The sequence below is a fragment of the Coptis chinensis genome, chromosome 4 (assembly GCF_015680905.1).
Source record: "Coptis chinensis isolate HL-2020 chromosome 4, ASM1568090v1, whole genome shotgun sequence".
Taxonomy (NCBI): Eukaryota; Viridiplantae; Streptophyta; class Magnoliopsida; order Ranunculales; family Ranunculaceae; genus Coptis; species Coptis chinensis.
The window spans coordinates 72056784-72123911 of record NC_141459.1 but is presented as its reverse complement, the minus strand read 5'-3'; the positions used below and the strand labels follow the sequence as shown (position 1 = coordinate 72123911).

Sequence of the window (67128 nt, the reverse complement as noted above, 5' to 3'; positions counted from 1 at the left end):
CGTTATCTTCCTTGTGCAAATAGAATCTTGACTCTCAGTTGGGGAAAATGTTGGAGCTAGAACAGAAGAATTTTTATATTTCAATTCATCAGTGATATTCGACGACGATGAGCTTCCACAATTATTTTCTTCATCTGCCCACTTAAAATAACTACATTTCTTATCGTCAGGCAAATGTTGAGAATTTTTTTCGCAAACACAAAAAGGTCGTCCAGGATTCCTTTTGGTTCTTGAGACTCTATTAAATACTGAACTTCCACATATAGGGCACCTCATTTATAGATTGAATTTCACTGTATAAGGAAAAAAAAAGTAAAAAATAAAAAAAACTTAAACAGACAAAAATCCCAATGTACATAAACAGTGTAAATAACTTAAACAGACGAAAATCCCAATTAATTCTGACAGAGTTCACCGAAAATGCTAGTTAAAACTCTGAACCCACCCCACCCTTAAATTGCACTAATAAAGCTTGGCCAATTTTGGCAACAAAGTCAAAGGCCACTTTATACATACAATGTCTAGTTAGAACAAAAAAAATGTCAACTCATTCCTATCTAAGAAAATTACACCAAGAAATTAATAACAGTAGATAAATTGAGGAGAGAAGGCAAAGACGCGTGGAGAAGAAGAACCAATTTCGCGTGGAGAAAAAGAACCCAATTTCGCATTTTTCAGTTTTTTTGTTTTTGAAATAGTTCAAAATTTTGAAATTTCGCGATTTTTGAGTGAATTAGATTTGATGATCTTGAGAAGAGATCTGAGGGACCAGGAGGGGTGTGAGATAAGGGTGGCACTATAGCCTAACCGTATATATATAGCTTCTCCAATTACTAATTTCTACTAAGCTACTAATTAAAAACTTTTAATACCAACCCAATTATAATCTTACTTGTATTGCCAATATCAACTTGGTTCCTAATAGCAACTCATACTTGCTAATCACATCACTTTCTAATTATAATTAATTAATTTGCAACTCTAATTTAACCAAAATAGCTAGATCTAAAATTACTAATTCCAACGCAGAGTCTCAAGAACAAGTGGACAATGAAGCTCAAGCAAACATAAAGCAAATTCTCATGTGGAACAAGTGAACTCAAAAGTTCATAGAGGAGGGAATGGACTAGGGAAAATGAAGATGAAATTTTATAGGATTCACTAACTTAAACTGCGGTTGTGTCAAGTAGCAAACATAAAGCAAATTTTTAATTCCTATTTTTTGAGCCAAGAGAACAAGTGGATTGAGCCCGTAACTATCCAAAAAGGTTCATTTCAATCTACATCATAATTTGAGGAAAAGGAATGGAAAAAAAAAAAAACGTTTGCTTGAAAATGGATTTTTACCATCAGTGCATTTTATAGGATCAAAATAAAAGTGCAATAAAACTGCTTTCATCACAAAAAATGGACAAATTTAACATCTAGTTTTGTTTGGTTTTTGGATGTTCAAGTGTTTTTTTATGTAATAAAACATTTCTATTTTCTTTGGGAGGCTGATTAACAACTGCTTTTAACCACATTGTATTTTTTTTTTTTTTTTAAGGCAAAAACAACTGTTTTAAATGAGATCAATAGATTTTTTACTTTGTTTTTTCTTTTGATGTTGGTAGGGTTAGGTTCGACCCCAGACTTCTGGTATCATCACCCAAATATTTTACCGACTTTGCTAATTCCTCCTTACTCCTTATTCATTTTAAAAAATAGTCTGCTTAGCTAGCAGAAAATAAAAATAAAATGTAATAAACAATCTTGCAATGCAACCATACGAAGATGGATTGCAATGTGACTTGCAAATTGTATACTACAGGGTTAGGATAGTGTACAACCATCAAATAGTTGGAGAACGAACCTTGATATGTATTGAATTATTTGCAGATGTGCATCTAATTATGAATTAATGGGACACTAACCTTGAGCACGTGGTTCCACATAGCTCCGTGATATCTCTCTTTTGTATTTTTGTTTTTTCCTGGTAAGGTACGGTAGGGCCCAACACAAAGAAAATGGGTGATCCAAAAAGAAAATCTCTTTTATTAGAACCGAAGCACAAAAACGTGTCAGAAAATGAAGAATGGTTAGAACCGATATACAACTAAGCTAGCCAGGCTATGTCGTTTATATGGGCCACGCTTTTTATACAGTAGTAAATAATATTATTTTTTTATCCCTAAAATATATCAACTATTAAAATGGCATATATACAATTATAATTGTAATTTAAGAACTAGAATAGAGATAAAACCGTTTGATAGAATGTTAGAACCTAGAGACTGCAATTTAGCTAGTTCGCTCATGCCCCTTATAAAAAGTAGAGATGGAGATAGAGATAGAGATAGAAATAGAGATATCCTTCATAATTTTATATAAAATCCCTTACATCCCAGAAAATAATATCTTCTGTGATAAAAAAATCATAAATTAACCCAATTATAAAAACAAATTGATCACTTATTGGGTCAAATCTACCAAGATGTAAAGGTGCTTTAGGATTGCATCATAATGTCATTTTGCTAACGTAGGTAATGGCAATTTTCAAAGATTAATTTTTTATAAATTGAAACATGCCAATTCACTTATAAGGATATTCTTGGGTAGACGAACTCTTAATATTAATCCACATACAATGACCCATCATCAGCCGACCCACAAAATATTTAATCACGTTCATACTTGTTCATACATAGGTACTTGTGGTAGATTGGAAGTACGGTAGTTTAATGCCCTTCATTTAGTCTTGATGAATACAACAAGATTCTGACGTGAAAGATAATAGTTTTCGCTAAAAAACAAAATATATTGATTACTTTGTCTCTTTCATAATACCTCTTCGTTTTTACTTAGATTGTAAAATTTTCAATTTACTCTTGCTAGTGATTACTAGTGAAAGAATGAAGATGCACCTCTGCGAGAAATGGAAAGGAATAAACTAGAGAAACACAAAATATATAGCTTTTTTCTATTTATCATAGAGAGGCAAAAAAATAAAAATAAATAAAAATAAAAGAAAAATGCCTCCATAAGCGGTGGAGGTATATATATTTAGGAGATTGTAGAAAATAATTAATAGATAGCAATGTTGTGACTATTGGTTCAAATGAAAATGTATTTAGGTAGATTGGATTCGCCATTTAGAAAAGGACTAGCAACGCAATTTGTAGCGGTGCTTGCCCTCCACCTTTACTTAAGTTCATCACTTTAAATATAATAAAAAAAAATTATTGATAAAAAAAAAATAAAAAATAAAAAAATTTAAAATGATGGGACTTGCCATTTAGAAAAGACTTGCGGCGGAGAGCTTATTGCACACTTATCTTAATTATTTGTAAAATTCGTTATCAATAAAATTTACACTTAAATAATAATAGAGCTTTTTAAACACCCCTCCACAACCTCCACAACTATGGTGAAATTAGACGTGCCCCCCCCACCAAAAAAAAAAAAAAAAAAAAAGTCTGGAAATGTAAACTAAGAAACATAAGACAGACCTTGTGAATTTGAATTATTAAACATAAACTCATAAACATTAAACAACAAGTGGATCTATCTGGTCGTCCCTTGTCCCTTGAGTTCACTTCATCTCTTGTTTAAATAAATAAAAGTGATTCCATCGGGCATTCATCAAATTGGATTGGGCAACCCCTAAAAAAAAAGAAATTTTACAAGTTTGCCATCAAAGCCCAGGCCCAACAACCAATTCAACCGGTCTTTCCAAAACGAACCCTCCGGGCCGTTCCTGTATACACTCATACGACGTGACCATATCATTTGAGTGTACACTCAAACGACATGGCGAACGATATGGCGACGTAGTTTTGGTATACATTCAAACGATGTGACCATATCGTTTGAGTGTATACTCAAACGACATGGCCACGTCGTTTTGGTATATACTCAAACGACTTGGCCATATGGTTTCACTCAAACGATATGGTCACGTCATTTGAGTGTTAGTTTGAGTAACACTTAAACTACATGTCCAAGTCGATTGAGTGTATACTCAAATGATATGGTCACGTCGTTTGAGTGTATACCCAAACGACATGGCCATATCGTTTGCGTATACACTCAAACGACTTGGCCATATCTTTTGAGTATACATGTCACGTCGTTTGAGTGTTAGTTTGTGTAACACTCAAACGATATGGCCACGTCGTTTGAGTATACACTCAAGCGATATGGCCACGTAGTTTGAGTGTGTATCAAAATGACGTGACCATGTGTTTGAGGATACACTCAAATGATATGGTCACGTCGTTTGAGTGGACATGTCGTTTGAGTGTACACTCAAACGACTTGGCCATATCGTTTGTGTGTGCATTTTAGATTTGGCTAATCATTTGGTATCACATGCAAACGGTATGGCTAGGTCGTTTATGACTTATATGGGGCGATATGGTGAAGTCGTTTGGACATAAACACCAATTACATTTTTCTTATACATAAACACTAATACTTTTCTTATAATACAAATAATTAATCGATCATAAGTGTATAATAATTTATTTAAATAATTATGTGTAAAATTGAATTAGTAATGATCAATTATCAACACATCCTAATTGAATTAGGAAAATTGAAATCCGATTTAAAAAATTGGGTTAGAAACAACACAATTAGTTACACCAACACAAGTATATGCACTTTGTACTCTTTATCTGTTATGACATAGTATCTATATAACCAAGTTAAAGCATGTAATCGAACATGCTAAAATCTAAAATAATAATTTGTTTTATATCTAAACTTGTTATTATTATTATTTTTTCAATTGTGAATCATAAACTAGTTCGGGGTTTGCAGTTTGGGATTCAGGGTTCAGAAATTTCGTACCAACATATTTTACTTAATTATTTGAAATAATAATTTGTTTTATATCTAAACTTGTTATTTTTTATTTTATTTTTAAAATTATGAATCATAAACTAGGTTGGGGGTTTACAAATTTCGTACCAACATATTTTACTTAATTATTCAAAATAATAATTTGTTTTATATCTAAACTTATTATTTTGTATTTTCTTTTTCAAATTTTGAATCATAAACTAATTTGGGGGTTTGGGGTTTGGGTTTAGGGTTTACAAATTTCGTACCGACACAAAAAAAATTTAATTTCAAACATATTTCACTCAATTATCCAAATCTAAAATAATAATTTGTTTTATATCTAAACTTGTTATTTTATATTTTTTTTATTCAATTGTGAATAATAAACTAGTTTGGGGTTTAGGGTTTACAAACATATTTCACTCAATTATTCGAAATATATCAAAATTTAAAATATATATAGAATACTCATTACTCCTCCTTGCTCTTTTTTTCATCAAAATCCTTATTTCTTACATAGAATACTCAAGTTTTTCTACATACTCAAGTTTCTCTACATATTAGAATACTCAAGTTTCTCTAAATGGAACATGAAGATGAAGAAGAAACATTTGAGGTAATGTTTAAGGTGCAACAACAAATTAGAGAAGGAGAGAAGATATGTTGAAAGTGAGGAAGTGGAACAAAATGTTGAAGGTCAAGGTGAAGAATTTGAAGATGCGACTAGTCAAGCAAATGAGATGCCGAGAAATCGACGACAAAGTGCAAACCTAATAATGAGGTAACACTTGATTAAAATGAATACAAAACACTTGATTGAATGAATGAATGAATGGCTACAAAACACTTGAATGAATGCAAAACCCGAGCCCAAACGACATGGCTGGGTCGTTTGGGAACACTATAGAACGACATGGCTAGGTCGTTTGGGAACACTACAAAACTACATGGCCGGGTCGTTTGGGGACACTATAGAACTACATGGCCGGGTCATTTGGGGACACTATAGAACTACATGGCTGGGTCGTTTGGACCCTCTATGAAACTACATGGCTGGGTCATTTGGACTAAATTTAATTAAAAGTTCATTTTTTTTTGTGACTTTAAAACTAAATGCAAATTGTTTGAAACTCTTGTTTTATTCTTCTATATGTAGAATTCTTTGCCGCTATCCAGGAACCGATCTTCTACAAACTAGAATGATGTGGATTGTCAACCGATTTTAAGTGATACAACATAAATTTTTACTACCGAAGAGGTATGATTGAGTAGGCATTTATTTCATTTTTTTTTAAATTTTCTAAATGTAATTTTATTAGTGTATTAATAATAATAGTTGTTGTTTTTTATGTGTTTAGGTATTTCATACACGTAGTGAGGCAATCAATTGGGCAACCGCTAGAGGAAGACAAGTTAATGTTGTTGTGGTAATTGAAAAGTCGGAGTGTGCCAAGGGAAACCGAGTAGCAAGATTGAATTTGGCTCGCGAGTGCTCGGGTGTGTATCAGTCAGATAAGAAGGAAGGCGAAGGGAGGGCTAATAAGAGAAGGTCGAGAACCAAGAAATCAGGATGTCAATTTAAGTTAAAAGGTGTTTTCCAACGCGGCACTATCGATAGTTGGAAAATAGAAGTTAGAAATGGTATTCACAACCATGTATTGGCGAAGACCCTTGAATGACATGCATTTGCTACTCGTTTGATAGTTCCAGAGTTCGAGTACTTGTCAGAGATGAGTAAGTGTGGAATAAAGCCTAAACAAATTTTGGATTCCATCAAGAATAGGTATCATAAAAACATATCTAGTATATCCCAAGTCTACAATGCAAGGTAGAAGGTGAGGAAATTGGATATGAATGGTCTCACACAATTGTAGAGATTGTGTGAGTTGTTAGCAAAAGAATATTATTTTGAGGAGTTGAGACAGGATGAGAATACCGAGGAGATAATGGGGTTGTTATGGGCCCATCCAGAAGGTGTTAAGTTGGCTCGAAATTTTCCAACATTTTTCATGTTAGACGCTACTAACAAAACTAACAGGTATCAGTGGCCTTTCGTACAGTTTGTTAAGGTGAGTTCAATATGGAAGTCTTTCACCGCGTGTCAGGTGCTGCTTCAGTCTGAAACAACAGTCGACTATAAGTGGGCCCTGCATCATTTTAGTGGCTTGCTTGGTGACATAAGCCCATCCGTGATCGTGTCTGACAGGGACTTGGCCCTGATGAGTGCCGCTGACAAAGTTTTTCCTAACACACACAAGCATCTATGTAGATGGCATATTGCTACGTGCGTCCTTTCAAAATGTTACGATATTTTTCCAACTACAGAACTTGTAGAGAAGGCCCAGTTCTCGTGGAACACTGTAGTCAAATCGAAGACAGAGGTTATTTTCCTGCGTAGATGGGATGCTTTGGAAAAATATTACAGGGTTGAGTACTCTAATTTTGTTAGTTATTTGCGAGAGACTTGGTTTCTTCACATGGATTGATTTGTATGTTGTTGGACTGACTAACACATTCACTTTGGGAGTACAACGACCAATAGAATTGAAGGGTCTCATGCTCAAGTGAAGCGTGTACTAGGAAATGCAAACTGTCACGATTTTTTGAGTATGTTTAGCTTAATCCACCCGATTCTAAAGATTCAGATGTCCGAGATTAGAGCTACCTTCAAGAGAAGTATGATTGTAACTCAACACCACCACCAAATTCCTTTGTTTCGTAAACTCAAAGGCCTTGTCTCACGCAAGTGTTTGGACTTGCTATTTGAAGAAATAGATACCCGCGTAAAGCGTGTTAAAGATAGAGAGATCAAGTGTTGGTGTTATTTGTGCATGAGCCATGGACTGCCATGTGCTCATGAATTAATTGAGTTTTAAGAGCAAGAGCAGTCCATCCTTTTGACTGCTATCGACCCTTTTTGGAAAATATTGTCTGCTTCTCCCAATGTGTCAGTGGGTGTTAGTCCCGATGTTACACCTTCGATGGACTTGTTCATGAATAGGTTTGCAATGGTTTATGAAGAAGAGCAAATGATTATGATTAGGAAGGTTATGAAGATTGTCGTACCAGAAATTACATGGCTAGTACCGCCTCGTGAGGAAGCAAAAACCAAAGGTCGGCCAAAAGGTAGTTGTAGCAGAAAGCTTCCAACTGAAGATGAGAACTCTTCAAAGTGAGATCCATCTCATTTTGAACATTCTCAATGTGATCATGAGGAGTGGGTCTTGTCACAACCAAATACTATGCCCACCCAAAACACCCACACCATACCAAGAAAGAAGCCTTTTCCAAAAATACCAACCCAAAACACCCACACCACATCAACAAATAAGCATTATCCAAAAACACCAAAAACAACCACACCAAGAAATAAGTCTTCTCCAAAAACACCAAAAACAACCACACCATGAAATAAGCCTTCTCCAAAAACAGCCACACCACGAAATGTGAGAGATGGGTTAGACTTTGGAAAGACGAGGGGTCCTCAGGATTACGGATTGGATATTCCTGAAGAAATGCATAAATACATTATTAGAGTCCATGACCCTGTTGGTGATGGCAACTCCGGTTATAGAGCTTTCTGCATTGCATTAGGAAGAAGTCAAGAAGATTGGCCGCAGATGAGAAAGGACTTGTACCAAGAGCTTATTGACAACCTCCCCCTTTATTGTACTTTTAACAGTCAAAGTGAGGTTGTTTATGCGATGAAAGAAATCCTACATGAAGAAGGTTACACACCCTTAAATAAGTGGATGAGCATGCCCTTTGCTGGATACCTATTTGCTTCAAGATTTAATATTGTCCTCCTGCATTTAGGAGCTTGTCAGTGCTTCTTTATCATGCCACTGAGAACCCAAGAAAATCCTAAAAGAGTGACCTAAGTATTGGGTAGCGCACATGTTGGTGGAAATCATTTTGTCAATGTTGAACTTGTTGAAGATTGTCCGGTTCCTCCAGTAACGCGTCAATGGTTTAGAGCTCGATATGATATTGCTGAAAGTTAGAATTTGTCCTTGACAGCAAGGCAATTGCAATTTATGGCAATGAACATTCCTAATTTAATATGGAAAAACGAGCCCATTGAAGACCCAACAGTACATGTTATCGACTAAGTTGTTTGTATGTTGTCGATATAATATTTTGATGTAATTTGGAACAAGTGTAATTTGATTTTATTTTTATGTTATTTAGAAATAATGTTAGGGCTTTTATTTGATTTGATTTGGAAATCGAGTGATCGACTAAGTTGATTCGGACGGCAATCGAGTGATTTGGAAATCGAGCGATCGACTAAGTGATATTTTGATGTAATTTGGAACAAGTGTAATTTGATTTGATTTTTATGTTATTTGGAAATAATGTTAGGGTTTTTATTTTATTTGATTTGGAAATCGAGTGATCGACTAAGTTGATTTGGACGACAATCGAGTGATTTAGAAATCGAGCGATCGACTAAGTTGATTCGGACGGCAATTGAGTAATTTGAAAATCGAGTGATCGACTAAGTTGATTCGGATAGCAATCAAGTGATCGACTAGTGGATTCGAACGGCAATCGAGTGATTTGAAATAATGTTCGTATGTTGTCAATAATGACCAAAACGACATGGTCAAGTCGCTTGGCTTTTATACCAAACGATGTGGCTGGGTTGTTTGGGCTTAAAGGCAAACGATCTGCCGAAGTCGTTTGGCCTTTATACCAAACGATGTGGCTAGGTCGTTTGGGCTTAAAGGTAAACGATCTGTCGAAGTTGTTTGGTATAAAGGGCAAACGATCTGACGAGGTAGTTTGGCCTTTATACCAAACGATGTGGCTGGGTCGTTTGGACAAATTTTTTTTGAAAGTTCATTTCATTTTTACAACACTTTCATATTCATCAAATTCCACTTAATCATCATTCAAAATCAAAATTCCACTTAATCAAACATCATTCAAACAAATTACATCTATCAAACATCATATTCATCCATTCAAACATCAAACATCAAACATCAATTCAAACATTCATTCATCCATTCAAACATCATATTCATCCATTTGTTCCAAATCAAATAATCCATCCATTCGAAGTTAACAAAGTTACAAACCCTAAACTGAAACAAATTACATCCATCAAACTAAAACTGAAACAAAGTTAACAAAGTTTCAAATAGTCCATCCATCAAACAAATTACAAAGTTACAAACCCTAAACTGAAACAAATTATAAACTATAATGCCCACCAATGTACTTGCACCTAGTCAAGTTATACGCCCATTCGAAGGAGGACCTTGTTTCCTCTGGCATATTATTCTCAGCTAATTGCATACCTCTCTCTAGCAAACGACTGGTTTCATCGATGATGTCATTCTGTCGAAAAAGGAAAATCAAGATAAGTTACCAATCGAATGCAAAAAATCACAGTTATAGAAAATCAATTAAAAATTACAATACTTACAATCGGTGAACAGTTAGGCAATGTCTCCAGGGAGGGATGAATAGGAAGACGCTCAGGGTTCACCAAAACTACATGAGAATTCCTTGCATACCAAGTCATGTAGTTTTGATGACACTCCCATGGATAAGACGAGATAGGTCATCGATTGCAGGGTTAGATCACGTGATTCTGCCATGACTCCCAGTAAAGTGGTCCAATATTGGTCCAGTTCACCTTATACCCGCGTCCTGCCACAGTTCTTGTTCTCCAATTTGGTATTAGAGGATCTACAGGTACATGCTGCATGTGACCCAACTGACGCAGCACCCTTGCGACAGCGTAAAGCGACAATGTTGAAAAAACATGGCAATCCCTCAAAAAATGCACTGTCATCGATCGGGTTTGTATCGCTGACATTTTTGTAGGGATACCAATCAACCTGAAACAAAATCAAATGTGTCATTAACAACTCCAATGATCAATTACTAAAAAAAAATATATAAACAAACTTAAATACTTACATTGAAATAATTCAAATCATCAATTATCGCTCGATAATACTACAATGCATGCGTTGTATCGTAATAGTGTGGAGCGACTACTGTGTGTCTAAGAGCACGCGGCTGAGACGAGGTATAGTCGAAGTTTGGGACTGCTTTGAGTACCGAAAAATACTCATATATCCACGCCTAGATATACACAAATAGTTAACATATTGATAGAGTAATAAAATTAACATTAAAAAAAATAAACTCTAAAATACTCAAGTTTTACCTATAGAAGAGTCATATAGCTTGTAACCCCTTTCACCTTTGCACATGAGGCAGCCCCAAGACCTCTATACAAAAATGCCAAAATTGCTGCACCCCATGCATACTCTTCTATCTCACTGAATTTCAACAATGGCCTCAGATAACATATAGGCACTCCAGTCCCAGACTTGTCAGAAAAAATGGCACATCTAAAGAAAAACAGGATAAAAGCTCTGACAACCCGTTGGACTTCCTAGAAACTCGAGGCTTTCTCCACCACCTTCCCAGCAGCATCACATATAGGGCTATTATGAACCTTGTTCGCAAAATGCTTCCGGATGAATTCTAGCCTTACTTTTGAAGTGAACCTGCTAGATTCCATCTCCACCCTAATCAAATCAATAGGGAGACCCAGAGCAATATGTAGGAGATTTATCGATTCGTTTAAGTTCAGCTCACTGTCCTCTTGCACCGCTCTTCCTCTAACTGTGACTCCACAGATTTCGACAACATCGTCCAAAGTCACAGTCATCTCCCCAACTGGCATATGGAAGGTGTTGGTCTCCAGATGCCATCTCTCCATAAATGCAGAGATCAATGGTGGATCCATATGCTCGTGATAACCTTCTACGAGATCAAACAACCCAGTCCTTCTCAACTGTTGGGCAAATCTCGGAGGCCTTTCACATTCATTCTTGAAATCCCATTGGGATAACTTCGCTAAGTGCGAAACACACTTCAACGTTACGTGATCCTCCTGAAACAACCGAGCACGCATTAGATATATATGAGCAGAAACAAAAGATTTTGTAAAAGAAAATCAAAGTACTCAAGAAAAATAAAATATTACCCTTCTCTCCCAAACATCACGAGCGACATGCACCGCATAGTCATACAACAACTCTGACTCATACGGGCCACCCCCATACACACCTCTTTGAAACTCCAAATCATCATTGAATTTTCTTATGAAATCCAATACCGGAGGTGCTTCTTCCATTGGTGGTACGTCTTCTACCACATATTCTTCCACATCATCATCCTGCTTATCCTCCTCCTCATCCCCCTCCTCACCCTCCTCCTCACTCTCCTCACTCTCCTCTTCTACTATACTCTTCCTTTTGTCCATATTTACATCTACACATACATTGTTATCACTATCTACACTATCTACACTATCTTCACTCGATGAATCAACCTCAGGAACCTCAAGAACCTCTTTTTCCAAATGGTCCCCTCTACGCGCTGATGCCGTTAAGCCCTCTGCCACGCGCTGATGCCGTTAAGCCCTCTGCCCTTTGTCTCTTTCTTCCAACTGCGTCACCACTAGAGGAACTGCCACCAAAAAATTTCTTCACACACTTGAATATAGTTTTCACTATATTCTTCACATTCTTTGATCAAGGACTCATCGCTACAAAGAAAAATAAAACAAGTATTATTTATAAAACAGGACACAGTATATAAAATAAAACAGGACATTAACAATATACAAAACACAGTATATAAAATAAACCTATATGAAGTCATAATCGAACATTAACAATAAGAAAACACATGTGAACACCACAAGCACTAGCTAGATAGGCCATTGAACTCATTTTATATATGTTATTGCCTTCTGGACTTAGATTTATTTACGGTGGTCTTTGATTACCCCCAACTAATGCCTTCTAACATGTATCTTTAACACTAGTAACATACTCGGGATTTGCTAAGAACACAGTCTAACAACCTCAAAGAATTCAAGAAAAAGTTTGTTAAGAACAATAGTAATTTACCGAGTACGATCAATACACAACACTGCATACACACGAATTTATACAACGTATACAATTCACCACAAGATATGATGTACTAATCATTAGTAATACTGCTTTCCATTATTTCAACACACCACTAGTTCAACTAAATAATGTGTATAACAATCTAGTTAGTGGTGCTGCAACTTACTGTCCATAAACGTTCACATCGACATGAATACAAGAGTGCAATACATGAGTAAATGGAATACACAGTAATTAAATTACTAATAAACGCATGCTACAATTCCCATAACACAAATACTAAGAAAGAAAAGGGGGAAGACAGAGTCAGCACTTCTGCAGAGTTGGCTCAACCAAATGGCCGGTGGAAATATCATGTCACCATCCATTTGGAAATGTTCAAGAGTCCCATCTTCCAAACTGAAAACTCCCATGTCGCGAGGTCCAACTCCATGGCTCGTCATACAATTCAAGTAGTAATCGTCTGTAAAGTATATGCAATCTGGTTTGCATCCAGGAAACTCTACAGCTGGAAGTGACAAGGGAGAATTTGCACCTAGAAATAGGGAGTGACCACCTAAACTTTTCACCTTAATCCATTTAACCTCAAGTTGATCTAGCTTGAAAACGAGGAATCGATCGTGATACACCGATTCAACTACGAAGTCCCTTATTAGTAGCAAGTCCCCAGATAATTCTACAAGATACCTCTCGTCAAGTGTGTCACCTACACCATAAGAATATGGGGCAACAACCACCACTGATAACTTAGGATGGGGATGATTGAGATCGCAATTAAAAACAGTTCCATCGATATTCAAAACGAAAAGCTGATTTTGAAAATAAATAACGCTAGACATCAGTGTGTGCGTCTGATCTAATACGGTCCATTCCTTGTCTCCAGGCTTACAGAATGCTAACCTACTAAATTGACCATAAACTGCCATAGCACCACAAGATTCTTAGTAGTACATTAGTGAAACAGGCGTTGAGGGCATTTGATGGAGGTTTAAGGTCAAATAGACTGGTGTAGTTTTCTCTTAAATGGAGCAGTCTCATACTATTGACTCAATTTTTCTACTGAAGATAACAGAGATGGAGTGACTGGAAAATTCAAACTGGTGCCTGGTGTGGACTGTGTCATGATTGTTGGGTGGGTGAGTTGCTGCAATAGAGTAAATAACTTTAGAAAAAGTCATGCAATCTATTCATTTAAGGGCTTCATGACAGAACTTATAAGCTATTAGGTAGTTGGAAAGGCGTTTGGTACTAATGTACTAGATAATTCTAGATACACAATGTTAGTGTTAATGTCTTATGTTGTATTCACTCTTTGACTGATGTTTACTTGTGGACACTAAGCATTGTGAGTATCTAGCTTCAGTAGTACCCCCTTAACAAAAAACGATCAACTGCCATTAACCTAAGATTAGCCTTTCCTTGACTCAACTTAATCACATACTCCACAAATCCAATCTGATCCTCCAACTCCATTGCTCTAACAACTTCCATTATTGACTCCACAGCCACGGCCCGAGGTTCTGACCTCTCAGGAGCTCTACTAACCAAATACCTAGGAAGATACACAATAGCCTTCCTAACAGAAACATTCCCCTTAGCCACAACAATCATCTGTTCCCTTACAAACCTTAACACACACGTCCTAGCTTGTGATTTCAACAAAAGAATGGAAGGCGTTAACGCCTTCAACACTTGAACAGTTGTATTAGTCTCATTACCATGTTCAGGTCTTAACACTCCACTCAATATCTTATATAGTCCCAATCCAAAACACATCACATTATATAACCCCCATCTTACAATCATACTACATCAACGAATGTCTAAAATAACTTCCTCCTATCTAAACATAATATATATTTTCTATCCCAGAGCGCAATGTATATAAATCAAGCTTGAAAATTAAGAAGAACCAACCTGAATTTTAGAGCAATTGAAGAACTCACAATGAGAATAGCTTAACAATGGCGTGTTGGCGAGAGATGAGAGAATACTTCACTGAAATTGAATTGGATTGTCTCCCAACTTGCAAAAGCTTCAATGGCGAAATTGGATTGGCTCGAATGTTGGATTGGATTGTTTCGCGATAATTATGGATTGGATTGCTTCAATTCGGGAAATTGATTTTGGGTTTTTTTTTTGTTAGGGTTTCGCGATAATTTTCACCACGTTGAAGGGTTTTGCACGAGAGAGATGACCGGTTAGAATAGGTTTCCCGGTTTCACGATTTGGTGGGTGGGGGTACTAGGCTTTTGTTTGGGCTTGGGCTGGAGACTGCCCAATCTAATTTTAGTGGTGCCCAATACATGACCCTAAATAAATGAACATCTATCTAATAAAAGAGGGTCGGTGTGGAGCCCGTAGGGCTCCATCCGGTGGCTACTATTGCATTTCACAAGTTGTGACATGACACTTACAAGTGAGCTCAAATAGTGTGATAGTTAGCTAAATGGCTGCTGAGTGACATGAGATCAAACTTACAAGTCAACAAAGGCTGTTGGGTTTAGGCTTCTACAGAAAAGGCTGGGACTGGGGGTATGGGCCTCTGGGGGTGGACTGTTCATCGCCAGGCCATAGGCACGGGCAACCTTTATATGTTGCATCTTCTTGGCCCTTCTTGCAGGGACCTTACTAAATTCTAATAGACACTAGCCATTAAGCCCAACCTATGGTCGGGCCTGCTACCTTGATAGATGAATATATGGTTGAATAATTTTTTTAAATATGTATGTATTTTATGAAATCCATTAAGAACTTTTAGTTCAAAACGTTAAGTTGTGATGGAAGAAGAATCAATGAATTAGAATGATTTTTTTTATTATTAATTGAACTATTATTTATCAATATGGTTGAATAAATTTTCTAAATATGTATGTATTTTATGAAGGCCATTAAGAACTTTTAGTTCAAAACGTTAAGTTGTGATGGAAGAAGAATCAATGAATTAGAACTATTTTTTTATTATTAATTGAACTATTATTTATCTACTATTATTTATCAACGCATGTGTAGTTTTCTAGTTAGGTGTATCAAATTGAAGTTGTAAAGCATGAAGAAAAAATGTGATTGCATCTTTGCAAGTGTTTGGTCAGAGTATTATTTATTAATAAGTTTTTGTTCATGTATAAACTTGCACTGGAGTTTCTAGACTTGCTACATAGATAGCTAATGACTCAAAAGCCTAAAATCCACTTAAATAAATAATATATGTATATTGATAGCTAATGATTCATTGCTTATAGTATTTCCTACAGGAGCTTTGTACAGGGAATAGCCTAGCCATTCATATATAGCCTTAGATAGATTTGTTGGACCTTTCTTAGACCCCATTCCCAAGATATAAAGTTCCCAAATCAGCCATACCCAAGAGCCGATATGAACTACTACTCAACTATGTTTCAAATGATCCAATTGAAGACAACACCGAACCAAGTTCGATCCAAATTTTTAACCAGTTACCTACAATCAGATTACCTGCTTCTGCTAAATACTGGACATGTTATAATTCTAGCTAAAAACAATGCCTTAGGAAATGTACTTTGCGGTTTATCAACTTCACCAGCTAAAATACTTGCATTATCCCAGAAATTCAAGTTCCAAAACAAAGTAATAAAATATAGAGTCCAATCTATTTTCTTTCCTTTTTCGCCCAATGTATCCAAAGCATTTTCCTCTTCTGGCTCTTTCCATATCAAATGATCTTTCCATTCATGGAGAATAACACACTTATACTGACAGTTTGATATGGTCAATTGTACAATATCATGTTTCTCTGTAAAAGACAGAGTCTAAGGAAATCGACACAATTCTAAGTGCAACAAAGGTTCTGCGTCATAGTTGTAAAAAATAATATTATTTCAGAGTTTGCAAAAGGTTTGTTCAAAAGTGATTAATTGAAACTTTGAGCAATGCCAAAAAACAATCCTTTGTTGAAATGAACGGAAACAAAATAGAACACTCAAGGAAGAAGTGTACAGATCAATATGAGTAAAAAAAAAAAGATCCCACATTTCTTACCTATCATTAGCAACTACACCATCGCTAGTGATACATTAAGTTAGTTTACATAATCAGAAATAAACCTCGTTAGTTCTGAAAATACAGAAACGAAATTAAGGAGTGTGATGTGACCTCTCAGTATCATTAACTACTGGGATTGGACCATGATTTCTCTTGTTGAAGAAATCCACAGGAGTTACATATGAGAAAATAAATATAATTGAATTAAGAAATTGAGGAAAACAAAAGCTAGGGGAATTACCTGTCGGGGTCTCTTCAAGAAAAAAAGCGATCAATTTGACTTGGAGTAACATAACGTTTAGGCGTATAGAGTTGGAGCGAGCAGTTCAATTCGAACTTCGAAGGCACGGGAATCATTGCAACGGTTCAGAAGGCTAGATGATTTTTTTTCTTTTTCTTTTAGAGAGTTTGGGGTTGTGAACAATTGAAAAACCAAAGAAAAAGCAAAAACGGGGCATTTCGCTTTGTTGTTCTTATAATTTGAAATCAAGGGTTTCTTGAGTTAATACTTTGGAGGAGAGACAGAGGGAGAAAAGAGAAATAAGGATAATAGAGTATTTCATTTTTTTACTGCCGAATTCTTGGAAAAACTGAGGTGTCCTACTAAGAGAAAAAATGGGGCTGACGTGTCTTAAAGTTTCATCCCCTTAGTTTCCGAACTTGATATCCAGAGTTTCCATAAGTTAAGCAGTAACTTTATAAAGAAACTAATCAGAAAATAATTAATTATTCAAAAATAAGAAAATGCTCAGAAGAAATTAAGTATAACAAAACAAAATGGATCACAGAAGAAGCCAAAGCACATTGATATATTCAATTATCTAGAAGTACTAATGCTCAATATGCTCAATTATCTGGAAAAATGTTCTACTGCCCTGACAGTATAAAGATAATATAAAAAGTATTACCATTGTCTTGAGTTGTGACCCCTAAACAAACACACTAAGCACTAACAACCAGGTCGTTTAAAACGTTGCCTCCACTTTGACGTTGTATGCATAGGATAACCTGCTTTGAGAGACTCCGATGATTTTTGTTGGTGTTGTTGTTTTCCGGTGCAATCACGGACACTTGTATGGCCATGGAAGAATGGGTTGATAATTCTCAAGCGAGAGACAGCTCGAGCAACATTCTCCCATGCGTCGATCCGAGGGGCGACCACCAACAGGACCCTAGTCCAGAGTAAAGAAGTCATCAGCAATATCGTGAATGTTGTCAACACGACAATATATTCCTATGCCAACACATATCCGTCTCCTCGGGCCATTAACTACTATAATCAGTCTGGGCCGTTGATACCACCTCTTTTTTCCCCATTTGACTCTTAGCTTAATGATCGACAATGTGGACCTCAAGAGGTGTCATTTTCAAATGCATCGTCGGTATATCTACATGAACTTTTAGCTGCCAAACTTATTTTTCTCAAGCTGCTTTAGTGTTGATGAATAATTAACATTAATCCAGGATAAGAAACTATAAAAAGGGTATCAGTTTTGATTAATTCCATTTCTCTGGCTTCTATAAAAATTTCAGATGTGGCAAAACTACACATCGCGTAACATCGCCATCGTTTTGCACCACGGTGGGGAGGATAACCCCGACTTCTATACACGCTTAGTAGCAAAATGTGAACGTGAGTTATGCCCTCAATCACTATGCCCCGCCCTTGCTTGGTCTTCAAGATTGCAATTTCGCGGAGGGAAACATTGAGAACCATCACTTCGATTCGCCCACCCTTGGAACATTACCTTCGGATGGCGGTTCTTTGTCCAGGACTCATTTTTGCAGGTGTCATGCTCTGCCGAATTCTCTGGATTCTGTATGCAAACCGCCTCCAAAGGGAGGAAGTTTTTGTGAAGCAATCCCTACCAATAAGTGGTCCTGACAGTTATATTTTCAATGTATTCCTGCACATATATCGATTAATGTACAGTTATTACCACATATGCACACAAACAGTATTCAAGAACAAACATAAAAAACAATACATGGAAATGAGTTGAGAATTTACTTTCAGCAGCCTAGCCTTCTCATATTTTTCCGTGTCACTTTGGCCTTTTAATGAACTGCTAGCTGCCAAGAATACATACTTGAATTCTTTTGGATTGATAGGGTCATTCCAAAATGCTAACCATGTAACAGTATTGTCATGCTTTACTTCTTTCCACCTGTAAGCCACCCCAAATAAATTAACCCTTGGAAGGATAACAGAATAAATCCTCATTCACACCTCAAAACACAAAATAAGTGCAGTCTTAATGCAATTGGATTCGTGAACCTTTCACGGTATTGAGCAGCACCCGAACTGGAGCACCTTTTCCTATATTGATGGTAATATATCTCTTGGACGAATGCGCTTTTTCAGTTTTCCTATCTGAAAGCATAAAAACCAATAAGACTACATATAATAACTTCTATGATAAAAATAAACTCTATTAACAGCCATTCTAAGCTTTTAATCGCATGCTTTTCTAAAAATCAATCATTTTATAAACAGCAAAGTATATAACCTTGGGATGCTCTCCACGGCCACGGAACAGTCCCGGTGGTTCAACTGTACTCTAAAGTTTCCAACCTGAGATTGAGAATGTCACATCCATTAAAAAAAATGTAAACCTTGAATAAATTAGCATGTACCTAAAATTACATATGCATATAAAAAAATGTTTTCAGCGGAAAAACTAAACACCACCCCCACCTTTTTTTTTTGGTAAAATGCAAGTACTCTAGGTGTATGTATGCTATTACAAATGAAAACCATAATCAGCCGCTCATGGCCATCCATAATGGGGACTATGTACTATGCAACAAAGCACAGCCCCTAAACAACACCAACTCTGGAGAATTTACTATTCTCACTCTTCAACAAAATGTTCTAAGAAGAAAAAGAATTTACGCAACTAATCAAATTGCAAGAAATAAAAGTACAATAACAATAACTTAAAAAACAAAAGATAAAATACCTTCGGTTTGAAACCAGTACCAACACAACCATAATCCCAATCATCATCATCATCATCAGCGATGATCAGACGTCTCATTGCTAAACGAAAAAGTTTATTTCTTCAACTATAAATGAGATTGCCCACTGGCAAACAACAGACTAGCAATTTTAATAGTATATTTTCTTTCCTCTCTTCCTACACACCCTTGTCCCAAACAAAACATGCTAGTATATATTTACTACATACTGTATAAGTATGGGGAAATCTCCAAGAAAATGGATCAAAACTGTGCTTTTTGGCAAGAAAGCATCAAGATCGAATTAATGGTCAAAGCGTAAAATCAAAAGTGATGTAGATTAAACAAAAAGTAACTTACCGGGGTTAAATAATTCAATTGTTGTTTGTTGGTTTCTCCACTTGTGGCTACTAAAAGTTTATAGTAAAAACGAATAGTGTATATAGCAGGATCAGATAAGTAGATTCTACAAACAACGATATAGAACCAACACCTCATCGGCGTCATCACCCATTATAAGATTCTATGCTGAAAAAGTTCGCATAAAATAAACAAAACTTGGACTACAATAGTAACTAAAATATTAAGATCAGTTCAGAAAATTCTATTGAAATTCACACTGGTCTACCATCAAAATATTGTCAAACTTTGAGCACCTCTCTATATCCATGCCTACTGATTATCATATGACAGGTGTCTTTATCGTTGTAATGATAATTTTCTTAACTGTATCTCCCAGCTTTTGGATTCTCTACAAATTAACTGTAGAACAGCTAAATATGAGATCATCTTCATTCGGTTTCAGAAATTAATCTTGCGCAGTAATGTAGACACATGGATACATTACTATGAAATATGCTAGCCAGGCTATGTCACAAAAAACTTTAAATTAGTCAATCTTTAAAACTTTAAATTAGTCAATCCATTTTTATCTGAAAATATTACCTTTCATCAATTTAAGTACGCACTTGACACAATCAGTGTTGCAAAATCAAGTTCATAGTGAAGCTAAAAATCTAATTTTTACACGACAATCTAATAGTAACTTGTTATACAGTCCAAAATAGTTGTCTAAAATTCTAAATGGCCCAAGAGAAAACCAATAATTTGTCGCCAGGTAATAATACCTCTGCCGCTAACACAAAAGGTGCTTTGCACTCTTGAAGTCTAAATCGAAGATATTATACCGTGGACGTTGGAGAGTAGGTCTCGATCACTCTATCTTCATCACTATATAATAAAAACATAACTGAATCTGTGGTTAGTGTAATATAAAAATTTAAAATTTGGAAGTTGTCTATATAAGCTCAAAGATAGCTTGAGTCTAAGCGTGCATAGAAGCTCATCCAAAACAAATTCCATTAGAGGCTTGGTTTAAGCAGCTAAAATGGCTCTAATATGGAAATCAATCCACTTTTCCAATATACTCCTAATCATTTTAAGCCTCTGGGCTTGTAGAGCTGCCTCTCGAACTCTGAATGAGGCTTCAATATTGGAAAGATATGAACAATGGATGGTTCAGTATGGTCGTGTATATAACGACGCAACAGAGAAGGAGACATGTTTTGAAATATTCAAAGAAAATGTCAAACGTATTGAATCCTTGAATAGGGCTGGGAACAGAACCTACATGCTAAGTGTTAACGGGTTTGCAGACCAAACCAATGAAGAGTTCAAGGCAGCTCGAAATGGATACAAAGGACTTTGCTCACCAGCAAAACCTTTACATGCCACTCCTTTCAGATATGAAAATGCCACTGCAGTTCCCTCTAGTATGGACTGGAGGAAGAAAGGTGCAGTAACCCCCGTCAAGGATCAAGGCCAATGTGGTAAACATTTTACAAAGCGATCTAGACTAACTTTTCATAATGAAAAAACCAAACCAAAACCTCAATTTGTAACAAAGAAATAATTTTCTTTCTATGCCCATTGTTGCTACTTGTGACCTTGCGGGGAAGATAACAACAATCACTAACTTCATATAATCATGTGAAATTTCCGGGATCTTGTTGGGCATTCTCGGCGGCGGGCTATGGAAGGAGCTACTCGACTAAAAACAGGAAGTTGATCTCCTTATCCGAAACGAGAATTGGTGGATCATGACACTAAAGGTATGGACCAAGGGTGTGAGGGTGGTGAAATGGATGATGCATTTCTATTTGTCCAACGTAACAAAGGCATTGCCTCGAAACTACCTATCCTTACAATGCGGCACAATACTTGCAATACTAAGGAGGAAGCCTCTCATGCGGCTGAAATCAGCGGTCACAAAGATGTCCCAAGAAATGTGAGGGTGGCCTTATCAAGAGGCAAATGGCCAACCAACCAATAGCTGTAGCGATTGATGTAGGAGGCTCGATTTCCAATTTTATTCAAGTGGTGTATTCAGCGGGGGTCGGGTACAGATCTAGACCATGGTGTGACTGCAGTTGGGTATGGAGTGAGCAACGATGGGACTAAGTATTGGCTTGTGAAGAACTCATGGGGTAGCGCATATGGGGTGAGAATGGATACATAAGAATGCAAAGGGCATCCTTTATGAAATTCGAACTCATCCCTTTCATTTTAAAGTTTGACACTTTATCAGATTTGAAGCTGAGGTGAAGTGTGTTTACGACTTCCCATCAGCTTATTTGTATTGTAACATTTGGCGCAGTTAAGATCCACTTTCAACACCAATGTTGATATCTATATATTCAACAAAAACAGAGAGAAAAGGGATCAAACCACAGTACCGTACCACAACTGAACAAAAATGAACTTTGAAACAAACAAAATAAAGTAAAGTTTCAAGACCTTTTCTGCCATTGTCGGACACTAAAAAACTTGAAATGATCAAGGTGAGAACTCAAAATATGAGGAAGATTGGAGTTATTAATATGAGTGGCCAGCGGGTGGAGAAAGTGAAAGGGCAAAAAGGAAAAAAATGATAAATCAAGCATTATTATACTGTGCCAAAATTAATATTGTAAGCCAACGTTGGAAAGTCCAAACTTCTAGTATGCAATCATTAGTTATTGTAAAGAACACAAATCCCACTCGTTTCAATGACTCAAAAACAAAAACTCGCCCTATTACAAAAAAAAAATCTACAATAGAGATCCGGACTTTGAGGAAAGTACCTTAATAGTTGCGTGCATGCTTCTGGAACTCGTTCTAATTCAGTACTGCCATAAAGAATACACTTCAATTCCTACCAGAGTTTCAAATAATTTGATTGCGGGGAGAATTCTCAGGGGTGAATCTCAATTTGAGCCAACTAAAGCAAACTCATTAAATTTACATAGAAGATCGGTCTTATTTCTGGCATTGATGATGCATTGTGATGACTCCTTGTAACCTTCTAATATATAAAAGTCGGAGTTACGATTTCTGAGGAAAATAAGATTGGATGTAGTCTTACCTTGAATTGTTCTAGCAAGATGGATGTCAGTGAAGTGAGAGCAAGAACCCCTCCAGAATCTTTCTCATCCAGCATCGTAATTGTTAAATCAGTCAAAGCCTTCTTAGCCCTGCGAAACTGGCCTTCCCCAAGTGTCCTCTGACTCGAATCCAAAGCAGTAAGAACAATTTTCAAATATCTCTGCCATCTCTAATAATATTACAAACATCCAAAGCCTTCACACTCCTTTCAAAATACTCAGCAATAAATCGATCCATAGACTGTCTACACAAATGCCCCTTGTTATTAAACAAAATACCCCTAAACTCCTCTTGACAACAAATGATTCATCAAGACGCCTTATCCACCCCAACGAAAGCAGATCTTCGTTCGAAACCGCAGAAAGATCATTGAACCGATCAGCTACCTGTTTCTGAAATGATTCAAGTTCCGCTTCTTGAGCTGAAGCCTCATTATTTCCATCCATGTTATGAACCTGATCATGCCTTATACTCAAAATTGAATGCCCTAATGAAGCAATTGAACCCTGGTATTCCGTAGCAGGCATCTTCATATCAGCGCCTCCCCTAAATTACTAAAAACCCACAAACAATCCTCAATTTTCTTGAAAAATGCCAACAAAAAAAGTTGGGTACTCAATGTGACATAAATTATACCTTAAAAAAGATTAAAGACTGTTGAAAAAACAAACGGGTTTTTATAGGAAAAAAAAACGGCAAACCATCTTTGCTTCTTCAATTATCACAAATCTAATTTCTGTTGACAATCCAAGATCAACAGGTATCTTTTTTTCCTCGTTGAATCACTCTCTCAAATCCGTTCTCTATTTTTAAAAGTTTCACTTGCGAGTTCAACACGTTGGTTTTCCATGGAAGAGTTTAGACTACTTTTCCCCTGTTATCCACAGTATTGTGTACTTACTATGAATTGGTTCTCTTCAACTTGGATTGAGTGCATTATTTCACCTTCATTTAGCAGGTTTGGGTTCCGCAGTAATTGAAATTTGAAAATTTTGATATATGGTTTGGGTTCTTTATATTTTGGGTTCATTAATATACAACCCCTATTCGGGTTCGGAACAGCACCTCAGTCCCTGACTTTGTGTTTGCCTGGGCTTGAGTCGAATGGCTTGCGACATGGAAGGCATTCACATGGCTCTGGACCTGAACCAATTCAGTCGAGCTGGACCATCATTTTGGCAAAGGGAAGTTTGGCAATATTAAAACCTCAGAACTATATATCGTGATATGAAAGTTTGAACTGACTCCAAAATATATAGCAAATTTTGTTAAGGAGAAAAGGACAACGTGTCTACTTAATGTTACACCCAATCTCGAGTATACAGAAATACGATTTGTTTCCCTCTAACAACATGCTCTTTGCCATTGGTGTATAGATATAATATTCAAAACTCTAAATCTATATGTTATTTCTATCCAAGCTAAAAAACTATTCTAATTGTGTTTTTGATGTAGATAATCATCTATATCAAGTTATGGTGAAATTCAAAGATTCATATAAAAAAAAACCCGAAGTTAAGAAATTAAAAACACCAAAGTTAATGACTCACCTGTATGAGCAACATGATCATCATTTATCTGGAGATATTCCTTTGCCCATCATTTCTTCAAAGAGCTCTTGAACAGATTGAGCTCTACCAACTTTCCCCAGCCCACCCAACAGCGTAGTGTAATTAACAATTGTATGTTTCAACCCCTTGCATTGCATTTTTTTAAACAGTCAAAGTCAAGCAAGTCCAAAGAAAAATCCTTAACAAAAGGCAGTAATTGTAACTATTAATTGCAACAAATTGGATCCATATTTTTTTTCCTACAAAATCTACTCTAGAGTCCAGATGCATGCTCAGTGGAGGATAATTAGTATCCAAAGTGTAAATGTAAGGCACGTACACAGTTAGTGACCATCCCTTGATTGGCATCCACTTTGGAATATTGATATTTCCTCATAGATGATGTAGCAGAGCCAATCATACTTTGCCGCTAATGCTCTCAACTTGAACATTTTCTCCAATGGTGCAAGTTTCATTATCCTCCACAAAACGCAAATCAGGATGGTTTCAAAGGTTTAGGGAGTGAAGCCAAATAGCCACAGAACCATCCTTATGCTCCATGGAAGCGATATGAGAGTACACTTGCTTCATTTTGAAGTCTTCCGCTTGTTCCACATAGGCTTCCATTGAAATTTCTTCGTGCGTGTCTTTCCACTTCTGATTATATGAAGTAAAGAAACACTCCTCCAGGTAAAGCCCAACCTCAGGAGCTATGGGCACATTAATCCTTACATCCCTAAATTTCACAGAAACAACAAATTCATACTGCAAACAATAGGAAATTCATAGTTCTAAAAAACATAACCGAAAAGTACTTACTTCTGCAGAGCTGTTTCAATCAAAAACTCCGGTGCACAATCCCTCATGATAGCAACTGCATGCCCGACCAGCTTCCTAATCTGATGAAGCATAAAACTCTGCCCCACAACCTCACACTTAACAAAATCACGATGAATCCTTAGAAATTCATATATACATCAGAAATTTATAGCAAATAAGAATATACATATACTTGTATAGGTTTGGCAATGAGAAGTCTAATAACAAATACCGTCTTTTTCATTGTTAGTAAGTACTAGTTTCTAATAATTACGTTGTGTGAGCTTGTGTACATAATGTGTCAATTTACCGAATTGATAGTGGATACATTTCAGGTTTAATTATAGTGAACTTCTTTTTTGTTATCTTTTTACTTCTTTTTTCTTTTCTCTATTCCTTTACCAATATTGTGTTTTGAGTACAATAACCCCAAACTTATAGCTTCTCTTCATCTTCCTCAAACCCTGAACTTGTAATCTTTCTCCTCTAGGAACCCATCCCCTCTAAATCCTATCAAGGTTAAACCACAAAGTGATGAAGAAGACCTGGTCTAATAAGATTTGTGCATTTCAGATAATGTTTTGGGTGATAACTATCAAATAGATATCTTGGATTTCCATGTTAATTATGTTCCCCAATTTTGATAGGTAAAATTTTCTGTATTTGCTTTCAGATTTGATTTTCTCAATATAAAGTTCACAATTCTAGTTCTCTCGAGGGTAGGGGAATGGAGATTAATATAAAATCACAATGTTCATGGCAGGAGATGGAAGCTATCAGACAAAAAAGAAGAGTTTCCTTTTCGATATGTGGGTTTTGTAAATACAAATCTTAAACAACTAAAAGGAAAACAAAAAACAGATCGACGGAGTCTTTGGGCAATTTAGAACAGTTTAAAATCTAGAATGGACAGGTGGTGCGTAAACTAAAATAGTTACAGAGATGTATATTTGTACCAGTTTTAGAGGAATCGGACTCAACATATTATTGAACCAAATGCTTCAAAAAAAATATGTACAATACCTAATGACAAATATTGCTTACTTATATCTTTCCTCTTCCCATGGTAGCAACGGCAAAGAAAAAAGCGCCAGAAATACATCTTTAACTAACGGCGATAGAGCAGCTGTAACAATCCTCTTGGCCTCATCACTAGTTCCATTAGGTCCATCATACGGTCTCCTTTGTGGCGGTTCACGTCGCTCTCACTCTGTCTTCTTAGGTGTTAGACCAAGAGCAGTCATCCAATTCTATGGAGTAAAGCAAAGATCAAAAGCAATCTATGCAGAATATTCCCATTGTTGAACTATGCCATCCACAGTACAAAGAAGCCATAAATGAAAATATGTGGTGGGGGGGGGGGGGCACTTACATGGTTATTTTTCTTCCATTGATATCCAATAAAACCCATTTTCATTCTGAGTTTAGATTCTTGGCTGCAACTGTGCATATCTATAAGCACCACCGCTATATCTCTATTACACTCTTCACTGCAAAAAAAAATAAAATATATTAACAGATAAAGTTTGAAGTTTTATTTTAAGGAAAAGAAATATTATTACCATCGGGTGAAAGCACTTCCATCTTTGGCACGTTTGAGAGAGTTACTGGTACTGTTGGTGTCGGTTTCAGTTTCAACCCTCTTTCTTGTTCTTGGAGGATTCATCGATCTTGCTCGAGCCATTATTTTGAGAGATGGTTTGGAATTTGGAAGTGAGAAAGGGTGAGCGGTTTGTTTAATAAGTTGGGTGAAATGTTTTTGGATTTTGAGTAGCCCAAACAAATGCAGCACTAGTTGGGGAGAAACAGTGCTAGTTCCATTAATGAGCTCTTGCTTAATATTTCATGGTAATGGCGGTGAATAAGAAGTGGTAGGTTTTTGTTTTGTTTTTATTTTTTTTTCTGTCTGGTGAAGAGTTTTATTTTATTATTTTGTTTGGGTTACGAACAATTGAAATCTGCCAAAAAGGGCGTATATTTACTTTTTTTAAGAAAAATCTGATGTGTCAGTCTCAGAGAAAAAAGAGGGGCTGACGTGGGTCACTGGGAGATTTCTCAACTACTCAGTATTAATGGTCTTTGATGTTGTCAGATGGGTATCACTTGTTCACTAGGCTTATATTATAAATAGAATTAGAATTTGATCGAGTGTATTCAGGCATTGGAAGTTGGATATATATCGATTAGAGAGCAACTTTATGGTATTCCAAGAGATGAGGAAAACTTCTATCTGCAAAAAAAACTGGACTGTTGCGGGGAGCATGGACTCCAGAAGAAGACATGAAGTTATCAGCTTACATTACTAAATATGGCCTTTGGAACTGGGGCGAGCTACCGAAATATGCTGGTAAGCAGCGTACATACATAAAACCTTGATTCTTCTTATAATCCAAAGCTTATTAGATTCAGGTGATAATTCAAGTTACTTGATCTTCCTATTTTCGCATTTTGGTCTATATATCATATATGATCGTAGCACTATTTCAAACAATTTAATGTTTTTCACGTTTTTAGTACTAACTATCTCCTTTGAAATTAACGCAGGGATCTAACATATTTAATAACTAGTTGTAGTTATTTTTGCGGATCATAATGTTTTGTTAACTCAAGTACAGGTTTATCAAGATGTGGAAAGAGTTGCAGACTCCGATGGCTAAATTACGTGAGGCCTAATGTTAAAAGAGGGAACCACACCAAAGAAGAAGTGGACCTTATTATCGAATTGCATGAGAAACTCGGTAATAGGTAAGTACTAATCGACTAGAATTTTATTTTCATTTCAATTTGAATTTTTGAATTCAAATAACAGAACTTAAAATCTCCAACAAACGCTAACTTATACAAAATCTCAAAATATATGGCATTTAGGCATGAAAGAAAATGCATTAGCTAATATAGGAATGCAATGATTTTCAGGTGGTCCAAAATTGCAGCCAGACTGCCAGGAAGAACAGATAATGAAGTTAAAAATCATTGGCATACACACTTGAAGAAGCGTAGTGAACAAAACTCGACAACTATGAAGGAGGCAGAGTGGAACTCCATGCAATGTGTAACACCCGGGAAGAAGATATCAGTAGCCAAATCCTGTCAACTAGAAGCCATAGCACCTATAATTTTGGAAAGCTCAGCTGTTCTCGCAATGTCAACACAAACATCTAGTGATATCTCCTCATTGACTGATTCTGAAGATGTAGTTGTAGAGAAAATTTCTGTTTCACGATCGAGGCCGGCCAGCGCAGCCAGAGGGGCGACTTCAGCGCTTATGACTACTGATGATTTAAGCGTGACCAGCTCAAAGAAGCGCGACCAGCTCATGGCTTTAACACATGGCGCCCCAGCCAGAGGAGGAGCGCCAGCTTCGAGCTTTTTCTCCGTGGGCTTCGCTACAGTAACCGCGAAATTTTGGTTTTGGTATAAAAACAAAATCAGTCTTTTGGAAAACCTAACTTTTCCAAAATCAAGAAAGAGAGTGATTACAAGAGAACAATTCTTTGTGAGTTGAGTGTTCATTCTTTGTGAGTGAATTGAGAGAGACTTGTAATCGCCATACTCGACATCTAGTAAAGCTTGGAACTTCGCAGTGTGGGCGTAGGCAAATTGCGAACCACGATATATATCTCGCCTTGTGGTTTGTTCTTCTTTTACATTGATTGTTTTATTTCATATGCTTGTTATTTGATATTGAGAAGTGTTGGGATATTGCTTGGAGGGTGTTGAAGTCTTGTCTATTGAGAAAGATCAATCTTTGTGTAGGATTGATCCGTTTTGGTGTGGGTAACGTTGTTTTCGCAGATTAATTATTCACAATAATTGGTATCGGAGCGTAGGTATACGACCTAGGATTTTGAGTTTAGTACTAAAAATTTGTGTAGACAAGGTGTTCGATTAAATTCGAGGTGAAACCGCTTTTGGGTTATTGTGTGTAACTTGAAAGATGGCTCCCAAGATGTCAAACGCTTGAGGTTTGAAGTAGAAGTTTAATGGGAAGAATAACTTTGGGATTTGGCAAGTCCAAGTAAAGGACATCCTCATCCAACAAGGTTTGCACAAGGCTTTGAAGGAGATTAAATCTAAAGGCAGTATGAGTAATGATGATTGGGAAGAGTTCGATCTTGGGGCTTGTTCATCAATCCGGTTATGTCTTGCTAATGAGGTCATGTATAGTGTGATGGGAGAAAATACCGCTGCCGGTATTTGGCTCAAACTAGAGTCTATGTATATGACCAAGAGCATGATTTAACAAGATGTACCTTAAGAAGCGTCTTTATCGGTACATGATGGTCGATGGTTCAACGATGCAAAAGCACGTTAGTGAGTTCCGTCGGCGTCCTAGCGGATTATTTGAATGTTGGTATGAAGATGGATGATGAGGATCAAGCGGCATGTTTAATATTCTCCTTGCCGAAAGAAGCTATGAGCATCTAATGACTACATTCATGAACGAGAGAAGTCGCCGATCTTGACGAAGTTCAGTGCACTTCTTTCTTATGAGTTGATGAAGAAGACACGTGTAGAGAATAACATTGATGCAAGTCGGGGGCTAGTGGCAAGAGGAAATTAAATCGAACAGAATTATTCAAGTAATGATAATTCTAGGTCCAAGTCAAAGAAGCCTTTAAAACATGTATGCGATTACTACAATTGCAATGAAAAAGGACATTACGCAAAGTAATTGTCCTCACCAAGAAAGAGAACAAGAGAGATGGTCAGAAGAAAGGTAAGGCAAAATTTGAGGCAAATTATGCTTCAGGCTCTGAAGAGGATGAGTTCAGTCTCTGTGTGTCCACACAAGACTATATGACCGAGAGGTGGATTCTTGATTCCGGATGTTCCTATCATATGTGCCCGAATAGAAAGTGGTTTACTTCTTATGAGAGCATTGATGGTGGTTCTGTTTTAATGGGTAATGACGTTGCTTGTAAGACGGTAGGAATTGGAACTATACGGGTCAAGATGTATGATGGTGTAGTGAGGACTCTAGCCGATGTGAGACATGTTCCTGAGCTAAAGAAAAGTCTTATTTCTCTTGGTACCTTGGATTCCAAAGGCCACAAGTTTGTGGGCGAAGGTGGAGTCCTAAATATTTTTAATGGCTCTTTAGTTGTTATGAAGGGTCAAAAATATGGAACCTTGTATACTCTGATTGGTAGTACGGTGATAGGCGATGTAGCAGTGGGTGCATGTAGTAATGATTCTGAGTACACTAAGATGTGGCATATGCGTTTAGGGCATATGAGTGAAAAGGGTTTGTCTGAGTTGTGCAAGCGAGGGTTCTTGAAGAACTTGAAGAAGCCAAGTATGGGGTTACGTGAGCATTGGCGTCTATGGGAATCGGTCTTGAGAGTCAAGTTCAAGTCAAGCAAGCACACGACAACAGGCATCCTTGATTATGTGCATATAGATGTTTGGGGACCCTCCAGGGTGGCTTCCAAGGGAGGTAACCGCTATTATGTCTCATTCATTGATGATCATACTCGCTATGTGTGGGTGTATATGATGAAATTGAAAGATGAAGTGTTTGAGACATTTAAGAAGTGGAAGGCAAGGGTTGAGAATCGCACGATAGGAAGGTAAAGACATTACGGTCCCATTAATGGTAATTGAGTATACCTATGGACCTTTCCAAGAGTTAAATGTGCGCATGACAGGGAATTGCCCGGACATTAATCGATGGTCGAGGGCACACCACAGCCAGAATGGAATGGCGAGAGGATGAATAGAACTTTGCTTGAAAGAGCAAGATGTTTATTGTCTAATGCCGCCTAGGCAAAGAGTATTAGGCGGATCACGGTGTCCATGGCGTGTTACCTCGCATGATAGGTCACCATTACCAGCTATAGATTGCGGGACACCTTATGAGGTGTGGTCGGGTAACCAACCGATTATAGTATCTTGGGAGTGTTTGGATCGACACTTACTACCATGTGAGGGACGAAAAGCTAGATCCTAGAGCTAAGAAGGCCATAGTCTTAGGCTCGCAAATGGGGTAAAGGGATACAGATTGTGGTGTCTAGAAGCCCACAAGTTCCCACGGTCGTCAGAGATGTTACTTTTGATGAGACTTCCGTGTTATCTTTGAAGTTCGGAAGTAGTTAGGCGTAATGGTGAGTCTATAGAAGTTCAAGCTAATGAGCTTGAGTTGTTGCGATGCAGCCAGATGACCGGTTAGATCATGATGAGGTACCGAATCATGGAACCACAAAGAACAACGAGGAAGAAGAGCAAGAGTATCCGCAACTTGTGGTGGCTGACCCTAGCCACGAGACAAGTTAAAGAAGTGCACAAGTATGGGCACGAAGCCGTGAAACACTATGGTCGGTGGATTTAGTGGCATATGCACCGAATATCGAAGATGATGAGCGAGATAGCTTCAAGGAAGCTATTAGAGATGCTCATTACGAGATTGGTTAGTAGCTATGCAAGCGAGATGGAATCTCTTGATAAAAATCACACATGGGACCTAGTTTTATTGCCAACGGGCAAAAGGACTATCGGCAAGAAATGGGTGTTCGAAGAAAGAGGTCCTTCCCGAGTCCGGCGAAGATCGGGTACAAGGCAAGAGTGGTAGCAAAGGGTTTTTTCACGGAAAAGAAACGAAGTTGACTACAATGAGGTATTTTCCCCGGTGGTCAAACATACGTCCATTCGTGTGTTATTAAGTTTAGTCGCTCACTTCAACTGGGAGTTAGAGCAACTTGATGTGAAAACTGCTTTCTTGCATGGGGACTTGGAAGAAGAGATCTATATGAGACAACCTGAAGGGTTTGTCGTTGCTGAGAAAGAAGATCATGTATGCAAATTGAATCGGTCACTGTATGGGTTAAAGCAATCGCCCAGGCAATGGTACAAGCGCTTTGACACATTCATGATGCAACATGAGTACACCGGCAAGTATGACTAGCGTGTCTACTTTAGAAGGCTTCATGGTAATGACTTCATCTATCTCCCCGCTTTATGTGGATGACATGCTTATTGCTTCCAAAAGCATGGTGGAGATAGACAAGTTGAAATCTCAACTTAGCTCTGAGTTTGAGATGAAAGACTTAGGTGGAGCCAAGAAGATACTGGGCATGGAGATTGACAGAGATAGGAAGAAGCGACGGATAGTTGTATCTCAGAAGAAATACCTTCAGAAAGTAATTTCACGATTTGGTATGGAGAATGCAAAGTCGGTTTCTACACCTTTAGCTGGGCATTTTAGGCTTTCAGCTAAGTTCTCTCCTAGTTCGGTGGAGGAACAAAAGCATATGGCTAATGTTCCTTATGCAAGTGCCGTGGGTAGTTTGATGTATGCTATGGTGTGCACACGCCCAGACATTTCACAGGCAGTTAGTGTTGTAAGCAGGTATATGGCAAAACCTGGGAAGCAGCATTGGGAGGCAGTGAAATGGGTACTAAGGTACTTGAAGGGTACCTTGGATGTGGGATTAGCTTATGGTGGAGGCACTTGTTATGTCAGTGGGTTTGTGGATTCTGATTATGCGGTGATCTAGATAGACGACGGCGATCGACTCATCGGTTATGTGTTTATGATGCATGGTGCACCGGTTAGTTGGAGGTCTATGCTACAGGCTACAGTTGCTCTATCTACTACTGAGGCAGAGTATATGGCAGTGGCAGAGGCAGTGAAAGAGGCACTATGGCTTCGAGGTCTTCTAGGTGATTTGGGTATTGAGCAGAACAGTGTTGCTGTGTATTGTGATAGTCAGAGTGCTATTCATTTGGCGAAGAACCAAGTTCATCATGGTCGGACCAAGCATATTGATGTCCGTTATCACTTTATACGGGATGTCGTTGAGGATGGTGATGTTGCACTTGAGAAAGTAGACACCCATGACAATCCTGCTGATATGCTGACGAAAGTTGTCACCGGAGTTAAGTTCCAACACTGTTTGGACTTGCTCCAAATCCTACATGTTTGAAAGAGCCCTGTGTGGGCATAGCCTTTCGGGGCAGTTGACTGCGAGTCTTCTTTGCTGGAGGTGTTCTTACTGGATGTGATCTTGCTGGATGTGTTCGGCTTGGTTTTATGTGTTAAAACCTCACCGAGGTGGAGAATGTAGAGAAAATTTCTGTTTCTCCACGATCGAGCCCAGCCAGCGCTCAGAGTGGCGCTTCTTCGCTCATGACTACTGATGATTTAAGCGTGACCCACGCCAAAGAAGCGCGACCAGCCATGGTTTTAACATATGGCGACCCGGGCCAGAGGAGGGCCAGCCGCCGGCCGCTTTTTCTCCGTGGCTTCGCTACAAGAATCCCTTGAAATTTTGGTTTTTGGTATAAAACAAAATCAGTCTTTTGAAAACCTAACTTTTCCAAAACCAAGAAAGAGAGTGATTACAAGAGAACAATTCTTTGTGAGTTGAGTGTTCATTCTTTGTGAGTGAATTGAGAGAGACTTGTAATCGCCATACTCGGACATCTAGTAAAGCTTGGAACTCGCGAAGTGTGGGCGTAGGCAAATTCGAACCACGATATATCTCGTCTTGTGGTTTGTTCTTCTTTTACATTGATTGTTTTATTTCATATGCTTGTTATTTGATATTGAGAAGTGTTGGGATATTGCTTGGAGGGTGTTGAAGTCTTGTCTATTGAGAAAGATCAATCTTTGTGTAGGATTGATCCGTTTGGTGTGGGTAACGTTGTTTCCGCAGTTAATTATTCACAACAATAGTCAATTCAAGTTTGGCCATAGGTGAAACTGCAATGTCGTCCAAAACAACGTTAGAATTCGATGACAATTTCTGGACAGAGCCCTTTTTGACAGAAAACTCTGACATTCTAGAGGTGGTGATGAATACATCAATGTTTGATGATCCCATGACTATGTATCCCCTTTCTCCACCCAGAGAAGCCTTATATTAATATGATGCATACAATTGTAATGATGTATATATTTTCTTCAGCCAGTAATCCAGCAGTGAGGAATACAGTTTAAATTGCATGGTATGAACGACTAAATGGGTAGGGAGTAGGGTCATTCGTTGTTATTGTTATTATTACTAGAATAACTGCGATGCAGTGGGACGTGAGCAGATAAGAGGTGGAGAAGAGAGGGAGGGATGGGTTAATTAAGTTGAAGGAGGTGGGGGCTGGGGGTTCACCCCACTTTCCAAACCCAACCCAAGAGTTTGCTTTGCTCACGGATTATTTATACTAGCAAAATGCACGTGCTCTGCACATGATAAGCACTATTGATGTGCATGGACAATATATACTAGCAAAGCAAGTATATATATATTTTTTGATGTACATTAGTTCCTTCATCCATGACGTCTAACAACTTATTGTACGTTAGCATCGGCACATTATACTTAAGCATATAATATTTTACTAACAAAACAAAGTAGCCCTCAAACTCAAAAGCAAAATCTGATTATTATGGATAGAACATATTAGATATGGATAGAGCATACTCTATTTTGTATATTGCCAATTATCAATGAAGAAAATTAGGTTACAGAGGACTCAACCCAAAGTTCACATACTATTCGATAATTCCCGCTCACTAATGATTAACAATCTTATCACATTTAACAGTCGGATTAAACAGTCCATACATAGTCTAAAGAGCCCCTTGTATGAGATTCTACAAAATAGATAACTACATAGTACAAAGGTAAAGGTGTGTAAAGCTCATGAAATAAAATGAAATCTTAACGATAATCTTAATTAACATGATCTAAAACACCTTTGTAATCAATACTTCCGATCCATAAGTGCATACCGACAGTCGTGATTAACGTGAACAATTATAGATCATGTCACTCAAACACATCCTGTAACGAACTCCAATAAAACATGTTACCACACCCTCATCTAATTAAAGCATGGCACTCCAAATAGCTCCATCACCTTCACCACATCTTGCATGAACTTCCTTGATCTTTTCCACTGATTTGCAAATGCCACTGCCAAGTCCAATCAAATGATGCAACACAAACATTCCCTGCCTGTGCTTTCCATTCGCAGTCTACAAAAGGAAATAATAATTTAAAAGTGAAACTTACCTATAATAAATTTACATCTTGGATAATAGATTTTTTGAAAAATCTTACCTGGTGGAGTTCCACAACACATATTGCGCTCATCGATGTGTTCAACTTCGAGCCCTATAAACCAAGCACCAAGGGAGACATCTTCATTTGCATACTTATGCAATATGGGCCTGCAATCACAAACAACAACCCCAAAGTCTGACCTCCAAAACTAAAATAAAATGTAGAACTTCGTTTAATTTTGTAAGCATCTATCCTTCAGAACAATTGTCCCACCTATTTCTACAATGGGGACTAGTGGACCTTCCATACAGAATTGTAATTGTTTGTAAAGCACAGGAGAAGTGTGTGATTCATGTGGACACTTTTTTACACTGAAATATAGCAACCACAATGATGGATACTATAACCATTTCAAATGGGCCTATACGTATTTTTGAAACTTAAATTGTAACTATAGTAAACACGGTGAATATGTCTTACTGGTTGACAAAGATGTATGTAGCTAGATCCTTTGAGATGGCATAAATCTAACCAGTTGCATGTCTAAAGTATTTGTTCCCTTCTTCTCCGAATTTGCCAGTACTCAGGCTCATAGTATTTACCACTCCTACAGATGAGAGTAGTTAGGACACATCACAACATTATGAGGCCAAAGAGATCGGTTAATCTGTTATCATGAAATAAGTGCTCGAGATGTTACTTCTGAGAAAGAACAGGGCCAGACTTCATACACCCCATGTAAACTTTGGGCTTTGAATGGTGGCGAGCAAGAGTAATAGCCAGCATACCTACATACGAATTTGATTAAAAATTTAAAACCTATACTAAGTAATGACATATGCAGATCTATAGAAGGCTAAAACATACCCAAATTTACGTGCACATCGTCATCCACTTTGACATAGAAATCAGCATCCCATTTTGCAATTGCAGCTGTAAAGAAGATCTTTGTTTTTGCAGATAGTTCGTGATACCCTTTAACATGGTCCTGTTAAATAATAGGGACGTTATTCAGATCTTGAATCCTATAGTTTTTATTTAATCAGCACGCAGAAGTTACTTCAATACAACCAGCCTAAGAAAGTCATTATGTTGTGCCTCTTCCATAAAAATTTTAATTGAAAAAAAATCCATAAAAACATACTAATCAATAAACAAAAGTAGATAACCCAAACTACTATTTGCGGGCATTTGCGACGCCCCTTGACTCTGCCCTTGTTGATGATAAAATTCTTCATGACGACCACCATGGTTACTGAAACGGGAAACCGTACTATTAGCCATCAAAAGGTAAGACAAATGAAGGACGTAAAATTTCAGTCCATAACGGTCAAGGAAGGTAACCCCTTATATAGCAACCCAACTGTAGATGTTTGGTTTAGCGAAGCCTCTAAAATTTGTGTTTCTGGAAGGATGCTCCATTGGGAACATCAGGACCAAACTCAAAGAAAGGTGAAGTTTGTATCCTCTAGGAGTAGGGCCGTAGGGGACTGTTAGCGATGCTCACATAACTCAAAACAACATTTTATAACCCATGACATGGTGATTATCCTCTTAGTAAAACCAGTTCCAGTGTACTTCAGTACGTATTTAGATGATATAGTAGAAGGCTCCCCCATTGTTTAACTAGTTATAACAGGATTATGTTTGTAAATGAATAGATGTGATAGATGTGAGTGTGCTTCTAATCATGAGATGCCATAGATGCAATGCAATATCTCTTTTAAGCAATACGCTAGTTCATACTTCAAACTTCAATTAAACATCTTGGATTCTTTGTTGAGTGATAGCTTGAAGCATGTCTTCTTGCAGCTTGGATAAAATGGGGGCTCCTCAGCGGAAACTTTTGATGCAACAGCACCAAATGCGGCGCCTCTTTACACCCCCATGGCTTCATGCAAGGATCATTAACTTAGTTGTCAATCTCTCAAGTGTAATATTTGTTGGAGTTCGTTTGGAGCAAGAGTTTGGGTCATGTGAGTTGCTTATCATTTCCCGAAACAAAGGAATACTTGGCCAGAATTCTTATATGGCTGTGGTTGATGCTTACAGTTTCTTATTTCTTTCTGTTTTGTAGGGAGTATTGGCCTCGTCTACATACTCGCTGCCTTTTTTGGTAGTTTGACGGCTGCACTTTTTATCAAGAACAACCCAGTTGTTACTTCCTCTGGTGCCCTGTTTGGATTACTTGGTGCTATGCTATCCGCACTTATCCAAAACTGGAAAGTGTACTCTGATAAGGTCCTCCTAGCTCTTAAATTTCTCTGTTCACATGCTCTTGTTTTATTTGTCTAACTCTTTTTTTGCCTGTCTATGCCTGATCACAGCCTTCAGCATTGGTTACTCTTTTTTTCCTGGTGATGGTCACCTTTTCTGTTGGTTTCCTACCTCATGTGAATAATTTTTCCAATATGGGAGGATTTGTATCCGGGATTCTTCTTGGGTTGGTGCTATTTTTTACTCCTCAATTGGGTGAAGTACCTGAGCACAAAAGAGGCATGTTTGAATACAATCGCAAAAGTTCTATCGAATTCAAGCACAAACTTGACAAACCAGTCATGAGGAGTATTTCTTTTGTTCTATTTTTTCTTGTGTAAGTTATGTTTTCTCTTCTTGTAAGTTTTGTTTCCTGCTGATGTGGAACTCTTATTGCATAACATTCACTACAGTTTCGCTGGAGGTCTCACAGCAGTTCTTCATGGAGTGAATGCAAACAACCATTGTAGCTGGTGTCACCATATTGATTGTGTCACCTCAAAAAGGTGGACCTGCAACGACAAAGAAATTTCTTGCCAGGTATATATACTGATTGATTGTAATAAGTCTGGTTGCGCTATTAGTTTCTCTTTAATTTACCGAGCTACATAGCAAGTTCCAGTCCTTCGATAGGGCTTCTAGTCCTGCAAATAGGATAGATAGACTGCGATTTAGAGCCAGATATAAGACTATGATTCCCTTAACATAATGATCCCAGGCCATCCCCCACCCATATAGCTAAGGTTGTCTTTGGGAGAGCGTTTTGTGCATCCATCCAAGAAATGACCGTTGCTGGGTTTGAAGTATAAGCATGATAACGACTTATGGTGTTGTCACATATGGTACAGTAAACTGATATGCCTGTTAAGTGTTAACAGTTCTCAATGAATGGTTTAAACTCAATGAACTTAGCCTAGAATTAATCCTATATGTCTTGAGAAACCTTCCTGATAAGAAGCAAACAACTTACTGTCTACACATTCGCATGTAGCTAATCCCTATATTTAACCTTTTTGTTGCAGCTTTCACCCTAATGCTGATTTTGTATGTACAGGTCACGGTAAGACGATTGACAGTGGCTTGCAAACGTAATGACAAATATCATATGTATCCATACGCTGATATCTCAAAAGCAAGGATTGGAGACTTGTGCAGTCAAATCTGTTCATAGTTTATTGAGTAGCTTCAGCTTGTTGTACAATTGAAGGAGTACTCCAAATGGAGCCATGGAGGGACACACTGCAGTTTTACTAAATTTTCTGCTTTTAGTGTAACCAAGCAAAATTTTGTTGAATGTAAATACACCATTTTGCTTACATTCTTTTGGATCATGTAACTGTTGTTGTGTATTATAATGAGAAATATACACGAGCACTTGTGGAAAACATTGCAATTAGTGGCAGTAGTAAATAGTAATCCATGGCTTTTATGATTGTATATTTTCTTGGTCGATCACATATTGTGCCAAGTACTGACCAAAGATTTGCATTCATGAGAACAAGCACCATAATAGTATAATACTAAAAAACCCCAATAGATCATATATGGGATAACCCGACAACCTAAATAATTCTCAATGCAATATATCATTTAAATCTTTGGATGGAATGTTTAGGATGTGTACAATATCTATAGGGAGAAAGATATATCGAGAAAAGGAAAACTTCATATTTTTATTGTTATTTAATTCTAGCCGACAAATCATTTCAAAGTTCACCATAGATGGTGAATATTTCCTTTGGCTGAAAAAGACCCATGTCACCGTGCATCTACAATAACTCGCTTCAAAAAGGACCATAGTAGTCAATCCATTTATGCGTAGGTAAACTTCTCACAAGATCGTGGCCGCATGGACCACATATTAGAAAATTAACAAATGCATATGCTTACCTCAAAATTCTGAAAAGCTTGAGTTGCACAGCCTGTACTCTCTTGGAAGCAATAGATGCCACTAATTTGGTAAAGTTGTTAGCCTCCATTCATTGTAATTTCACTTAGGAGGTGCAGCTACTTTAATCGTCATGCGGCTTGGTGCAAGTGCAATGATCTCCCTGCTCTTATAGTCTGTAATGCCAAGGAACATAGTAGATCCACCACTAAGAACAAAGTTCATTCCCATACAAATCTGTTCTGATATCAATATCACTCTTCATGATTGAGTTGTAGGTGCTCTTGTGAATTTCAGCATCTGCTATCAGCCAGTGTTCTTGACTTGTGAAGAACACGAAAGCACTACAACGGCAGACTTTGGCAATATGCTCATATTTTTCTTAATAGTAGTCTGTGTGGACCTTATTATGTACTCATAAAGAGAAAAGAATTGAACCTAACCTTCATTGATGGTCTTAGGTATGAGTTTGCCTATGGGGACGACTGCCATCAGCCAACGTTCTTAAACAACCTTAATTTCAGGAAGTAACTCCACTAAGGACCGCACTGTGGTTGATTTTCCAGTCCCTCGATCACCCATGATCGTGACTCCTCCAATTTTTGGATCAATCACATTAAGTAGAAAACACAGTTTCATTTCATCCTGCCCGACTATTGCAGCAAAAAAGATACACGGCGTGATTTCCCTTAGCGGCAACCCTCTGAGCCTGAAAACAACACAATGCATAAGTTCACAGTAAGTAGTTATCACAGACATTTGGTAAAGTTAAACCTGGAACTTCTGTTCTAATAAACGGGTGGTAAGAATTAAGTCAAGTTGATTAACAAAAACCTAAAGGCCACCTGCGCTTTTCGTCGATTAGATTCTTAAAGAAAATTGTGATTAGTTTATGCAATTACAAACAACTTGTTCTCAACCAAAACAAAAATGAAAAATTCTAAAGCACCAACCAACAACTAAAAGGCATCCAGAAAATCTACATGAAATGTATACAATAAAAACATAAAACCTAGTCCACATCGCAATACCATAATAAAATGATCTAGTAAAAAACAACACTGTAAAATATGTATATAGAAATGAATGGATGTTCATACTTAAACTCAAAAAAATCAACCACACACTAATGGGCAGCTGTGTTTTTCGCTAGTTAATCAAAATGTGCAATGACGGACTCCCAGATAAGATTCTAGTAGTAAGTTAACTATACTTCAATTCTAAATGTAGAAAATAGACTTAAAGTTAAAATGAGCACTAACAAAAAAAAAAAAAAAAATCTAAATAAATCAAACCTTTTCAGTGGGAGTGGCTTCAGTAGCTATATTAGCTACATCCTGGAATTGAAATGGTCTAGTGCCACTGCAAGAAACACATTACTGTGACAATCATCAAGAAAGAACAGTTTCTAGTTTTTATAACTTCATACAATCAATATATTTCTTAACCACAAATCAAGTTCTAAGGGTTCTCATACTTTTTCTCTAGAGTATCGTTCTTTTTTGGCTTCTCATGAGTAACCTTGGCAACTATCTCCAACACGGCCTGTGATACAATGGATCCAAAAAAAATCATAATTAATATGATTTAACCAAAAAGAACACTACTGATATACCAAAAAGAACACTACTAATATAAACTTGGCAACTGTCTACTGATATGATTTAAACGATCTAACGAAATATATTTAAGAACAGTAATATTTTCTTTTCTTTTTTACTTAAATGTGAAACTCTAGAGAACAATGTTGGATTAGATAACAAAAGATACCAAACTTTCCACACATGCAACATTAACGAAAGAAAATAAACTTAAAGTTAAAATGAGCACTAACAAAAAAAAAATTATCTAAATAAATCGAACCTTTTTAGTGGGAATGGCTTCAGTAACTACATTAGCAACATGGAAATCATACCTCCCCTTCTTACTGGGAAGAATTCCAATCCCTCCATAAAACTTCTTCCCTACAAACAAATTCAACAAAAGGGGTCACACATTCTTCTCATTCGAAACTAAACAATGCGGTTGTTAATAAATTAATATATGTACCTGTAGTTGAAGGGAGTAAAGAAGCTTTGGAGTTTGAAGAAGAAGTAGAAAGGAGTCTAGAAGTCAGTATAGTCGAAACTAATTGAGGAATCAGAAATTGAAAAAATTTCTGGTAATCAAACAATTTGTTGAAAGTGAGAAGGTGGGCATAAAACCCCAGCTACAGCTGCTAGATAGAGAGAATGACGACTGTTGGGGAAAAAAGATATAAAGTGAAGAGAGAGATCGTGGGATACAAAGGGTTTTTGGGCATGTTATTATGTTTGGGAAGAGAAACGATTATGGGGCTTATTAAAGTCGATATTAAAGTTATTGGATTTTTTATTGTTCGCCAAAATAGGGGAGACGAAAGGGGGCAGGAGCTGTATTTATGGTAATTAAAGTCTAATGTATGAATAATTAATATAGGCGTATAATTCGTATATTGTGTGCATTTGTTTTTCTATTTGAATTTACACAAACACCCTCTTGTTTCCTATGTTAATCAAGGGTATAAATGGTAGTAAAAACTGAAATGACGAAACAGTCCTTTTTAAAGGCATTGAATAATTTGTTTGAATATTTTATCAAGAGTATTTAGTGGTAGAAAAAAGGCTGGTCCAATTTAAAAGCTCATGTTAATTTGGTAAAAGCTCATTGATATATATATATATATATATATATATATATATATATATATATATATATATATATATATATTTTTTTTTTTTTTTTTTTTTTGGCTAGTAAAAGAGAAAGAATGTTACATTATATTGTGTGCTAGTGGGACCTTGAGTAGGATCTCCAACATTACAAGAGTTCAAACCAGAAATCTAAAATATGTGGAAAGGGGGAATATTCAATATACAAAGGATTAAGAAAAGTGCGCTAAACATCCTTACTTATTGAACAACAAATCATACTCTCCTAAGAACAAGCTCATTAGAGCCATCAGTTTTCACATTGTTATCCATAATTTTTTGCAATCTTTTTGTAACTCCGATCCAACCATTGCCACTGCTAAGTGTGTCTTTTTCAGAAACAACTAAGGGTTAGGAAGTAGGGGGTGTAGTTTTGGACACGACCCGCTAACCCGATACAACTCCTACACGGTAATAACGGGTTTAGGTTGGTCATAATTGAATTCGGGTCACCTAACGGTTGACCCGCCAAACCCGTTATATAAAATTAAGGATTGGGTTCAAGTTTAAGAAGTTAACCCTTAGGGTTGTGTCATCAACCCGACTACCCGTTTAACATGTTTAGTTGCATATCATAAGTATTTTATTTGGACTTTAATCTCCATTTTTTTTCCTCAAGAGGTTTCAATCCCTTTTTATTCTAGAATTATCTTGCATTAGAGTTTGGAAAACAATTGCTATTATTTTTTTTTTCTGTTGTTGAAATAGAATTATATTAAAGATTAGAAAGTTATAGGTAGTTTAGGTAAGTCAAATTGAGAGCTCAAAAGTACATGAGAGCAAATTTGTGGACAGACTTGTCCACAAACACTAGTTTCTCATTGGTCCAAACTATTTTTGAGCACATAAACAGTTTTTTCGGGCAGAATAAACAGTTTTCTCGGGCACCAACTCCACGAATTAGCACTTGTTGTCTTGTGGACAGCAAATATTAGCCTGTCCACAAAGTTATTTTGAAAGTACATGCCTTAGAGTTTTGTAAGCAATTATATATCATCATTCAATCTCAATTGATGTGTAATTGAATTATGGGTGGTTTTTTAGACTTGATAAATATTTTTTCTTTAATATATTTTAAAGAAAATTGTGAAATAATATAAATTGACTCGCTGGCTTAGCGGATGATGCAAGTCAAGATCAATGAGATTTCAAAAGATTAGCCCATATGCAATCTTTTTAGGGTCTTTTTGTAGTACGTCACACTATATTAGTGCGCTTTTGAGTTTAGTCACATGAAGTTCAAAATTTTGATTTTAGTCACACTCCATTAACAAGTCTGTCTCAAGCCGTTAGGCAACGTATTTGACTAGGTTTGACCGTACGTTGACACGGTCAGGTTAAGTTGACACCCCTACTAAACACAATGATTTAATAGCCAATTTTTGGTAGATATGATCTTTAAAAAAAATCAGCTCATTTCAATATGTGTAACCTTGTCAAAAGTTGTGTTGAAGTTTGCATTTTTTTAACGGTCTATATGTTTTCAATTTTGTAAATAAATTTGACAAGATTAGAGATATCAAAATGAATTGAAATTTTGCAGACATGATCAACATGGTAAGAGGGTCATCTCCACAAAAAATCAGCCATTAATTCATTGTAGAAGTGCACTTTTTGGTAGGAGTGTCAATTTAGGGTGTCAACTTAGCCTGACCTATATATAAAGTTGACACCTTAAATGACACCCTAAATTGACACTCCTACCAAAAGTGCACTTGTATATATATATATATATATATTGTAGAAATTAATTTTTAAATTTTTTTAGAAATGAACCAAATAAATTATTTTTTTTTTTTTATTCTTATGATGGATTCATTTCTAAAAAAAAAAAAAATATATATATATATATATATATATATATATATATATATATATATATATATACACACACACACACACACAATCAATGTACGATCAAACCTAGTCAAATACGTTGACTAACGGCTTGAGACAGACTTGTTAACGGAGTGTGACTAAAATCAAAATTTTAAACTTCGTGTGACTAAACTCAAAAGCGCACTAATATAGTGTGACGTACTACAAAAAGACCCATCTTTTTAACTTTAGAAATTACTTATTTTATGTATTTTCATTTTTAGGGTGTTTTAAAGATGTTTCTAGATTGGTAATTGAAGTGTTTTATGTAGTTTTAGGTGCTTTTAGGTATAGTAGTATCAATTTTGGATATTTATGGATGTTTCGATTTCCAATTTGAAATGTTTGGAAGCCTATAAATATGGCTCTAAGTTATAATACGAAAATAACTTATTGATTAATGAAAATTGTTTAGAGAAGTGTTTTCTCTAAACAATTTTCATTAATCAATAAGTTATTTTCGATACCCTTTAGTTTAGAGAGCGGGGGATGTCGTTATCCCCCCTCAGTTATTATTACGCTTGGATTGATCTTCTAAAAACCTATAAGCCTCTGAGGCTCCTTTACTAAGAAAACTACCCCCATTTATTATATCATATATCAAGAACCTCCTAATGATGATGCGAAAGCCCCTTGAAAAAGGCACGAACAAGCGTGTCTTTCGCAAAGTTATGATGTGGACACTCTATAAGAAGATCAGTGTACCGGTTTTAGGCCTTTGAAAAGGATTCATGAGGGTTCTAGCAAAAGAAATAAATCTTTTGAATCATTTTATCTGTCTTCAGTGGTGGGTAAAATTGTTCCATGAACAATTGAACAAGTTTGGCCAATGAGTCCACAGAATTAGGCGTTTGGGCAATTAACCAAGACGTCGCCTTATCGGCTAGGGTGAAAGGAAACACCCTCAGTTTAATTTGTTCAGAACCTACATTAGGATGATGGAATGTAGTGAGAACTTGTTCTATCCTACACATATGTTGATAAGGCTTTTCATGGTCTAAACTATGAAAATCGGGTAACAAATTAAAAATATTCGGGGGAATTTGAAAATCCCCCACTGGGTCTACAAGAACAATGCATGACTTAGGGCCATTGTTTAGGGCTTTGTAAAAATCAAAGAGAATAATCTCTGTTTCTTCTGCCATTGATGTAGGTGTAGTGTGTGATATTCTAGATAGGCGTGTGCATTGACATTTACGATAGATAACGTTAGATGGTTTTCTCTTACCGGACCTTAATCTCATGAAAGGCTAAGTCCAATATGAAATAAACCCAACAGAAGTCAATCAAAACCTGATATACTATAATTAAAACTCCTCTGACAGAAGAAATGAGGAGTGAAGAAAGGAGAACCTGGATGCCTCCTTGCTACGCTTATGAATAGCGTCTTTAATATGAACCTACTTGTCCTGTGGATGCTTGGAACACTGAAGAAACAAGAATTCCCAACAAAAAGAGGACATGTAACTAACCTGTGTATATCGAGCTTTCTTCAGAGGGGTGCGGGCGTGCTCAACTATAAGGCAACAAGGGCGTGGGTGCGCTTTGTCAAAAAAATTTAGAAACAGGCTTGCGCGTGGTTTCTTAATGGGATGGGCCTGAAAATTAGAAAGAAACACGAAATTAGCTTACTGAAAGGAAGGGAGCGTGCGTGTTCAGGTTTAGTGTAAATAAGGGCACGGGCGCGCTCCAAGTTACAACTTCAAAAATTTCCAGTAGATTTCCAGGAACAAAATTCTGTTTTTTCAAGAAACAGAACACACAATCAAATTTGAACCAAAGGGTGGGTGGGTGAATTTGAGCTATTGTAGAATTGAAAACTAAGAGAATTTAATTCTAAACACAACTAAGATAGTAGCGACGCCATTTGATAAAAGTAAATTAACAGTCGTTTACCCTATCTTAACTGATTTATGCTAGGAAGAAGTAAAGTTATAAATTGTACTCGTTTGATCAAAGTTTCTACTCTCAATTATCATACAATAAAACTAGAGTAAGAATTTGTTCTGCTCCTAGTTGCTTAGAAAATAACTAATTCACTTAATGATGAACAATTAAACAATACGAGAGTAATTATTCTAAATATAAGTAATATTATGAAAACTATGATTTGATGTATTCTAAATTGAACTATGACAATTAAATAAAGATGTGAATATGAAGAAGGAATTAGGGAGATTTGAAATCTACCTTGATTAATCCCTAATATGCTAGTATAGATTTGTTACAACCCTAATCTTTATGTTTTCACACAATGTTCAACATAAAGGTTAGGTATTTTTATCCCTAATTATTCATGGCATCTCTGACCAACTAATAATTAGCATGAGAGGAAGTTAAAACTCATTCTCATGGTGAATGAACTACCCTCTAGAATTGAAACTCTTAAATACAACTATTTTATACTAACACATCAAGTCTTCATCAAAGCTTTAATCAAGCATCTCTAATGGAGGTTTAGTTATGGATCATTAGACTGTCATGGAATAAATAATAATAAAAAGAAGACATAATGAAAGAACTACTTTATTAAAAATAATTTGAATTGAATTAATGGTGGCTATGCTAATAAAACATAAACTAGGTTTTAACTAAATAGAAAAGCTAAGAGACAAGAGGTAGGAGAGAGTTAGAGTTTTGCCTTAGTCTTCTTTATATAGGAGAGGGTTAGATTTACAATTTCGTACATGGGCTTTAGAGCTATGTTTTGGGCCACTAAATCAAGCCCAAAACCTAATTACTTAAGTCCAAAAAGGGTTTCTCTGTTGGAAATTACTGTAATAGTCTTTTCGTCCACTTTTCCTCTTCTTATTGGATCAAGGCCTAGACCATTAGAAATCTCTTTCCGAGCTGGTCGTTTTGACATATATTAGGCCCCATTCCGAGGTCTGAGTCCAAAGATACGACCTGCGGAAGTTCTGTTGACTTTTCTACTCTATTTCTGCCCGCATAGACTTTGATTGGGCTTTAAAAAAGGCTTTTTCTCCTTGAAGCTTGGGCTTTAACCATAGAACTTCTTAGCAACCAGCCTTTGCTCCTTTCTCTTGCAAAAGTGTCATATTTCTTCACATAATTGATTCCAAAACCTGAAATACACAAAAGTACGTAAATAGTACTAACTCTTATTTATTATAAACTTAATTGGTCTATATGTAATGTTATTAAGGGGTTAAAACTATAGTTTTGGGCTCTTATCATCATCTTTCAAAAAAGCTATCAAAATGTGTGTTCGGGAAATTTATATTCCTAGTGCTTTCGAAACAAAGTGGAAGGAATTTATGTCTACATATGAGTTGGTGGAGAATGAATGGCTCATAGGACTATACGAGATACGAGAAAAATGGGCACCGGTTTATCACTTGGATACTTTCTATGCTGGGACTAATACTACCAGGCGTTCCAGAGGCATGAATTCTTTTTACAAGAATTTTTTCCGTTCAACTACAACTCTTAGAGAGTTTATGTTAAATAATGATAGGTGTTTGAGTAGAATTGTTGAAAGAGAGAAAAAAAAAAAAGGATTATACTACAAAACACTTGGATCGCATTGTCGATAGTAATGCCTTTCTCTTGAAGAGTGCATCAAAAGTGTATACGAGGAATGTGTATGATAGGTTCAAGAAAGAATGCGAGAAAGGTCGAGCTGAGTATGTCTTGGATGATGATGAAAAGGGTAGTGATGGCTACACGCCCTACACTTACAAGTCTCGATTGGAAGGTGATTAACGTGAGTGGAATGTGAAGTTCAACCCAGCCACAAAATAAGGTAACTGTGAATGCAAACTTTTCAAGTTTCTAGGGATACCCTATGGACACCTTGTAAAGGTTTTTCAGTGTCGTGATATAAAGATACCCAATCACTTTATTCTAAAGCGATGGATGAAAAGGGCTAACAAATATAGAGCTGAGTATGACGGTGGACTAGTAAGTGGCCCTGAGAGTTTTGAGGTACTGAGAACTACCCAATAAATTGAGTAAGTTGTCAATCAATTAGTTTATGAAGCGGCAGAAACAGATGAGACTTACCAATTGATGTTGAAAAGATTACAAGAACTATCACTCGAGCTCAAGGAAATAAAGAAGACTAACAATGGGAGCAAGATTTCAGTTGTCGATTCATGCAATGCCAATGAAAACTCACAACCTGCAATTGATGCCTCATAAGTTTTACTTATGAATCCCAACATCTCACAAACTAAGGGAAGGAAAAAATAAGTGATGGTTTACAAAAGTAGTACTATAATAAAAGCAGGTATGGAGAAAGGCATTGCAAAAGCTAGCAAAAAGAAGACAGACAGGAGATGTACTTGTTGTAACCAGGTTGACGTTAATCACTACAAGCAAAATTGTCCACAAAATCCAAATAGGAAGAAGGTGATAAGTAAGTAAAGTGATTTCCATAGTTTTCATTCATTCCTAGTATACTAAATTTTCTTGTTTGGAGTTCACTTTAAAATTGACATTTGTCATCACTTTCTTACTTGAGAGTTATTGATGAGGAGATTGAGGATGTGGACGATGATAGAGATGATGACGACGATGAAGATAGAGATGGTGATGAAGACAACGACTGAAGGATTTGGAATTTGGAATTTGGAATTTGAAGTTAGAATAATTTGTATATGAATTTGAAGTGTGAATTTGAATTTGAATATGGTTTTATGTATGTTATGTATATGAATATTAAGTTGAAGTTATATGCGTATATGACTTTGAAGTTATGTATATGAATTTGAATATAGTTTTATGAATATGAAGTTGAAGTTATATGTGTATATGAATTTGAATTTGAATATGGTTTTGATGTATATGAATATGAAGTTGAAGTTATGTGCGTATATGAATTAGGTTTGGATATGGAATGAACAAAACCAAATAAAAGTTTTGCTTGGATTTTGGTCCAGATGACCCAGCCAGGTCGCAAAAAAGCATCCAAAATGATCTCAACAGATCATTCCCAGACATATCTGGCCTTAACGACCTATGCAGATCGCTCGCATAAGACCTAAACGACCACACCATATCGTTTATGTATACATCTGAATGACCCAGCCATGTTGTTGAGGAGAAGGTTTTACCATACACTTTTGTGACACCTTGCAAGAAAAGACAAGACAAGAAATTAAATGCATAATTAGATGGTTGATTAGAAAAGGGTGAAAAAAGTTTGGATGTTTTGAAAAGAAAAAGACAAACTTTGTGAAAATTTTTTGGATGTTTTGAAAAAGGAAAAGACAAACTTATAAATGTGGGAAGGCTTCACGTGAGATTCCCATGGGAGATATATTTTGGATGTTGGAGAAAGGAGGGGGAGCTTCTTGCATTTCATTTTGTAGTTTACAATTTTATGCTTAGTATTTTCTCATTTTGAAGCTTTTGTATTAGGTTGGTACATGAAGTCTTAAACTTCTAATAAAATCTATTTTCTTCAAGTTCAATTTCCAGTTCTTCCTTTGCTTCTTTTCACTTTTTCATTCATACATGCAAGACATAAAATCAATCAAAGGTCCATGAGCTAAAACTCTCCCAAGGGGAGGGTTAATGATGCTCATGTGAGGATCAGGCTGCAATTTAGTAGTCAAGAATCACTACTTAGGGAATAGGGTTTGATTATACATTCGGTCCCAAAATGACTGAGTCTGACCAAGTTTAGATTGCTGATACTCTAGACTAGTCTCGTGCGAGATGCGGTTAACACTAGGTTAAGTCTCGTGCGAGACCTTATGGTGGCCGTTAGCCCTATGGTTTGTCCAGACACTTAAACCAGAAGTTGAAGTGATATTCTAGAGATAGAATGTTAATTCAACTCCTCATGCTAGTAAGATGAACTCAGAGATGAGTACATTTTACTAGGGATCGACATTTCGGGTTTATCTATAAACTCGAGACAGATTAGAGCTGTAGTGATAAGGTACTCTAAACTTTTATAATTGACCTTGCATGATTATGATTAACCTTCTTCCTGTATCTCTCTCTCTATCTAGTTTATCAAGTAATCAATTTTTGTAATTCTAAGTTAACTTGCATTCCAATTTTTAATTGAGCAACACAAGAAATAACAAAGTAAATCCTACTCACTAATTCCCATGAAGTTGTAAATCCAGTTGTGAACCTAGCTTGCCTAGTCCTATGGTTTGGACGATCCCTTACTCGATCTATGCTACCAACTCATGTGAGTAAGGTAACTTGACTTGTCGAACGTTTTACAGACTTTGGACTCAAAAATAACAAACCTAAAAAGTCTGATTATCAAATGGTGTCGCTGCACGCTTAAGGACTCTGGACACTTAATATAACAACTAGAATACATCACTGGGGAACCCCCCCTCCTACCTTCTCATCTTTTCAATTTTTCATTTATTTTGCGATTCTACCGTTTCTCTTAACTGCTCGTACCGACTTTTATTTTTTTGCTTATAGGTACCTGTGAACCAGATAGTAATTATCATCCTTAGGACATTCTAAGAACACTATAAGAAGTTGAAGTACTACACTTATCTCATAATCTCGGACGAGACTTTCAAGGGTTGCGCGCGAGACTTTCCTGGAGTATCAGCCCTCCATTTTTCAAGCCCAAGTTACTTCCCTTCCCAGTGTTGTTTTGGACTCTTTGGACCTGTTTAAGTAACTTCTAGTACGTGCACGAGTTCAACTCGTTTTAGGAGTTAATTCGGTCTCTTAATTCTAATAGGTGGAGTTGCGGGACTCTCTAGATTTCACATTCTTATACTCCTCGTCAAACTTTGTCGAAGAAATTGTTTGGTTGATTGCTATAACCTGTTTTACATCGCGTATTTGTATGTTGGCATGAGAACTCTTTGCATGTATAGAATTTTTTCCTGAGTATGTGTGGTTCGTCATTGCATATTGACGTTAATACGGTTAATATGATTCGAATATATTTGGATGTCTGCGTGATTTCAACCCGCCTGCTTAGATTATTTTTGTATGTGTATGTTACATCCATTCACATACGCGACATTACTATGCATGAGTTTGTTCTCGATATTCCTCTACCTCACATCTAGTTGCACATGTAGGTTATATTTTATGTATGCGTAGCTATATATTATTGCATGCCTAGGACATGTTTCTATTCACGTATGAGTAATATAGGGTTGCATGTGTAGCCTTCCTGTGTCTAATTAGCATGTTCTTATTACATGATTAGAATATTAATTGCATGATTAGTCATCTATTTTGGCATTTCTCGTCTTTATTTGCATGTTTCGTAATATACGGTTGCGCGAATATATTACCTGTGTTTTTCCCCCTTTTCCATAATACATTAATTACATAAACTTAAAAAAAATATAAAAAATCCTAATAATAAAATTTAATCATAATCATATTAATAATAATTGCATAATATACCATCATCAATTATATCATCCTATTCCATCAGTGTCCAGCAAACTTGAAAGAATGAGGTTCTCTAATTAAGGAACGTGCTAGCATGAGTAACCTCCCTCAATTCTCTCATGTGACCTGACTGCTGGAATATTCACACGTTATCCTAGCTTACCTGCTCACGTTAGCAATAGCTCAGGAGGACGTGGTTCACCTCCCTCCTTTTGTAAGAGCATTCCTAATGCAGTCGACTATAATTCCCCTCTTTTCACCTCCACGTAGGCAATATTTCCCCTCTTTTCCACAGTTTTGGCGAAAAGCAAGGTGAAGCTGCCCAATGTAAAGGTGAAAAATAATCTCGGACGGGATGTTGGATTCAGTCTAGAGGCATTTTGATTAAGATGAAATGTAACATCCCATATGGTATTTTGTCTGAAGTTAAAAAAAACCCGAAAAGTCGAAAAAACACAAGAGATGAAATGAAACATTCCGTCCGGAAAAAAAAAACCGATTTTTTTTAAAAAAAACACACGAGACGGAATCCAACATCCCGTCCGAAGTTCACAAGCCAGCCACTATCTCGGTTGAAGGTTTCACCCACGTAATGACTTGCGAATATAGTCACCCTCGTTTTCACCTATTCATTGGGCATTGCATTTGAACAAAAAAGAGGTGAAAATTTTCACATTCCCTTCAATTCCACCTGCATTAGGAATGCTCTAATAACTAATCCTCATGTCATAATTCATTCCTTATGAGCCTGGAATTAAAATTTGTGTTTGCATGAGACTACGGTCTGGTACTAATAAGGAATTCGAACATACATATCGTCGTCGCAAATATGATAAACAACTACATAAGTTATCCCCTAGACATAGTTCTTCCTCCGTAAACTAACCTTGTCAAGTATCTCAGTTACCATTATCTCCCATAGTTATGGCCCATGAAAATCCCACAGTAGAGAAACCCCTTTTGGACTTCTATACTGCCTTACAGGAAGGACCTGCTTCCTGCATTAAACTCGATGAGATTGCAGGTGATTTTCGCATTCCGCCAAACATTTTCAGTTTGTTACCTATTTACCATGGTCTAGACCATGAAAAACCGTACAATCACCTTCATCGAATTCAGCAAGTGGCCACCACTTTCCACCATCCAACTGTTACCAACAAACAAGTCTTGTTTAGGTTGTTTCCCTTCACCTTAGCTGATAAAGCTTCAGTTTGGCTCACGGGCGAAGCACTGGAATCCCTTGACACATGGGCCAAGCTCGTACAAGCATTCTTGATAAAGTTCTATACTCAAAAGAAACCTAAAGAGATGCCTCAGAAGATTCAATTCTTTCGCCGGCATCCCCATGAATCCTTTACGGAAGCATTGAGCAAATTTACTGATCTACTTCTCAAATGTCCCCATCATCAACTCGACACCGCTGTCTTAGTCAGGTCATTTTTTAATGGTCTCTCTGTCCTTCAAAAGGAAACACTAGATATCATGAACGGTGGCTGTTTCATGGACAAATGCGTTATTGAAGCATACACTTTTCTCGAGAAACAGGCTTCACGAAACACCCATTGGGATAACACTAAGTCTTCTAAATCTTCTAAAGACACTCCTACAAAAGATACATCTATGTTTGAGGTCAAACCCGATCTAGAATTAAAAACTCTGATCGAGTCCCTAACCAAAAAGGTCGATGATGCTCTTTCAGTTCAAGTGAATGATCAAAAACCCAAACAAGTCATGGTCGCCAACGCTTCCCCATGTTTTCTTTGCTTAAGTCCTGAGCATTCTGATTCATATTGCCCTTTGGCATACGAGTGCCCTCCCCAACCATCTGAAGAGGCTTGTGCTTTCAACATCCCTAATACACCTTGGCGACAACATCCAAATTTTGCTTGGCGTACCCCTGCCCAATAACTAGCTCCTCCGGGTTTCAACAACCCTCCTGTACAGCCATCTGATATCCACACTTTGCGGTCTAAAGATTTGGATTCTCTACTCTGTTCGGTGTAGACTCAAGTCCTTACTCACGTCTTTGTGTGTTTTGCTCGAGTAGGGATTCGAACAACCTAAATTCTAAGACAGCATACAACTTTCTTATGCTCTAAGTAGGGAAACTAGTGAGTAAGTTCATATTAGATTACTAGCTAGGTTTAGTTTTGTTGTTTAAATACTAACGGACACTTAAAATGTGAGCATAAAAAAAAATGGAAAAACTAAGATTTTTAACTTGTAATTTAAAGAGAAGGGAATGGTAGAGGATTAAGCTACTCATGCAAGGCCTAGCTACAAGTCTTTTAGAAACAGGTCACTACCATCTCAATCCCTAGCACAATATACCTATCTCTAAACAGATCATGCTAGCATGTGGAATTGAAATAATATTTCATCTCTGAAATATCATTCCAACTTCTAGTTCTATTTTACAACAGTTGATCAAATATTGGTCAATCTCTGTCATTTTGAGACAGGATGAAAAATAGAACCTAAGTCTCTAAGTAGTGATTATGGAATCCTAAATTTGTAGCCTGATCCTCACATGAGCATCATTAACCCTCCCCTTGGGATGGTTTTAGCTAATGATCCTTGGATTGTTTGAAAGCTACAATATATATTTGTTAAAGAGAGAGAGAAAAAAGAAAAGAAACGAAAAACACTGATTACCTACGAAAATGATGAAGTTTTTTTTTCAAAAACTAAAGGTGTTCCCTATTAACACTATTACAAGCCTTTCTTACATAAAACTAAAAACTAAAAACTAAAACTCACCAACAAGCAATGGAAAAAGGAAAAGTAATCAAGGAAGTTAATGGAGTGAATGCCCTTGTTTTGTTTTCTTCCTCTCATATTAGAGCATTCTCCCTACATCCCACGTGAAACACACACACACATTTATTTCCATCTTATCCACGCATTCAAAACAAAGTGACACCTTGCTTTGTTTTCACTATTAGTACCTAATCTCATCTAACCTCATTAATTACATGTAAGGTGTCTAATTGTGCCAATAATTTGACACTTTTGTCTTGACATGCTCTATGATTGATGGCTCATCTCTTCTTGTGGGTTTAGTGGGCCTAAACGTCAATTTCTATAATTTCTGGCCTGAGATAGAGCTAGTTGTGCTAAAAATCGCCCTGACTACCGCTCCTATCATTCAACCCCATGATTGGTCTCAACCATTCGAACTGGTGTGACGCTAGCAACTTTGCTATTGGCATCGTACTAGGCCAACGACGTGATCACAAACCCGTTGTCATTTACTACACTAGTAAAACTCTTAATGATGCTCAACGTAATTACATAACAACTGAGAACTAGCTGTTGTCTATGCTTTGGATAAGTTTCACCCTTACCTGGTCGGATCTTCAACCATCGTATATATTGACCATGCCGCACTTCGGTACCTACTCTCAAAAAAGGATGCGAAACAGAGATTGTTCCGTTGAATCCTTCTCTTGCAAGAATTCACCCTAGAAATCAAAGACAAGAAATTAAAAGAACCAAAAATGTGGAGGCCGACCATTTATCAAGGCTAGTTGGTGACATTGATAGTGATTCTGACGCCGTCTATGATTCCTTCCCAGACGAGCGTTTGTACTCTATTTTCTCCTCTCCATGGTACGTGGATATCGTTAACTACCTAGTTACTGAGGAAGTTCCTTCCTCTTGGTCATGCCCTGATCGTAAAAAGTTCTTATCCACTGTAAAATATTATTTCTGGGATGACCCCTACCTTTTTAAGTATTGCTCCGACTAACTCATTCGTCATTGCATTCCCGACTGGGAACACACCGACGTGTTATCCTTTTGTCATGAAGAATCTTGCGGTGGTCATTTCAGTGGGAAGAAAACTACGGCCAAGGTTTTATAATATGGTTTTTACAAGCCTACCCTTTTTCGCGATGCGCATGAACATTGCAAAGCTTGCATTCGTTGTCAGCACCTGGGTCGCATTACCTAACGCAATATGATGCCCCTAAATCCCATTTTAATTATGGAAATTTTTTATGTTTGGGGCATTGATTTTATGGGACCTTCCCTATATCTCAAGGTTTTCTCTACATTCTAGTCATTGTGGACTATGTGTCCAAATGGATTGAGGTGCTCTCATGTCGTTCAAATGACCATAAGACTGTCGTGAAATTTGTAAAAGAAAATATTTTCTCTCATTTTGGTGTCCCCAAAGCTATCATCAGTGATGGGGGTACACATTTTTGTAATAAAGTTTTTGGGTTTTTAATGAAGAAATATGGAGTTACTCACAAAGTTGCTACTCCGTATCACCCACAGACGAGTGGCCAAGTGGAAGTCTCCAACAGAGAGATAAAGTCCATTCTGGAGAAAACTGTCAATCCCTCAAGGAAGGACTGGTCTCTCCGTTTTATCAGATGCCTTGTGGGCATACCGAATAGCCTTTAAAACACCTATAGGGATGTCTCCTTACCGCATCGTTTTTAGAAAATCTTGTCATCTGTCGGTTGAACTTGAGCATCGTGCCCTATGGGCCATCAAATGCCTCAATTATAATATCAACGCGGCTAGCGAGAAGTGAAAAGTGCAATTAAATGAGCTTGAGGAGATTTGGAGTGATGCTTATGATCTCTCGAAATCCTACAAAGCTAATGTGAAAAGAGTGCACGACAAGCACATTTTACGTAAAGATTTCAAAATTGGCCAAATTTTTTTACTTTACAACTCCAGATTACACATTTTTCCTCATAAATTGAAAACACGATGGTCTGGTCCTTTCATTGTGTCAGCTGTAACCCATTATGGGGCAATCTATTTGCTTAATCCATAAGATAACAACGAATTTCAAATAAATGGCCAACGCCTCAAACATTACCACGAGTTATGCTCCCCAACTGTTGATCAGACTCTTCTTCATGATCCAGTCTACATAGACTAGATGTTTCGTTTGGCGTACTCAATCTTGTTTTTCTATAGAGGGTACGTCATTTTGGTAGCTAGGCCATCTTCTATTTTATGATCTCAAAATTACTTTGAAGTGTGTGGTTGCAAGCGCTAGAGTCGTAGTCCACAAATACTCTATTTCAGAACTGAGTATAAATGTCTTCTGAAACGCGAGAAAATGTTCCTACTGGTAAACGATGGGTTCCAAAAATTTCTCCTCCTTCTTTCTCCACTCTTTTCTACTCTCTTCCTGCCCACATTCAAATCATCATTTGGACAAAGTCTCACCTCTCTCGAATTAGACAAGGTCACAGTACTTTTGCTAGTCGACGACGTGCGCACATAAATGGGTGGTGTATGTATTGTCAAACCCCTAACTGCACTAGTCTTCAGCCATTGGTGAAGGTGTTTATTATAACATATACACTTGTTTGACACCAGCAACTCGAGATCAACTTCGCCAGGTCGTTCCTCCCACAAGTTGGGATTCGTCTTGAGAATCTGACTTTAAAAGACGACTCACCTTGTATATATGTATATGTTGAGGTCTTTTAAAATTCCCTTTGCATTAACGCTGTGCACAAAGAGATTCGTGTTTAATATCTGATGTTGCCTACTTGGGACATGGGCAATGGATTCCACCAGGCCAACTCTTAGATATTAGTTACTTTGAGTTCCCTTTGGGGCGGTTTAAGGCTAGCCATATGTAATAAGGGTAATATTATTAGACCGTAGCGCGCACGGTCAAGGATGGTATCGTCCTACACCCTAGACCCATAATATATAAAGGTGAAGCCACAGTCTGGCTGGATTGGGTTCACTCCAGAGCTGACATGACAGTTGCCTGAGAGTTTAGATTGAGAGTCTTATGTCCATCTAGTGTTGTTCACATTAATCTCCCTTGTATAGAAATAAAACCATATAAAAAAACCCCCCCATTGTTTATAAATAAAAACATCCCTCTTTCTTTTCAAAAATTCCTTTGACCTTTGAGCATGCCATATCAAATTGGATGGCATTTTTCATGCCGATTATTTCGTTAGCTCATTCATCCAATTTGGAGTCCGAACGAGTCATATGTGCGCGTTTACATTTTTTAGGTTTGATTTGGGCTTGGAAAAAAAATGGGCCCGACCAAATCTCGTGAGTCTCAACCCATTTATAACCTGAGATATCTCACCATGCGTCACCACTACCTCATTTCTTCTCCCACAAAAACAGGATCTCGTCCCCTCCCATTCAAGTCTTGCACGAGATAGCCCCTAGTTCAAATCTAGTCTCGCACGAGACCACCACAACCCAATTTCGATTTATGTTCAGCCACCAACTTTAAATTCTTCCTCTCATCTCGAAACAATCGCCATCCTCTTCCTCCGATCCTCAAATGGCCGAAAACAGACGAATTTCAGTAGAACGGAATTTTGGATCACTCTTTGAAAGTAGGATGTTTTTCCCATTTTTTGATACTGAAATTCAATCTTGAAGTTGGTAGTATCTGTTGTATGCCAATGGTGGCCTTTATTTGACAGATTTGGTGTTGAAATTCTACAACAATGGCGGTTTTAATGGCGACCATGTTTGGGTCACCAACGACGACGTGCCCCACCAAGTCACACCCGCCTTGATCTCTAGGATCACTGGCATACCTCTGGTCGACCGTGTGCTGATTCACAAGCAGTTCGTGTATCCACGGACTTACGACCTCATGCTCCACATGCTGATCGAGGGTGATTATAATCTAGATGGGAATAGGAAAATGAAGGCTGAGAAAAAATAGGGCCGTCATTGAAAATGGTTTTGTTTTCCAGGGAAAACTGAATCAAATAGGGAGTTCTGATATCATCATCACTCAGGCCTCGTAGTGATGTTGTCGTGCTAGAATAAAGCGAAATGATATGGCAAACACATCTGATATTGGTTCTGAATTAATGGATAGAGATCTGAGTGTAGAAAATGGATCTTCAGAAGAAGTTGATACAGTTGGAGAGTGTTATGACACGAGCGGGAATGAGAGGATGGCTTTTGCCCCTGTTCAAGGCTTAGCAATGAAGATTGTGCCTTCAGAGCCGTATGTTGGCATGGAGTTTGAATCAGCAGATGATGCTAGGAAACATTATGATGAGTATGGCAGGCAGAACGGTTTCACTATTCATGTTAACAAGAAGCGAATATCAGATATAGACCGTGAAGCTATCGGTTTCAGTTATGTGTGTTCAAAAGAAGGTTTTCGTCGGCAGAGACATTTAACAGTTGACGTCACACATAACGGCAAATTTTACCGTCAACTAATAATCTACAACGGTCAAAAAACAGTCATAAAACCGCCACCACAACAATCAGAAAACTGCTCCATTTCCTTTCTATAAATAGAAAGTTCACCACATCCTTCATTTTCACTCCTTTCATCTTCTCCCCTATACACTTTTTCTTTAATTCCAATTACGTTTTTTTTAAGTTTTTACCAATCTTCAGCTTCATGGATGCACTAGAAATGTTCGAGCAGTAGCAAATTGAATATGCTATTCAAGTCTTCATGTTCGTTAGTTTTATTATCGTAATGTTGTTGATGTGGCATATAGTCATATCTAATATCTAGATCTGTATTTTTTTAGTTGTCATTATGGCGTGTTTTCACATCCCTGTATGTTGTTACAACTTAATGTAAGATCCTATCTACGTATTCGTATTACTTTTCTTCTACTTACCTTCTACTTAAGCTACGTCTAGAGATCTCACTAAAAAAAAATTAGGAAGAGTGTGCCACTCCTTGTAGTCGCATGCCCTATTCTTTCCCCTCCACACTACATCCAATTTTGCATCTTGTTTAATTGATTTATAAATATACAAGTTGGTCAAACTAGCCTGTGAAACCTTCTCTCGTACATTCTATCTCTACCCACATCTGACTCATAGTCTCAGGGATCTACCTTTAAACGATCTTTTGGGCAAGCACTGCACCTTGATAGAATTATTTTAGAAGATACACGTGGTCTAACTACCCTGTGACACCTCGATCCATATTTTCTAAACTTTCAGATTGGTGCCTATTTATAGCTAGGCTAGACACCTCTACAATCCAGTCTTCCCTTTTTCACTGAATTATCTTCACCACTCCATTCCTTCCATCTTCAATGGCCCTCACTCGAATTTTTATGCCCGAGCAAAACTTTATGGAAAATTTTCAGAGCGGTCTATTTCAACCATATTTTGACACTGAAATTTTACGTCGCGGATGGTTCCCTCTATTACATCATAAGGAGGCAGTTTATTCTAGAGAGTTGGTTATGCATTTCTATATACACAATTATTTCCAAAATAGACAATTCTAGTTTAGGTTAAACTCTTCTTATCTCTAAGTCAAGAAAAACCTAAACTTAAAACCCTAAATAACAAATCTATACTAACAAATCAAGTCCTCTCAAAGCTTCATTCAAACTCCCTCTAATGGGAGTTTAGCTTTGATTCATGGGACTATCATGAACAAAAGAATAAAAAGAAGACATAATAGAAAGAGAAGCAATTGAATTGAATAATAATAATAACTTGAAGGTATTTTAATGGAGGTTTTATAGAGGCTACAATTATAAACCCTAATTACTTAAACTATATTAAACTAAAGAAAGGAGAGAGAGAGAGAGAGAGAGAGAGAGAGAGAGAGAGAGAGAGAGAGCGCTAAATTATTCTAACTAATGGGAGGGAGAGAGATAGTTTAGGGTTTTTATTCTCTTATATAATGATACAAAATCGTGCATGGGTTTTTAGGTTAGGTTATGTACCCATAAATCAAGTCCATAACCCAATTGGTTGAATCCAAGATTTCTAATTCTGGCCGTGTTACTGTAACACGCGTTTTCACCAACTTATACTGCTCTGATCGAGTCAAGGCCTAGATAATTGGAAAGAGCTTTCTGAGCCGGTCATTTTGATATAAAATGGGTGTAGCCAAGCTTTGTTTTTAACTAAACTAAATAGGGAGTAGCCAAGCTTTGTTTAGCCCTAACCCTATTTATATAGGAGAGGGTTAAGTTTACAATTTTGTGCATGGGCTTTGGAGATGTGTTTTGGGCCACTAAATCAATCCCAAAACCTAATTACTTAAGTCCAAAAAAGGTTTCTCTGTACGAATTTACTTAAACACCTTTTTCATCCAATTTTACTGCTCTGATTGGGTCAAGGCTTAGATCATTAGAAAGCTCTTTCCTAGTCGGTAGTTTTGACATATAATAGGCCAAATTCTAAGGTCTGAGTCCAAAGATACGACCTGCAGAAGTTCTGTTGACTTTTATGCTCTTTTTTACCCGCGTTGACTTTGACTCTTCAGCTTTGACTATGTTTTAAAAAGGTTTTTTCTCTTTGAAACTTGGGCTTTAATCATATAATTTCTCTAGCAAGCAATTTGACTCCTTTCTCTTGCGAAAGTGACGTATTTCTTCACATAATTGATTCCAAGACCTGGAATACACAAAAACACGTAAATTACTAACTCTTATTTATTATAAACATAATTGGCCTAAATGTAATACTATTAAGGGGTTGAAACTACAGTTTTTAGCTCTTATCACTGCTCCTACTACCTATCTCAGAACATCTAACATTCTCACCATTCACTTAGTCTGTATGAACAATTTTTGGATTCCCGACGTTGTAAAGAACCATGTCGGTGCAGAAACCGGCGAAGCTTTTTCCACTATCAACATCTTCGCTGACAATGCAATACACAACATATTTAATCCTATGGAAGGCCTTCGTTTAATTCACCAAGGACTAATGACATTATACACACGTTAGAACATCATCATCACTAGTCTTCTTGAATTTCACGACCTTCAGACAATGCACGATGAGGAACAAGCACAATTCTTGCACAGCCACAACCAGTTCTTGGCAAATCCCAATCTCATAATGGAGAACCAATCCGAGATTTACCAAACACAGAGCGCTCTGTTGCAACGGATTGACTTCATCAAGAATCTTATAAATAGATTTATCTCACCTAAGGATCCTCCCTGTTACCTGGGACATGACACAATTAAATTTCGCAAATTTCTGTTAGAATTTCCGTTCTTTGTCATTTTTTTTTTTTTTTTTTTTTTTTTTTTTTTAGTTTTTCCTTTAGTAACCTAATTAAGTGTAGTGCAATATTCCTGTTGTAATCAATGTCATTTGTTTTTACTCAGTCATTTCCATAATATTCTAAAAATTGGTTTATCTTTGTCTACAGGTGGTGTCTTTCATCACACGTTTTCTGCATCTCCAATAATGGAACCTAAAAAGATCATCCCTGAACAATCCTTCTAGGCTTTGTTGGATTCTCCTTCGTATGAACTTCATTTCAGAGACCTTATCACCCAAGCCTGTTGGTCCTCCCTCATTCTGCAACCTGAGCAAACATACTCTTCACGTTTAGCGGCTTATTTTTATGATCATATGGAGGATACAACAACATTTAATGGTACACATGGTTTCTTTTTGAACAGATTCGCAATCCGTATGGGTAACACCAGACATCTCTTTTACGAGCCAACAGTTGTTATGACTTTGGACCTTCCCTATCACGAGCCCATCTCCACCATTCAATACATCATACATAACTCCTTTAATCACTACTTTTGGGAAGATTTCGCCGGCCTCTACGATGATGGCCTTACACGTGTCATTGAATGTAAAGAACCTAGATGATGGCCGGACAAAACAATTCCCCTAACAAGTATGACAATTAATGTCAGGACTGCCATGTTGTTTATCCTTCTGAACATCATGGGGGATTGACATTTTTCCACTACCACTGAATCAGCTTGCAAGACTTTCCATGCTCTCGTTCAGCAACATACCTTCTTCGACATCACGAACCTCATAATTGAGAACCTGAAAAGGGCTCGTCATTTTCGACACCATTATATCACCTTGCCCGTTACCGCATGCCGGATAATGAGGGCTTTCTTCCCACAATTTTCGGCCACTTTTCACGATTGGGTACGAGTTGATTTTATGTGTTCGGCGAATAGGATAATTCGTTCTTTGAGATTTCGGGTCTGGCATACCTGAAGTACGTTCGTTACTTCCCTAAAGACAAAGACATGATAGCTCATTTGGACAGTTCTAAAAAGTGAAAGTGGAGCGAAGTTTGGCAGACCATGATAAACTGGCGTGACGTCAAAGAATGACACTTTGATAGAGATGAAGCTAGAATGGACATACCCCTAATTCTTAATTAGGGTAGTATAAGTTGATGTACATATTTGTGGTTTTAGTTCTTGATGTGCCCTTTCCCTTTTGTTTTTGTATAGCATATGTTGTGTTAGCATAATTTTTGTTGAAGATATTAGCTCTATTTTTGCTCAAGCCTATAAGGTATATTCTTTCTTCCTCTTGACACTCTAAAGACACAGCGTTCTACTGTTTGGGGGTGGTTAGAACCTTTCGCAAAAATTAAGCAATTATAGGTTGTATATAGCTTTATTTTCTGTCTAAATAAGTGTATTTAGTGACAAAGTCTCATTTCCTTTTCTGTGATGAAAAATATCTAGAAATCTCACCCTAGCATTAGAATTAGGATTTGTTATTAGAAACTTAAGTTAATACGTATGCAATAGTTTTTATATATTTTCATGAGCATTCATGCACTAACTGTCATTGAATGTACATAGCAGTAAGTTTCTGGGACCTACGGTTAGACAATTTAATTTCCATATCCTGTGAGAATCTAACAAAAAAGCCTCAACATGTGTGATATATGAGTAATGACACAGAGGAGTAGCTTTCTCAAATAGAGAAAATCACGCGTCCACTTACTTGATCACTACCCAAATCCTAGGTGAGAATTTAGGCCTTCTTTGGATCGATATAGCCAAAATTCATACCTGTAAAATTTTTACCGCTAGTCGCCCCATTGAACCTTTCATTAACCCTTTCATTTTCACTAAAAAATTCCTTACCCATCTATTAACTACAAATAAATAAGCTCACCTAGATGATGAGTATGAGAAATATGATAAAGTGTGGAAAAATGAAGAGAAAAACTTGTCACAAATCAAAATCAGTTACCTGCTTCAAAAGAAAAAAAGAAAAAGAAAAATAGAAATATATTTTCAAAAATCAAAATAAAAATCAAAGTTAGACTTTCCCCCAAAATCAAATCAAAAGGGAATACAAAAGCTTAGAAAAGCTAAGTATGGAAACTCATGTTAGAAGCAAGAAAGAAAATAAGGATTTCTCTAGTGTAAATATCTTGAAGACCTTATTCTCTCATACTTATCATTTTTAAATTGTCCATTCCATTTTCTTCTACACTACCACCTAAGCCCCATAACACCTAATAAAGACATATAGCTCAATTAGGAGTAGGATGGTGTGATAATAAGTAGTTGATGTGAATTCTCGACCTCGGCTTCTCTAACTGTCATTGAATATGTGAGGAAACGTATGCCAACTACACACTGGAGTTAGCAAAACTTGAGTGGAAAAATATGAGAGAATTTGTGTTTCGACACATACCTGTGAGAACCTACTTAAGGACGTTATCCAAAGGATCCAGAAACGGCCCTGCTCGTATATTTCATTGTAAAGATCATTGCATGCATGTTCATATGTAGATGTTTTGATTATTATATGTATATTAACTTGACTTTGAAAGAAATTAATCCTCGTTCCCCCGCTAGTGAGATGTATAGATATCTGAGATTAATTAAGAGAACAAGCCTTTGTTACTGAGTCGTAATAGTATAGATGAAGTTTATAAGTATCTTCTCTGGAAAACTCTCACGAGGCTATAACTCGCCCACTAGGGAATTTCTAGTGGTTTAAGGCCTTGTTGCATACGGTCAATGCAACCGCACTCTGCAAAATGAGACTTAGTTTAGGACAACACATTTTTTACCACTTATCGTTTTAATGTCTCTTCTTTGCTTGAAGACAAACAAAGTGCTATTTGGGGGTGGTGTGATAAACACCCAAAACTGTAATATTAAACCCCGTAAAGACATAGCATTTTGATTAATTATGTGTTTAATAATCATGAAATAATTATATTTTCGTACTTTTGCAGGTTTTCGCAGTTAACGTGAATATAATGATAAAACCTGCATCAAAGTATAGGAATACTGTGCATACTTGAAGTCTTCCCACTCAGCCCCAGTGAAGCCCAACTAAGCCTGACTAAAGCCAAAGATTTCAAAGGGACAAAACCAGTGTAGAACAGGACCACGTGTAAAGAAGTAGCAAACTTCCGAAGCTCACATCTTTCAAACCTGATTGCCGATCTTAGCAAGTTAACTGCCATAATGACCAGGGTGATGAGCTCTACGCAAAGACATAAAGTTGTAAAAATACCAAAATTCGGGCCTCCACTGGACACAGCACATGGACCCACTCTGCAGGACCATAAGAAATGATGAGTCATCATGCATAGACAAGTGGCAAGTTATGGACACTTTTGTGACACCTTGCAAGAAAAAACAAGACAAGAAATTAAATGCATGATTAGATGGTTGATTATAAAAGGGTGAAAAAAGTTTGGATGTTTTGAAAGGATAAAGACAAACTTTGTGAAAAAAATTTGGATGTTTTGAAAAAGGAAAAGACAAACTTATAAATGTGGGAAGGCTTCACGTGATATTCCCATGGGAGATATATTTTGGATGTTGGAGAAAGGAGGGGGAGCTTCTTGCATTTCATTTTGTTGCTTAGTATTTTCTCATTTTGAAGCTTTTGTATTATGTTGGTACAAGAAGTCTTAAACTTCTAATAAAATCTATTTTCTTCAAGTTCAATTTCCAGTTCTTCCTTTGCTTCTTTTCACTATTTCATTTCATACATGCAAGACATAAAATCAATCCAAGGACCATGATGTTCATGTGAGGATTAGGTTGCAATTTAGTAGTCCAGAATCACTACTTAGGGAATAGGGTTTGATTATACATCCGGTCCCAAAATGACTGAGTCTGACCAAGTTTGGAGTGCTGATACTCCAGACCAATCTCGTGCGAGACCCTATGTGGCCGTTAGCCCTATGGTTTGTCCAGCTAGTGTATACTTAAACCAGGAGTTGAAGTGATATTCCAAAGATGGAATGTTAATTCAACTCCTCATGCTAGTGAGATGAACTCAGAGATGAGTACATCTTACTAGGGATCGATACTCGATGTCATTTCGGGTTTGTTTATGAACTCGAGACGGATTAGAGCTGTAATGATAAGGTACTCTAAACTTTTGTAATTGGCCTTGCATGATTATGATTAACCTTCTTCCTGTATCTCTCTCTCTATCTAGTTTATCAAGTAATCAATCTTTGTAATTCTAAGTTAACTTGCATTCTAAGTTTTAATTGAGCAACACAAGAAATAACAAAGTAAATCCTACTCACTAATTCCCTTGAAGCTGTAAATCCAGTTGTGAACCTTGCTTAGTCCTAAGGTTTGGACGATCCCTTAACTCGATCTATGCTACCAACCCATGTGAGTAAGGTAACTTGACTAGTCGGACGTTTTACGGACTTTGGATTTAAAAGAACAAAACCTATAAAAACACTGATTATCAATCTACTTGTCCACTTTTTTATAGAGATCATTCAAAGTAGTGGGGTCGCCTCCCAGCAGAGAGCGGCTAAGTGGAGAAGTTGGTGTCAGACCATTTCGGAAGGCGATGATGATGACCAACTCGGGGGCAGAGTAGTCGAGTGATAATACAACTTTCTTGAAGTAGTGGAGGTAAGACTCGAGTGGTTCAGAGGGTCGATGATGGGTTTTAAAGATGGTATCCATTGTGAGTTGCTTAGCACGATTATGATAGAATGCCTGGGCGAAAAGTGTTTTGAAGGTAGAGAAATTGGCTATGGAGGTGGCAGGTAGGTCAAAGAACCATTTAAGAGCTGGACCTTGAAAGGTGGAAGGGAAGAGACGACACAGTAGACCATCTAGGTTAGTGTACATCGTCAAATGTTGAATGAAGCTTTTGGTTGCTCAAAGGGACAAGTGGAACCATCGTACATTGTGAACTTGGGTTGCTGGAAATGTAAGGGGACATCAGTCTCTTGAATGTCTTTAGTGAGGGGAAAATCATCAAATTTCTGGAGGGTTTGCATAATGGCTTGGGACATATCTTTACTTCCATGGAAGTCAGTGATGGCAGGGAGACGTGGAGCAGCAACTAAGGTAGTGGCTTCAGCTTGATTGTCTGCTTCAAAACCAATGGCAAGTGGATTAGTGTGATTAGCCCAAAAGACATCATATTGTTCCTGTAGTGACCGTAGCTGATTGGCAAGGTCGGCGGTGGTGGGGGGAGGTGGGTTAGCTTCCATTGGGAAAGTTGAGGGAAGAAGTTTATCACAAGGGGGGGTAAAGTTGAGTAAGTTGTCGGATTCTCAAGGAATCAACCACAGACGGCGCCAAATGTAAATGTCTGAAATTATCCTTTTGGATTATTAAGACATTATACCAAGTTAAGACTTAGCTCTTAAGTAAAGATGGAACAAGGGGATGGTTTTGTTTGTTGTTAATGGCTGCTCTTCATGTGGATGAAGATGCCTACGTATCCAGTATGTGCATTTGGGAG

At 37.2% G+C, this 67128-nt stretch overlaps 4 protein-coding genes, 1 long non-coding RNA gene and 2 pseudogenes across 6 annotated transcripts; 3 read left to right on the top strand and 4 right to left on the bottom strand.

Moving 5' to 3' along the window:
* Window positions 1-13024: 13024 nt before the first annotated feature.
* Window positions 13025-13708, bottom strand: LOC147504689 (F-box protein At2g26160-like). Its single transcript, XM_086605319.1, has one exon. The coding sequence runs from the start codon at window positions 13706-13708 to the stop codon at window positions 13025-13027; it is 684 nt and encodes a 227-aa protein (XP_086461445.1).
* A 7442-nt stretch (window positions 13709-21150) lies between these two features.
* LOC147504688 (senescence-specific cysteine protease SAG39 pseudogene) lies at window positions 21151-21675 on the top strand (annotated as a pseudogene).
* Window positions 21676-26697: 5022 nt separating this feature from the next.
* Window positions 26698-27394, bottom strand: LOC147504687 (high mobility group B protein 7-like). Of its 2 annotated transcripts, none has more exons than XM_086604082.1 (3): window positions 27118-27394; window positions 26928-27045; window positions 26698-26805 (listed from the first exon to the last, which is right to left on the bottom strand). In XM_086604082.1, the coding sequence occupies exons 1-3, from the start codon at window positions 27237-27239 to the stop codon at window positions 26761-26763; spliced, it is 285 nt and encodes a 94-aa protein (XP_086460208.1). In that variant the 5' UTR covers window positions 27240-27394; the 3' UTR covers window positions 26698-26760. The 2 variants fall into 2 exon arrangements, 1 of the variants encoding a protein (XP_086460208.1); XR_015220435.1 differs by having other exon boundaries at window positions 26794-26835.
* Window positions 27395-27682: 288 nt separating this feature from the next.
* LOC147504686 (transcription factor MYB30-like) lies at window positions 27683-31831 on the top strand. Its single transcript, XM_086605317.1, has 4 exons — window positions 27683-27902; window positions 28171-28300; window positions 28472-28748; window positions 31712-31831. The coding sequence occupies exons 1-4, from the start codon at window positions 27836-27838 to the stop codon at window positions 31829-31831; spliced, it is 594 nt and encodes a 197-aa protein (XP_086461443.1). The 5' UTR covers window positions 27683-27835.
* A 3550-nt stretch (window positions 31832-35381) lies between these two features.
* Window positions 35382-36666, bottom strand: LOC147504685 (beta-1,3-galactosyltransferase 7-like; annotated as a pseudogene).
* Window positions 36667-37366: 700 nt separating this feature from the next.
* On the top strand, window positions 37367-38986 carry LOC147504684 (inactive RHOMBOID-like protein 8). Its single transcript, XM_086605316.1, has 5 exons — window positions 37367-37535; window positions 37637-37800; window positions 37887-38152; window positions 38229-38355; window positions 38870-38986. Exons 1-5 carry the CDS (start codon window positions 37382-37384, stop codon window positions 38984-38986), a joined length of 828 nt encoding a protein of 275 aa, XP_086461442.1. The 5' UTR covers window positions 37367-37381.
* A 1397-nt stretch (window positions 38987-40383) lies between these two features.
* On the bottom strand, window positions 40384-41265 carry LOC147504683 (uncharacterized). Its single transcript, XR_015220434.1, has 3 exons — window positions 41181-41265; window positions 40999-41065; window positions 40384-40412 (listed from the first exon to the last, which is right to left on the bottom strand). It is a non-coding gene; the product is annotated as an uncharacterized LOC147504683 (long non-coding RNA).
* Window positions 41266-67128: the final 25863 nt, after the last annotated feature.

What these genes read in the sequence shown, in the direction of transcription:
- LOC147504684 (XM_086605316.1), top strand. Translation starts at nt 37,382, where the DNA reads ATGGGGGCTCCTCAGCGGAAACTTTTGATGCAACAGCACCAAATGCGG. An exon ending in GGAGCAAGAGTTTGGGTCAT is followed by an intron (nt 37,536 to 37,636) that starts GTGAGTTGCTTA and finishes TCTGTTTTGTAG; the next exon opens with GGAGTATTGGCCTCGTCTAC. An exon ending in TTTGTTCTATTTTTTCTTGT is followed by an intron (nt 38,153 to 38,228) that starts GTAAGTTATGTT and finishes CATTCACTACAG; the next exon opens with TTTCGCTGGAGGTCTCACAG.
- LOC147504687 (XM_086604082.1), bottom strand. Translation starts at nt 27,239, where the DNA reads ATGGCTCGAGCAAGATCGATGAATCCTCCAAGAACAAGAAAGAGGGTT. An exon ending in GGAAGTGCTTTCACCCGATG is followed by an intron (nt 27,046 to 27,117) that starts GTAATAATATTT and finishes TTTTTTTTGCAG; the next exon opens with TGAAGAGTGTAATAGAGATA. An exon ending in AATGGAAGAAAAATAACCAT is followed by an intron (nt 26,806 to 26,927) that starts GTAAGTGCCCCC and finishes TTTACTCCATAG; the next exon opens with AATTGGATGACTGCTCTTGG.
- LOC147504686 (XM_086605317.1), top strand. Translation starts at nt 27,836, where the DNA reads ATGAAGTTATCAGCTTACATTACTAAATATGGCCTTTGGAACTGGGGC. An exon ending in CGAGCTACCGAAATATGCTG is followed by an intron (nt 27,903 to 28,170) that starts GTAAGCAGCGTA and finishes ACTCAAGTACAG; the next exon opens with GTTTATCAAGATGTGGAAAG. An exon ending in CATGAGAAACTCGGTAATAG is followed by an intron (nt 28,301 to 28,471) that starts GTAAGTACTAAT and finishes AATGATTTTCAG; the next exon opens with GTGGTCCAAAATTGCAGCCA.
- LOC147504689 (XM_086605319.1), bottom strand. Translation starts at nt 13,708, where the DNA reads ATGGCAGTTTATGGTCAATTTAGTAGGTTAGCATTCTGTAAGCCTGGA.